This window comes from Channa argus, chromosome 17 (assembly GCF_033026475.1).
Source record: "Channa argus isolate prfri chromosome 17, Channa argus male v1.0, whole genome shotgun sequence".
Lineage (NCBI taxonomy): Eukaryota > Metazoa > Chordata > Actinopteri > Anabantiformes > Channidae > Channa > Channa argus.
In genome coordinates, this window is record NC_090213.1 from 773965 (window position 1) to 843828 (window position 69864).

A 69864-nucleotide genomic window follows, 5' to 3' on the forward strand; every position below is an offset into this window, starting at 1 on the left:
GTCGAACTTCACTAAGGCGTGAGTCACGCTGGAATCTAAAAAGTCTCTGTAACATAGATAAAAACTATCAATGAAATCGATATTTTACAGCTGTGTCTACTGCACGAGTTAAACAATTAACCCAAGTTGTAGCGGATCAAAGTGAAGCATGTCTGTCGTCCATCTTATGTAAGAGAATAACAGACATCTGCCAGCTCTATTTTTAACATCTGATCTCATCTAAATCCGCTTTTACAACCTGATAAAAACACACAGCGGAAAACATATAAACACTAAAAGAGTCAGACTATACGGGAAACTGTAAATGTGCAGGAAGTTAGAGAAATCCCTTCTTTATTACACACCTTAAACACGCATAGGTTCAAACTGTCTATTAAATAAAAACTTTAAGGAGATATTAACTTATTAAAAGGAATACTAGCAATACTATAACGTAAACGTTTTTTTTTAACTTTACCAAATTAGATTTTCTTATTTATATTTTTATACAATCAGGAAATAAATCATGGACCAAAGACAAACATTGTCCTTTAACACACCAATTATTTTATAATGCAATATTCAACATTTATATAATGTCTTTACTAATAACTACAACTACTAACACGATGACAATGACCAAAGCAAATTTCATACATTTATAGAATTTTGTGTTTTTTGACCAATCAAACCACCTTCAGGAGTCGCCACAGCGGAACCTGTTCCGCACGTTGATTTGGCATAATTTTTTATGCCGGATGTCCTTCCTGCCGCAACGGGCTCGGATGGGCGGGGCCACACCTGGTGTGGTGGGATTCGAATCCACGGCCTTCTGCAACCCAATCCAATGTTTTACCACTGACTCATCTACAGATCTCAGAGAAAAACATTTTCAGTAGAACAAAAAAAAAACTAAATGAACCAAACAAAAAAAGCGACAAAGCCTTTGTTTTACATGTATTTAAGATTTTAAATGCAATAAACGGCCATTATCAAATGAATTAACGACGTTTATGCACCTAATTCACGTTTATATTACTTGCAATTTTTGCAACGTATTTTGTCTATAGGAGACACGTTTTGCGTGTTATTAATTTTGCCTGCAGTGGAACGAGTTGTAGTTCATGTTTCTGACTGGTAGCGGCAGCAGAGGGCGTTCACACCACACCGGGAAGCACAGAAGAAGAAAAATACCAAACAAACCATCCGCGTGTGGAGCTGAGGATGAGTTAGTCCTAAAATCCAGTTCCTGCATCAGACGGTTATTTTTACGGTAACATGGACGACGAGCACACTGTAAGAAGTGATTCATATTTCCCGTATTTTAATAAAAGTGGTATTTTGCCGTAGCAGCATGCAGCTAACACGACTCAGAGATTTTATGCCAATTTGGAATAAAAATGCTACAGCTCTGTGTCAACTCCAAACCTCATTAAATGTCTATTTAATAGCGCATATTTCTGTTTGTTTATTCAATTTCTATATATTTAAATTTGTGTCAACAATGGCAACAAATCCACAGGAGGCAGTAAATCAATCGACATTAGATAATTTACTGTTATTAACTATGTTACGTCAGTTGACTGCAAATAAACGTTTGAATTAAGTCTAAACTGGAGGTGTTTAATACCGAATTCAGCAGAATCTCTCACCAAAGCCTAACAAATGCTTTTAATCATGTGAATAATAATTTACAAATGACATTAAGCTGGGAAAGCGTTAAACTCTAATTTTCCTAATGGAGGGAATATTCCTACACTCTTACAATGAGCTACTTGCTTTCTGTGCTCTATTCAGTTTTTATTAAGTTGACATTGTAAACTAATACTTCAGCATGCAGTTATACAATCTCATATAAATTAATTACTCTATATACAACTGTAGTTTTAGTGATATAATATTTCACCTAAGCGCTTAAATTTAAAAAAACTAGTTTTAACTGTGATCAAACGTTGGTTCTACTGTACACTTAAATTTAGGCTTTCTCATTCTGTGTGTGTGTGTGTGTGTGTGTGTGTGTGTGTGTGTGTTCAGGCATGGTACAAGGAGCCCTGCGCTCAGTGTTCAGCTGTGGACTGGGGGGTTTCAGATGAGGGTCGTTTCTACTGCAGATCCTGCCACAATGTCATCGAGGTAAACTTCACCTGAGAGCTGGGCCTTTAGTTATCAAGTTTGTCAGAGCAGGAAATTCTGGTCCTGCTTTTAAAACTAGAAGCAATTCATCAACATTTGTAACTTTAGAAAGCTCTCGTGTCCCAGCAAAAAAGTGCTTAGGAGCTCTGAGGAGTCAACCAATGACACCAAGCTCAATAAAAAGATTCAGTTTTTTGACAGATCTTGCACAGGATGCAGTTGGTTTCTCTAGGAATAAAAAACATGCTATGTAATTTTTTTATTGACAGATAATATGTGGCTGATTTGCTTCTGTCACAGTCACATAAATCTGTCAGGAAACTGTATATTTGCAATGAGAAGCAAAACCTTCAAGTAGAAAATTGACTTGTTTTTACATGAATTCCAGTTCCTTCTATCTGTAAGCTGTGATTATAAACAAGTTGACATCTTTTTTGAGGTTTCATCTGTGTGGAGTTGAACTAGTTTTAACAAGATAATGTGTCTAAATGTCCTCAGAGAACCAAAGAGGTGGTGGAGACGACGTACACCCCCGGATCCACTAGGGTCTCCACTATCGGCAGAGGAGCAAGAACCAAGAGGCCTGGTCAGTGTTTCTTTAAATAACTAATACCTAAAACAAATACGTAAGTCTTTAAATTAAGATGTCAGGATTTCAACAACAGTCTCAGTTTTGTACAACAATAAAGAACATCGGCTGGTTCCCTGGTCCATGTTTTTCAGAGAGAGGTCATCTGTGGATGGTTTGTGAAGCTTTTCAGTTCATCCTGAGAAATCAGGCCAATGCTCTTCTCAGACTGGGAGTCAGTCCACACTTTAAGGTCAGTATTAAACCTGGAGGGACACTTAGCCAGGTGAGCAGCTGTGCTGATGGACGTGTTGTTTCAGGACGACGTGTTGTGTCAGCTGTGGAGACTTTACGTGCAGAAGAGTCGACAGGCCTACACCAACAACCCAGTGAGGATCTCCAAGTTTAAACTGGTCAGTTCACAAACCCTTAAACTCTTCACTTGTTAGCTGGTTCTTTTTTTTTTTTTTTTTTTTTTAATTCTGCAGCTGTTGCTTGTTTTTTTCTTGTTCTTTTTTTGCAGTTGCATAAATACTAACAATATGGCTGCTGATCCAAACTGAGCTCCATCTTCTTAAAAACGTGATCAAATTAATTGGACAAACACTTGAAAGCTTAAGTTTGGTAGAGAAAGTCATGAATTAATGTGCTCACAGTGAGAGGTTCTGAACCTGCTCTAGAAACTACATGTTGGTTTTTGTGTCTCACTACTGAAGAACATTCATGTATGACCAATTTTCACGACAGAGACGAGGAGAGAAAATTCCATCGTCGTTTCATCACTTTGTCCGTTGCCCCTGATTCCCTTCCATGTTCTTTCTCCTCAGCGAAATCTAGACTCGGACTCGGACAGTGCAGCAAGGTCCCCAGCCATATCCGCCAGCGACACCGATGGAGAGACGAACCTGTCGAGCAGTGTTGGATCTCATGCAGGTAGATTCAGGCTGGAAAACACTTTTGCTGTTTGATAGGGCCAGAGGATGGTGGTGGTATCATTAAAAGCCTGTTAAAGCACAGATAATGCTGTTCAGGCAACATATTTCTCAGCGCACACGTTCAACTGGATAAAGGTGTTGTGTTTTTTTTTTTTTTGTAAACCGTATGTAACATATGTGTCATATGTTGGTACAGAAGTTTCTTAATTTCAAACAGTGTTTCCCCTAAAAACCCTTCAGGCAGCACCTTTGCTTGGTAAATTCCATCTAAGGGTCAAATAAAACAAAGTGAATATTAATAAGATGTATTTATTGCAACCAAATAATTTCTCCTGTTAGTCCCGCTCGGGGCCTCAATTTAAGCCATCTTGGGGTTCCTCTTCTGACAGGCTCTTTATGCTGATGGCATATATAACAGAATATTCCAGTTATGAAAGACAATGTTTAAATGGGCTATTAAATAAGTTTAACACTTTTCTAATTAAAACGTTTTAAATGTATGAGGCCAACAAACTGGAACTTACCACGCGTACTCTGATATATCAGATTCAACATTAAACATCCCATCTGTATAATTTATTTTCGCTTAGGAGTGGACTTGGTTTAACAGCACAACATCATATTGTCTGACCTAATGTCTACACTCTACATTGGAAACATTAGGTTTTAGGTTGTGTGTGCGCACACACCTGCAGAGCAAAGAGGCCACGTAGGAGCAGAAAAGAGAAAAGTCCTGCCTGCAGGGTTTTGTGGAGGTGTGAACGTGCTTGGTTGTGTTTTCCAACGTAACCGCAGTGTAACAATCAGAAAAGACCATCTGATTTTCGTATTTATTCTCGCTAACGCTGCTCCCTCTCTTCACTCACTCACTATGTCCTTCTATCGCTGCTCTCGCTCTCACCGAGCTGGGGAGGGGACAATGAATTGGTGCATTTAATGACTGTAACGGACAAATCATACAGCCTTTAGTTGGTCCGAATTGTCTGTCTCTTTACAACGCTGGTTCTCATTCTTCAAGTAAAAAAGGGAGTGGATGGGGGGCAGGCAGTCCTACACGTTGGCCACGTTAACAAGCTCTCGGATCCTGTTGTTACCTACCCGCGAGATGTTAAAAAGAAGCGGATTGGTCATGAACGTAACGTTTCCCATCGTGTAGGCAGCGGAGGGTCTCGTTGGCATGGAAGGCCGCCATGTTCATACCAGTGTAAGGGAAACACTGTAAAACAGTTTAGGGTTACAGAGCAGAGATGTGACCAGTTTTCATAGCCTTAGTTTCACGAATATCATCCTCTCTGTGAGCTGTGATCATTTTCTTAGTTAGATTAAATGCTCCTTTATTTCCTCAGAGAGCTCCAGTGATTGGTCGCAGGGTTCGGGCTCGGTTGACATCGTCAGCTACCTGACAACTCGGCTGAAGCGTGGATCTGTACTGATGAGCATGAAAAAGACTCTGGCTCTGATCCACCTGGCTTTGGTCTGGAGCCACGAGCCGCTGACACTCAGTGACCTGCTCAGGTAAGAGCTGGTCACTCCTGGGTGGTTCACATGGAGCACAGGCCGAGGTGGAGGAGTAGCAGCAATCTTCCATTGTAGCTTATCAATAATTCCTAGACCTAAACACAGTTATAACTCATTTGAGAGCCTTACTCAAAACTCAAAAACCGCTATTATTTGTTATCGTGTACCGTCCTCCAGTCCCTTATTCAGAGTTTTTGATTGAGTTTTCTGATTTTCTAGCTGATTTAGTGCTTACTACAGATAAAGTCATTATAGTGGGTGACTTTAACATTCATGTAGATGCTGACAGTAACTGCCTGAGCACTGCGTTTAATTCATTATTAATTTAATTCAATTCAACTTTATTTATATAGCGCCAATTTACAACAAAGTCATCTCAAGGCACTTTACAGAATAAAGTCCAGACTACACAAGTATGTAGAAGCAACCCAACAAATCCCCCTTGAGCAAGCCCTAGGCAACAGTGGAGAGGAAAAACTCCCTTTAATGGGAGAAACCTCCAGCAGAACCAGGCTCAGGGTGGGCGGCCATCTGCCTTGACCGGTTGGGGTGAGTGGAAAGTGGAGAAAGAAAAGAAAAGAGCAACGAAAAGCAACAACGAAAAGCAACAACAAAACAACAAAAAAGCAACAACAAAACAACAAAAAGCAACAAAAAAAAGCAACAACAAAACAACAAGAAAAGCAACAACAAAACAACAAAAAAGCAACAACAAAGCATCGTACAGGTTGTAGGATATAGAATTAATGGTATACAGTGGTGACAAGTAAATGTATAGAGAAAAGCTAGTTCAGGTTGAGTGAGCAGTTTAACTATAAGCTTTATCAAAAAGGAAGGTTTTAAGCCTAGTCTTAAAAGTAGAGAGGGTGTCTGCTCCCCGAATTTGGATTGGAAGCTGGTTCCACAGGAGAGGAGCTTGATAGCTAAAGGCTCTGCCTCCCATTCTACTTTTGCAAACTCTGGGAACCACAAGTAGGCCTGTATTTTGGGATCGAAGTGGTCTAATCGGGCGATACAGAACTATGAGATCTTTTAAATATGATGGAGCTTGACCATTAAGAGATTTGTATGTAAGGAGGAGGGTTTTGAACTCTATTCTAGATTTTATGGGAAGCCAATGAAGAGAAGCTAGTGAAGGTGAAATATGATCTCTCTTTCCTAATCCAGTCAGCACTCTTGCTGCAGCATTTTGGATTAATTGAAGGCTTTTTAGGGAGTTATTAGGACACCCCAGAAGTAGGGAATTACAGTAGTCCAACCTAGAAGTAACAAATGCATGGACCAGTTTTTCGGCATCACTTTGAGACAGGATGCTTCTAATTTTAGCAATGTTCCGTAGGTGGAAGAAGGCTGTTCTAGAGATTTGTCTTATATGTGACGTAAATGCCAAATCCTGGTCAAAAATAACTCCAAGGTTCCTCACCGCAGTACTGGAGGCCAAAGTTATGTCATCTAAAGTAACTATATTGTTAGACAGCATATTTCTCATGTTTTTAGGCCCAAAGAGGATGATTTCAGTTTTGTCTGAATTTAGAAGTAGGAAGTTGTAGGACATCCAGGTCTTTATGTCTTTTAGACATGCTTCAAGTTTGACTAGATTAGATTCAATTGTTTTTTCCCAAAATGTAAATAAACCCACTCACTGTTTTAGTCACACGTCCTTACGTATGGAATTGAAGCGGATAATTTAACCATATTTCCTCACGACTCTCTTCTGTCTGACCATTTTTTAATAACATTTGAATTTACAAAAACAGACTATATAGCAGTTAGGGAAAAATTCCACTATAGCAGATGCTTAAGTGAAAAAGCTGTCAACAAATTTAAAGAAATTATTTCTTCATCATTTGCTTCACCATATGTTAATACAATGGAAAGTAGTCTCCTTAATATTACTCCTGCACAAGTAGATTATCTTGTTGACAATTCTGCAGCCTCACTACGTACAATACTCGATAGTGTTGCCCCTCTAAAAAAGAAGGCAGTAAATCAGCAGAGGCGATCTCCATGGTATAGTTCACAAACACGCAACTTAAAACAGGAAACACGAAAGTTAGAAAGGAAGTGGCGTTCCAGAAAGTTTGAAGAATCTCATTTAGCCTGGAAAAATAGTTTAAAAACGTACAAAAAAGCTCTCAGTGATGCCAGAACAGCATATTATTCATCATTAATAGAAGAAAACAAGAACAACCCCCGGTTTCTGTTCAGCACTGTAGCCAGGCTGACTAAGAGCCATAGTTCTGTTGAGCCTAGTTTTCCCTTAACTTTGAGCAGCAATGACTTCATGAGCTTCTTTATGAATAAAATTGTAGCTATTAGAGAACGAATTCACCAGATCCTCCCCCCAAAAATTACAGATAGATCTTCATGTACAGCAGTGCTAGAATCATCAATAAGGCCCCACTCCCTGTTAGACTGCTTTTTACCCATAGATCTCTCTGAGTTAACTTCAATTGTTACCTCATCTAAACCAACAACCTGTCTGTAGACCCTATTCCAACTAAGCTGCTCAAGGAAGCTTTACCCTAAATGCATACGTTCATATTAGATATCATCAATCTATCTTTAGAAACAGGCTATGTACCACAGGCCTATAAGGTAGCTGTAATTAAACCATTACTTAAAAAACCCTGTCTTGACCCAGGTGTTTTAGCCAATTACAGACCAATATCTAATCTCCCCTTTATTTCTAAAATCCTTAAAAAAGGATCCTTGAAAAAGGTGGTCACATAAAACAATTATGTGACCACCTTTACAGGAATACTTTGTATGAAGACTTTCAGTCAGGATTTAGAGTTCATCATAGTACAGAAACAGCACTGGTAAAAGTCACCAACGATCTTCTCTTGGACTCAGATAATGGACTCATCTCTATACTTGTTCTGTTAGATCATAGTGCTGCATTTAAAACCATTGATACATTTTATTACAGAGACTAGAACATGAAATTGGAATTACAGTAACTGCACTAGGTTGGTTTAAATCTTATCTATCTGATAGATTTTAATTTGTTCATGTTCATGATGAATCCTCCATGCACACAAAGGTTAGCTATGGAGTTCCACAAGGCTCTGTGTTAGGACCAATACTTTTTACTTTATATATGTCTCCTTTAGGCAACATTATTAGAAAACACTCCATACATTTCCACTGCTATGCTGATGATACGCAGCTATATTTATCTATGGAACCAGATAAAATTAATCAGTTCATCAAGCTTCAAGCCTACAAGACATAAATAAAAATAAGTAAAGTTGAATTGAATTGAAAAAATTTTGACTGAAAATCTGAAATTGCTCCTTTACGTGTTCAGGCTGTTTCGTGTGACTCCAAACTGTGGTCGGGAGCATCCTGTTTTGTTAATGTGTGTAGAACTTGGCTGGAGTTCACTTACAGTTGTACAGCAGTGTTACCGAGTGGATGGTCCACTAACACAAAAATACAGCCTCACATGTCATCAAAGGTCTCCCTAGAAAGTCCTGGAACTGTTGTTTGGTTTCAGGTTGGTGAAGGAAGGCCATGTCCCATATGTGAATGCTTACGAGGAGCTTCCAGAAGAGATGAAACTTGATGGCAGAGACGGGCTCGTCTTCAAAGTTGAGGTCAGAAATAAAGAATAGTTTCTTATTTAGAGAGTCTAGAAAGCTGAGTGGTTTGTTTACCTCTTAACCAAAGTGTTGATGTGGGTGTGTTTGTCCCCGTAGAGTGTCCCGTCCCACCAGGTGGTGCATAAGGAGGCCCAGAGTTTGCTTTTGTTCCTGCAGCTTCCTGCGTTTCCTCCAATCAACCAACAGAGTCTGCTGCACCCAGCACTACTCAGCCTTCGCTACCTGACGGACGCTAATCTGCCTGGTAACTGTACTAGTGATTCTGCTACTCAGCTGTACCATTACTGATTACTAATAGTAACTACTAACATTACAAACTGTACACCACCACAGTACTAACAGCACCACTGGTAACTCCTGTCCCTCCCAGACGAGCTCCACCCATGGGTCTGCAAGCTGATGGAGTGCGCTGGTATGGCAGATCAAAAGCTCCACACTATTGACCCTGTGTCCTGTCCCTCCCTGCCGCTGTATGATGTCCAGACCGTCGCTCTCATCATCATCACCATGAAGGTCCTCTTCGGCCTGGACGACCTCACCGAATGGTAACACCCACACGCACACGCACACAGGATGTGGTTAACGTTAGTTCCTGCTACATGGTAAGTGTCTATTTGGTTTGTGTGTTTCAGGGATTTATCCAACAAAGTCGCAGACCTGGATGATTCAGGTTGGTTCTTCACCTCAGTGCTGATTTGTTACATGTTCAACCTCCTGTTTTTATTTCAAATCACCAACTGACTCAGCTGCACAGATATTCACCTTTTGTTGATCAACTCCATCACAAAACAGATTTTCCAGAATGATTTGTCAGCAGCTCCTGTTTGCAGAGAAACCATTAATGTACAGGCAACTGTCACTGTTTACTGTAATATTCAAGAAAACTTGAATAACTTGAAAACTTCCTAAATGATCTACCGCTGATATCACATTTGATGATAATCTCAGGAGCTGTAAGATGCACTAAATGTATTAATGTCAAATCTCCCCCCAGACCTGTTTGTCATAAGTTGTGTTTCCCCTTCACCTGTTATGTCCATAAAGAACCTTAATCAGAACAAAGAAAATTCAAAAACCAAATCACGAGTGACTCCGGTCATCTTGTAAATTAAAACGTTACTTCCAGTAAGGAAGGGAAATGATCAGATGTGTGTGGAGCGATGAGGAGGCTGTGACCTTCCTCACATGCATAAAAGGAATGTCGTCCATTGTGTTTTTTCCAGTGCCAAACTTAATGGCAGCTCTGTTCTTTTCTGTTGGGTGTGACAGGAAACATGTTTAACCTGCGGAGGTGGTACAGACTGATGCAGGCCGCTCTGATCAGAGCTCAGCAGAGGAGGGACCAGGACGTTGCCAGGTAAGATACCCCCTGCTGTCACACTGTAGAGCTCAACATCACTTGGTTTCCCCTGCAGTAAAAAGTTAAAAGGTAAAATTTAAGTTTGTGCAGATTTCTGTTTTTTTATGTTTAATATTATTACTTATTGTGAAATTGTTCAGAGGAGCTGGAAAACTTCTAATGTCATAGATTCAACAAACCTTCAGTCTTTAAAATGAAATCTTGAGTGTAATATTGTGGGATGATTTGATTAAAGCAAAGTTTTAATGCATGTTTTTTTTAGGGGGGTTATTGATTCAGTTTTTTCAGTGTTTCACATCATAAGGTTTTTTCATGACAAATACATTAATCATTTCCTCCACTCCCATCCACAGGAAACAGTGGAAGCCGAAGAAACCTCTTTACCCAAGCAGGAAGGAGAAATATGTCATAATGAAAAAGAAAAGTAAGAATCTGAGTTTGTGTTCACTGTACCCCACCCCAACATCCGAGTTTAAGCCGCTCTGCTGTGTTTGGTCACGTCGTCGCTTTTTTCTTCTTTGCTGATGTATGATAACTATTAGGTGACTCACAGATGTGCTTTTCTCTGCAGGAACAGCAGAGCAGGTTCAGGCCTGTTTCGAGAAGCTGTCTTCTTGTCCGGTTGCGGTCCAGCCCCCCGATCCATCCAGCTTCCGGTTCTGCTGGGGAGACGAGGAAGGAGCTGACGGTCCCAGTCTGCACCACAAGAGGCTGGACGGAGTCTTGACCCGAAAACAAAACATCAGCACTGCGTCAAACTCTACGTACTGGCACCCAGCGCTCAGACCCTGTGATCCCCGGTACGTCTGTTGGAAAGGTTTTTCATTTTACAACTAGGTTCAGAGAGTTCAGACTCTTTCATGTGGCTCTAATTTGTGTAATCAGGTGTATACACAAAACATTCTGTACATGAGTAATAAATTATAAAATAGTTGACAGATGACACAATGGAAAATGTTTCCATATTTACTCAGACATACATGATATGTTCATATGCTGTTTGTTTGGCCTTTGCCACCTCTACCTTCACCTTACGCTGTATCTCCCTGTGCTCCTGTCTACTCTCTTCAGTCCTCTCAGTGTCCCACTTCTTCTTAGCTAACCTCTTTCTCTGTATACACTCCTGAACTTCCTCGTTCCACCACCCAAACGTATAGAAGTCAGATTCGGTGTGGAGGTCATGATTCGCATCTTTATTTTGGCATGTGTCAGGATCCTAACTCTGCATTCATCCAGACTTGAGACTGGCACAGGAAGACACTGGTTTGTGGCCCCTTGTGGATGTTGGCATTAAAACAAAAATGACAAATTTCATCACTGTTAAAAAGTCTTTATGTAAAAAAATTAAAAAGCAACATTAGTTTAAAAAATTGCAGAATTAAAACCACAAAACACTATAAAACAAAAAGCTGCTTGGACTTAAAAACTATAAACAGACAAATCTCTAAATCAAAAAACAAAATTTTGCATTTTTCACGTTTCAACACTACAATTTTGCCAGTGAACTGACAGTGAAGGAAAATCACACAATTTTTAATTCTTTCCTTTTTACACAAACTACACCAACTGATGAGTTCAGCTGTTTCTTAATGTGACACACAAATCAGAACAACTTAATTTCCCTCAGTATGAAAATATACGTCCACTGCATGTGGATTGAATTGTTTGATGTCTTGTCCTGATGCGTCCTTCTTTATTTTGCACAGGAAGTGTAAAAGTCATTACTCAGAGATGGAGGCAACGCTGCCGCGCTCCTTTGTCTGGCTGCTCCAGCTCTTCTCCTTCCTGTTGGATGTGAAGCCGGCGTATCTGTACGAGGAGGTGCTGAGGATGGAAAGACGGGTCCTTGGTAGCAAGACGCCCAGAGACGGGCAAGTGAGGAGGGGGAAGAGGAGTCGGTCATCCAGGAGCAGGAGCAGGAGAGAGACCAGGATGCCACAGAGAGGAGGAAAGATTAAAACAAGATGAAACAGACCTGCAGATGCTGCCAAAGTCGCGCAAAAGCAGATTTTTATGTAAAGTAGAAAAGCGTCAGGTGCAGGTTACTGTTATAAACAGCTTTGATGTTACAGATACCAAAACTCTTTGTGTCTTTTCTGAGGAAAATCACGACGGTGAATTTATTAATCTCGAGAATATTGAATGAATGAAACGTGTTAATTGTGTTTGGATTTTCAACGTTTGAAGTCATCACCTCAAGCTGTGTGAAACTATGCTGGATATTTTTAAGCCTAAGCTTTTATTTACAGTGCAGTACAATGTTAAAGTGTGAGCCTGAACGTGGACGTTTCCTTTCCCAGATGAGACCTGCAGGTAACATGATTTACCTCAACATTCTTGTTTTTTTTTTTTTTTTTTTTTTTTTACAGCTGACACTGTGACCTGAAATGGTCAGAGTCACACTGTTGTTTATTTCCTGATAGTACAGTTGTACTTTTTTATTGCTGCATGTGTTGAGACACATATGATACGTAAACATGTCTTTCTCAAGGTAAGAAGATAAAAAGGTGTTATTTTGATGTCTGTGGCTTACTGGGTGTGAGCTTCTATGGGTAATAACTAAGAACAGGAAATATTACAATGGAATAATTCTGGTTCATAAATGTATCCTGGAAGTGTGTAAAAATAAATGTTTTCATCTGTAGTTTGGATTAACTACATTTTTGATTCAGTCCATTTTCTTTTTTTTTTTTTGTCTTACAGGTTCAATCACAACTGATGACGATGATTATCTGTTTCTGATAATTGATAAATTGCTTCAGTCTTTCTCTGCTGCAGCTTCTCCAATGTGAGAGCGGCATTTCAGTGGCAAGTTAGAACAATAACATTCTGAGAATAAAATGAAAATATTTCCAATAAAGTCATAATATTTATAGTGGAATATTCTTTTCTAAATCTATTATAATGTGTCATTTATACTCCCTGCTGTTTACAGATGGTGACAGATTTCAAGAATCATTTAACTAAGAAATTAACTTGCCGCTGACCTGAAGTCTGTCCTGTTAATGTGATCAAATCATTGTGAAGGGAGAACAGATGTTTTCATGCATGTTCTGTTGCTCGTGCTTTGTCTTTGTCTGCAGACAAAGAGAGATGCAGGGACAGAAACCAAGCAGCAGGAGGCGACACTGCAGCAGTTATCAGAAAACTCATGGAGCTTGTTTGAGTCTAATAACAGGAAATAAATCTCAAAGATACTGAGTTGGGAAACATTTAACCAAAGTATCTCCTGTGTCCATCTCCAAAGAAAATCAAATGTCACTTCAAATATTTGCCTGAACAGGTACTTTTACTTTTGTTTTGTTTTTTACTCTGAGAGTAATGAAACATGCTTCAAATGTACATAAAATGCACAAGTGTTAGTAGTTTGTTTTTATCAGGAAGAAAAAAAAAAGTACTAAACACTTTAGAACTTGTACAAGTCTGGTCCATATTTGTTCCACATGTGCCTCATTAACAAAGTTTCAGCAGAAATCCAAAATGTTCAGGTCTTAAATGTAATTCATGTACAGATTTTTCTGTTCATTAATTGGATTTTTTTAGGTCAAAGAAAGATGAGAGAAATGAGACCAGAGAAATTAATCATTTTAAATAATTAATTTCACATTTGGGCTGTAAACTGCTAACAGACTTTTAAATAAACATTTGTAGCAATGAATAAATCCTGAGAAGAAACATCAGTGTAACCAGAGACACTGTGTGGAAAAACCCAGCAGCAGGTGGAGGTGGAGATGGTTTAATCAAAAATTAAATTAACAGAAAAGAGACAAAATTAGAAAAATCTGTCATCTGAGCCACAGGTGATGGATGTGACATTAGAAACAGCTGCATCTTTTACCTTAAGCTGCAAATTAGACCGTGGACGGATGTCATTTTGTCACTTTGTGGTGGTTTTATACATTTTAGTGTTTATTTGTGACATTTGTGCCTCTTGTTATGATGTGTGTCATAGTTTTTCTCTCTTTATGTTGTGAGCTTTGACTTTCAAACATGAAGTATAAACTGCCACAGTGTTTACACTTGTTACATGTGCACACAACTTTATTTAACACCCACATCGTTTTGGTTTCCATGATGCACAATATTTCCATTCTAACAGTTAAAACACTAATAAACTGCTCGATCATGAGTGTGAGTGTTAATATTTTTAACCGACCGTTTCTTCTGGTGTGACATGAGGTGACAGGAGTCATCTGAGGATACGGACGCTGGAACTAACCAGCAACGTGTGAATGCAGCACGATGCATCCCCCTCCTCTACTGAAGTGACCGTGGCAACGCTGCTCTCTGTAGTATTGCCATGGCAACATGCCCAACGCCGTGAAGTTACCTAGCAACAGCCATGAACATGGCAACCGTCAAAATAAAACCTCACAACTGTCGTCTGTAGGACGCTGCTTTCCCGGTCATCTCGTTCTGTTTTATATCGGTGTTACATTCACTGACCTAAGAGGTAAAATCCGGTCAGTGTCTGAAAACCAAACAAAACATTTAACTTTTCCTTACATTATATTTCTATAAGTCACATTACAGTGGTTTTGCATGCATATAAATTTTAGATTCAAATATCAGTGCCAATGAAAATATGTGGAAGTATTCAGTTGCTTTAAGTAAAACTACTAATACCACATTGAAAATAGTAAATTCTAAGTGCAACTGATACTGTAAAAGTATAATAAGGAAATATTCATACTGGAGGTAAAAAAATATGCTCACCAGTCCCAATTCCATTATTTAAAAAGCTCTTACACAACTTTGTACTGAAAAACATCTGAAATGTTTTTGTCCTGGCTTAGACTTTTACTTGCTTCGTACCTCTCTCGTAGGTCCATTTGGATAAAAGTGTCTCCACTGTCCTAACATGGAAACCCTACATCAACCATTAACATGTCTTCACTCTGTGGACAGCTGGGGCAGGGACACCAGGTCTGCAGTGCCAGTGTGTGATGGTGGTGTCATAGACCACGTGAACAGGTGATTTTACTAAAGTGGAGGAGAAGCATTAGAAACGTCGAGATTCCTAAGGAGGTAAAGTTGATATTTTGCTTAAATGGTGAGATGCTCATCTGAGACAACACAGACTATTTGTTTTCCACCAAAACATCTAGTTTATGTGACCACAGCAGCCAAGTTTTGACTAGTAGTTTAAAGAAAGATTGTGGTCTGGTTTCATAGAGAAATCTCAACATTTGTGAGTTTATGGATTTTTAAACAAACCCACCATGAGGCTCTGGAGTTGATGCCAATGGACTGCTGAGTGTTGTCCTGAGGAGCTGGCCCCTGTGTGCTGCTGCGTGAGTTTGTTAAGTGGATAAACCATCAGGTTTTCTTGAGGCTGAGTCATGGAAACTGCACTTCTTTCTGTCTTGTTAGTTTAAAATGTGTCACACTTGTTTTGTGCAGTTTTCTCCTCGGGCCGAATGACCTTCTGCTTCTGTGCAGAGAGGGACCTACACTTCATCCGATACTCCAGCACCGACTGGAATCGAAGGTTTGTCCCGCTTGTTCTCTTGTGGAATCGTCTCACAGGCCTTTTGACATAGGCCCAGTTTTTTCATCTTCATCCTTGCTCAGATGTCCTGCATCTCGCCACCATCAGTCAATACTAAGAGACGTCTTTCTGAAGAGAAAGTGCTTCATGCAGCACTTCTGCATGAAAACACTTGTGATTTGTGACGTGGTCGAACAGCACATCTTACAAACTTGCTCTGAGAGACAACAAAGCCGCCCTCAGAATCAGTGTTCAGCATCTTGGGACCACTGAATGGATCATTGTTGAACCAAGTCCTGCTTCTAAACTGTTACAGCTTCAAGTCCTCTTTGCTGAATCTCTACAAACTTCTCACTCCTGAATTTGGGCATTTTAGTAAAGGTCTGGTCTCTGTCTTCTTCAGAACCATCAGGATAGTGTTTGCTCAGGGCTGGAGGGGGGTTATTTTTACATAAACATTCCCCCCATGAATCCATCCCCACTTGTTTTACACTTCATGAAATACCTGACAGATATATAGTGAAAACCAGTCCGGTTTCTTCGTGTCATTATGTATTTTGAGTAATTTCAGCACATTTGGCTCAACACTAAAAAATATTCACTCACCACTTTTTGCTTAAAGAGCCGTTGCAATGATTCATTCTGCACAGTGAACACTTTTGCTACTTAAAGTTTGTTTTGATGGTAATATTTTTGTACCTTATGAAGAGTTTGGATTCTTGGGTTTACTTCAGTGCAGAATTTGAATCTTTTAAAACAAAAGCTTCTTTACAACTATTTCCCAGGTCAGTTTTTACACCTAAAGCTGTTTCACCTTTACAGGCTCTGATATACATCACAAACAAAAGCGTGAAGAAAGGCCTCACCTCAAAAACAGCTACAAAATACAGAGTCAACGTTGTAAAGCTGTTGTTTAAGTTGAGTCTTAAGTTAAAACTGGACAATGTGTAAACAATATACATCTGAATTCTGCAGAGCAGCACTTCTCCATGTAAAAGAAAATGTGAACAAAAACATTCATTCTGGGACTGCAGATGTTGTTGGCAAATGACTGTCAAGACAGTTCATGAATGATATCTAACTTAAAAAGATTATTTTTGCATTAAACAAGAGTTTGTTAGCATTTTTTTGTGAAATTAGAAATGAGTTTATCTGCAGGTTTCAGGCACATGTCAACGTCTTCCTCCACAGACTTTTGTCGTTTACACTTCCACAAGATTTGCAGGATTAAAATATCATGCAAATATTTTATTTCAGGCTAAGTATCAATAAAAACAAATATTTATACATATTCACAAGAATAAGTAATGTTTTAACAGGAAGAGAGGGAGAAAAAATTAAAGTAGATAATATTTATTCCACAAATTGAAATAACACATTTTCTGATTTGACTTTCTACTCCTTTGGTTTCTCAGATGTTCAAACATATTCTCACCATCAGCAGTTTGGGTTAATTTTCCTGCAAAGATCCCAGATCTTTGCTTTTCAGGACCTCCTGGTGTTTAATCTGGGCGTTTGCCACTGGTTTATTAGCAGCCTGACACTCACAGAATCTGTTTCGAAATGATGAAACCACTCGCTCATGTTTTCTTTTCAATCCTGGAAAAAGAGCCGACCTCTTTTGTGTTATTTTGACTGACCAAAGACAGTTTTCAGCTCTTTTCCATTGGACCACTGAGTCTTTGTATCATCATCTGCAGCTTCTTTCTGTCCTGAAATAAATCAGACACAAAGCTGTGAAACCTCTTTAACACTTTGTGAATGCACAGTCAACTTTTATACATTTAAATAATAGACACCAAAATAAACTTATACATGTTTAGTTGTTTAGCTCATTATATTTCAGACAGAAGCTTTTTTACATCCTGTTTCTTGCCTGTAAGTTTACGGAGCTCATTTAAATTAAACCGAACAAAGTCAGTAGTGTTGTTTTTTACACAGCCGCTGACGTGTGATGTGTAACAAACACATCAGAAATAAAATTATTGTTACTTTAAAAACAGTAAGAGTGGATAAACAATATTTAACAAATACAGATGCAGAACAACTGAATAGAGCTTCAAAATCACTATCAACTCACAGTTTGTCTTCAAACCTGTGGAAAACGACCAAATACAGAAACAAAATGACCGAAAATAAACGATCACAACCAAAACAGAGTCCAAACACCTAAATAGTGATGAAAAATGACATGTGTCAACACATAAATGCAAAACCACAACTGGGTCACATGTCAAAGTGAAACTGAACCCCAACTTAGTTGCTCCTGGTGAGTGTTGGCCAGCTGTATAGTGTGTGTGTGTGTGTGTGTGTGTGTGTGTGTGTGAGGGTGTGTGAGAGGGTGAGTGCAAATGGGTGAATAAGAAGCAGTGTAACTGCTAGTAATAGATTTAATTTTTTATTAAAGATACATTTTCTATTTTGTTTCAGACTTTTTTCATTGATTGTAAAAAATAAATAAATAAAAATCTAAATATTTATTTGTCCAACGATCAACATCTTTAAACATTAAATTATTCAGAGGGAAAAAATGAAAACGTTGAAAGGAAACAGTAAATCCTCACATCTGAGAATGTGTTGGTAGTTTTCCATGAAGAAATATATAATTTAAAAAATCATTGGCAGTAAAAAAAATGTATAGTTTAATTTACTGATCATTTCTGGTTAACATGTATTTACTGTAATTAATCTCTAATAATGTTTAATACAGTACATTTGATCTTCGCTGCTCATAATTTATATTCAAAAAGCTTCATTTGTAGTAAGTAATTAAAGGTCTCAGATAAATGTAGTGGAGTAAAAAAGCGCACTATAAGGGGGCCTGGTGTTTCAGTGGTAGGGATGCAGAAGGCCAAGGGTTCGAATCCCACCCCATTAGGTGTGGCCTCGGCCAGCCACCAAGGGCCACTGTGGTGCCAGTCCCAAGCCCTGACAAAAATGGGAGGCTTGCGGCAGGAAGGGCATCCGGCGTAAAAACACGTGCTAAGTCAACATGCGGAAGGCTGTGGCGTCCCCTGAAGGTACAAGCCCAAAGCCGCTGATCCAGGAAAAAAAGGACAGTATTTTCCCCTCCATTGTAATGAAGTAAGTATAAGTTGGCATGATAAGAAAATATTAAAAGTACTTTAAACTTGCACTTAAGTGCACTGGTCACATTTCTACCTGCAGTGATGTGAGCTACAATATTTCCCTGGGAGATGTAGAGAAGAAAAGGAGAAAAAAACAAAGCAGAACTTCTAAACTGAAGTACAGAACTAAAGGAAGTGGCAGTAATGGTCCTTTTACACACTGATTACACACATACAGTGAGTTTTCAGAGCCCTTCACACTTTGTTGTGTTGTAGATTTAGGTTTTTGGATAAATTTGCCTTTTTGTTTTTATCTCTGCTCTAGAAAGAAAAGAAGAAAAAGACTTGTTCTTATAGCAGTGGTGAACTCGCTGCACCACTGGTCTCATCCTGGTCTGACCTACATTCTAGTGACCCCACCCACCCTAGACACCCCCCCCCTTCACATACATACATACTCGGGGTGGGTGTGTCCCTGGTTTGTGAGGTCGTTGCTGTTTGCTTTGGAGCGAAGTCACTTCTGTTGCTGCGATCAGACTGTGAGGGTTTTTTTTAGACCAAACAGTTTCAGAAACTGAACTCAGAAGCAAAATGGTTAGTTAAAAATGTAGAAGTTCAGCTCAGAACTAAACGTAGGAACTCAAAAACAAAACCGAGGAACTACATTTGGAGATAACAAAGATTTAAGACCATGAACTAAACTTGGGAAATAAAAAAACAAAGACCCTTGTTAGACTTGGTTTTAAAATGCAATCAGATCACTAGTAGACAGCTAAGACACATCGATGTTTCCACCAGTCCATATACGTGCACCTCCAAGGTGTCCAGCAGACCACCAGTGTCCAGATGGCCATGACTATCTGGCTGCATGTAGGTGACGGACTGTGGTGGGGTGGGAGGGGAATTCACGGGCCATTGGACCAGTACAGGAGTCGCATAGTCTGGATGCCGTCACCAAAACAACTATTATATGTGCACCATGGATCCATGTGATCTAGATCTTAGACTCCACTGTTAGAATTATCTGTACTCAGCATCGATCCGAGAGAAACACAATTTCAGTTCCCTGTATGTACTGTACATGTGGAAGAACTGACAATAAAGCTTGACTTGACTTGACTATATCTTAACCGGATGGCAGATTTTCCTGCACCCCCGGAAACAAACTTCAGACTAAAGTATGGGCATAAACCCAGGGTTTCAATTTGAAGACCACAAAAAATAAATTTAGACTAAATTTGGAAGATAAATTCACAAACTTCACTCCAAGACAAAACCAAGAAAAAACTAAACTGGCTACACCCAGGGAATAAACGCATACGTTGCGAACTAAAGAAAAGACGTAACTTGGGAACTAATAACTCTGAGGCAAAATGTGGCTTAAAGCTTAAGGAGTAAACTAAAGAGACTGTACTTATAGAAAATGATGTGGTTAAATGCAACAGATTAAACACTGAAGCTAAATTAAACTAACTATTAAAATAACTAAACTCAAGTATTTGGAGCCAAACTAATACTAAACTTGAAAACTAAACCTAAGTTATTCAATTCTTGGCCAATAAATATTGGGGCAAAATATGTGCGTTAAACTCTGGGACATGAAAGTTTAATTTGAGGACTAATATAAATAAACTAAACTCCTGGTTTATTCTAACAGATATGATGCCAGCTGCTTTTGACTTTTTCATCATGTGTATTTACCTACATGTAACCACAACACCAGCGATGGTGCTTCAGGCTCAGTTAGCAGTTCACTGATGTGTGACACTGATCTAACCATGTGTTAAACTCACTACACTGGTTAAACAGCTGTATGATGCTTTTAGGGATCATTGAAAAACTTGTAACAGTAAGTGTGATAAATGTGCATGTGTGTTCACGGTTGCAGTTCCTAGAAGGATGATTCTTGGAAGTCTTGAAGGAAAGACGACCTTTGACCCTGCAGAAATCTACAGCGTTGCTGCCATAAATCCCACAACCAGAAACACACCAGAGCAGGATTTATTTCTGCCGTCCACACATATTTACATTGTGCAGTGGTTTAACTGAAGCTCTTAAACACACAGACAGGTGACGAGCAGCTGAACAAACTTTCACACACACCTTAACCTAAATGAAGGACAGCTCAGAATGTCTTAACTGTCCTTTCTCATCGTGTCCTCACTAGTCTGTATGCCGACATTTCAAAACACAGTAGGCTCAGATGTAGTGTGTCCACGTTTCCAAATTGTCCTACTGCTTTTGCTTTCATAAAACATCTCCAGCGCTAAGTCAGTCACCAAATTTGAAGAGTCCTCGGTATCAAATGGTTTTACTTTGCAAAAATACATCCTTTTACAAATTGCTACATCTATTAAAAACTTTCAAAAATGACCCTCAAATCAAATCAAATTTTATTTAAATTCTCCCAAATGGCAAAATTGCTCCAAGGGGCTTTAGAATCTGTGCAGCAGCAACACTCTCTGTAGTTAGACCTTCAACTCACATAAGGAAAACTCCCCCAGAAACCTTTAATTGGAAAACAATGGAAGAGCAACAGAGTGGGATTCCTCTTCCAGGATGGACAGACGTTCAATAGGTGTCCTCCCTTTCCAAAAATCACCCCACTGTTTGGAAATAGCATTATTTCCCTGAATGTGTCCACTTTCCAAAACATCCCCACCAAAAGCCACCAGAACACAAAACTAACATAACAAATAAAGGAACATCACCAATTATGAAGGCTCCTGACCACCATAGACATGTAAAACCATCCTGAAGAGAAACAGCATAACTCAAAAAGACACAAAGTGACTGCACAGGACACGACAGCCTCTATTCTAGTGATTTCTGTGCATTTTCAGTCCTTTTCCTGTCACTAGCTCTCTGACTCATAATCTGTGCATGACTGAAACTTGTTTAAAGAAACACAAACAAGTTCCATTATCAAGTTCAGTTCAGTAGGCGACCTGTTACCTGCATATACTGAATCTCAACACATTACCATAAGGTTAGTTAAAGCTGCAGTGTGCAACTCTGAATCAATCTTCTCTGCTCGGTCCAGGGGTTCGGTGAGTCTGTGTCACTGGAGGCATTTTAAAAGGTGTTGCAAACTGTAACTTTAAAGAGATATAGTCCCTGACTTTACAACGTATCCAGGTTGTAGGTTATTTATAAGCAGCACTCTGGCAAAGATGACTAATTTTGTACAATCATCTATCGGCAATCAGCTGCGTTTTCCGATATGGAACGAAAATTAGACGCAATAACATTGCACTACTTAAAAAATGGTTGTCTGACCTTTGTCACCTTTGTGTCACCTGCATAAACTCAATGTTTACATGATCCCTGTATCTGCGATCTAATTTAAATACAGATTTTACCCGTCACACATGTTTTGTGGGTCACTTGCTACAAATGCACATTTCACTCCGCACTCGGACTTAACAACAGCAACAGGAAGTGGGGAAAGAATAACCAAAGGTGAGGTGAGCATGTGTAACTTTACAGAAAGGAGATATCCACACGAATTCCACGTATCAGGGAGATTTTACACACAATACAGTGCACTCTCCTCCTTCACAGGTTAGTGCAGAGTTTGCTGCAGGTTCTTCTCTCTGACTTCATCCTGCAAACAGCTGGCTGAGCTCCATGGTCCCTGCCTGCATGTGGTTTCCTCCTGCACAAGTCAGCGAGTGTTTTCTGCCTGGAAACCCTTTTTTATGGAAGGACCGCCTGCCAGTGTGTTTTTCTTTTTCCTTTTTTTCACTTCACAACCTCGCTGAACTTGAAAATGAAAATGAACTCACGTCACCCTGCCTGCTGCCAGATCTTGCTTTTGTCCCAGTTTTTCCCTCTTTCTGAGTCCATGTCTGTGCTGACTTTACAGTTCTGATCTCACTTCTCTTTGCAGCAGCATGAGCCAATTCCCTTTGAATCATGGACCCGATAATATGGTTTTGTGTAGGAGCTGCCACCACTGCCAAAAGGTGCTTTCAGGCGAGCAGGTGATGTGAGGAGGGCTCTGCTGTCGCTCAACCGCTGACAGAGGAAGCATCAGCATGATAATGAAATGAACTCTTTGTCTGTTTCTATCTCAGACAAGATGACGTATAGCCACAGCCAACCATCACCTCCACCTTCCCCTTCTCTTCCCCAGTGTTTGGTCATGTCATGATGATGGTGATGGTGGCAGCACAGCTCCACCTCCAGCTTCCTGCAGCAGCTTAAAGGGTTAATGTGCAGCCACAACAAAGGAGCCGGTGCTGGGCCGGCATGCACACGAATCAAGTGTTGGAGGGGGGAGGAAGAGGAGTTTGGGTGCTCTGGCTGCCTTCTAGCCCCTCCCTGGGATTCTTTATTGAGAGGCTGTTTACAACCTCATCGCATAGGAGTCCCCGGGTTCATTGGCCCTGTGAGGAGGGGGTGAGGAGGGAGCTGGATTTGCAAGAGAGCAGAGAGGAAAATGTTACAGGAAGAAAACAATAAGAAAATATGTTAAGGCCTCCAGAGCTGCAGAACCTGAGCTTTGGTTTTTCCTCTTTGTTGAGTCTGTCTCTATTTGCATCTTTGCCTCCTTTCTTTACCAGTGTTTAACGTGCACATGTCTGAGGTGATGCATGCACGTGAAGGGAGAAAATTCCCAGGACTGCAGTCCAGGAAATAAAATCAAAGCCTGTGAACGTTCCCCATTTGCTGTACTGCTACTAGTTTCCACTTGCAGCAGCCGGATGATTCATTTAGTTTCTTTTTTGTGTTTTCTTCTTATCAGTGTTTTTCCCAACAGAGTTGCACCTTTGTTTCTTATTGTTCCTGCAGGAAATTGTTGCCAGATGAACGAAAATGCCAAGTTTGCTTTAAAGCAAACCAGCAGACAGGAATCATTTCCAGTTTTCATACATGTTGTCACATTCTTGGATTGTAGTCGAGCTGCAGTGTGGGACATGCATGTTGTTTACAATCTGCAGTAAGTGTAACACCCCCCCCCCCCCCCCCCCCCAATCTCCTCCCCCACACACTTGTGTTTACATCGACATTTTACATGAGTCTCATATGGCCTCTGCAGACTGTGACAGTAGAAATATATATAGAGATATTCAAATTGACCATATTCACTGTCAATCTACAGATTCTCAAAATAATAACTGATAAATCACTAACTTAAATAACTGGCTAATAGTCATCTTTCTTAAGAGCTAATTCAATTAAAATTACATCAATGTGTTAATTCATGGATAAAATGTTGTGATGTTCACTTAAATTGGTCATTACAACCATGTCACATGTTGTTGTTAGAGATGAAAAAAAAATTACTCTTGCACAACTACACAATGGGACATTTGGGACAATGGGAAAAAACGTGATAAAAACATGTTGATAACATGAACACATTGTTTCCTTAACAGCGTATATTTTGTATTTTTTTCGATTTTACAAGGTTTTTGAAAAAAAAAACAATTTAAGCTGATGAAAAGTGCAAATGTGTTACAATCATTACATAAACAGTATACGTTAAAAAATAAGACGTTTTTATTTGCCCATTATATTTAAGTTGTCGTTCAAGTTCAGCCATAAACACACAATTTAAATTTATTCAATCTATTTTTAATCTTTTTTTAAATAATGTTTATTTCTGCACATTGAATCTGCAGCAGTTGCTCAGTATGTCCCTCCCGCGCGCGTCCTCGCGGGTATCGCGGTCCCGCCTCGCGCCTGTCTCTTTCCCAACCTTTCCCCCAGTTTGAGCGCACTGCCGGGTTCACCGGGTTTACTCTGACACCGCTGACTCCCCGGACACGCCCCCCGACAGCCACGCACCCCGCCTATAACCAATCGCGTCACAGTCACGTATTGATCACGCACCACCTCGCTTCGGATTGGCCAGAGGCCGCTACACCTTTGCCCGTGATTGGCTGCGTGTTACCACCCGCCAGTCTGCTCTGTATTTTGTTTCTGTTTTTTTATTTCCTCCTTTTTTTTTTTTTTTTTTTTTTTTTTTTTTTTTGGCTCCACTCAGCTGAAGCCAGTCTGCTGGCAGAGGCTCAGCGCTTATTATTGACTGCTCGCACTCCTGCTACTGTCTCTGCCTTTATTTTGAATTATTGGCCGCACGTCTCCCAACTCTTCCTCATGCTCAGCTTCGCGGCCGAGCACTGCCGTCAGGTGAGTCCGCTTCCCGTCCTGTAAAACCGGCTGGTTAACAGCTGTTCGTCAGATAAACCTTAAAACTTATTAGAAGTGCGCTGATACTTCCATAGTCATAACAACACTTGCTGGTCAGAACCTGGAGCTCGGGACCGAGCTGTATCTTCGCTTTGCGGCGCTGCCGCTCTCAGTTTTCGCCTTGTTTTGGCGCTGCCGGCTGGTTTATTTGAGGTCAGAGTGAACCCGATGGCTCCAGTGTGTGGACGCTTCCTGCCGTCCTAACTGTTACTGTGGCTTCACTGCAGAGCATCGCTCCACCATAAAGTTTAATCACTACCGGAGATAGTTTGGACCCAGCGGGGGCGATCGCTCAGTTTGCTGCTGGTTGGACTGGGTTGATTTATTGTTTGTGACTAGAATCAGATTGTGGTTGATGGGCTTTGTTGTTGCTGTGAGGAGGCTGCGAGGTGTGTGAGCTTTTTATTTACGAGTATCACACTGCAGCTAATCAGCAGCAATTAGCGATTATCTTATTATTTATTAATCTCACCACTGTTCTCATGATTAATCGCTGGGTTCATAAAACGTCATAATGAGTGGAAAGTGCTGTCACATATCAGCATACGGTCATAAAATAATAGCTTTGCTATGATGAACAGAGAAAAGTGGCAAAATATCACATTTGGAATCTTGGAACATTTAAATTTTTGAAATCCTCACAAACTGTTATTAAACCGTCAAACTAGTTGTTAGGAATTTTATGTCATTTGACTCAGTGATTATCAGGCTTATTGTTGCAGCTCTACTGCAGCACTTCACTAATGTATTATGATCAAACGTCACAAAGATGTAAAAACCTAAAGTTATGAATCATATTATAGTGTAGCATTTAATTTAATGAGAACTTGTATTTATAGTCATATGAAAATCAAGTTCATGATGATTTGTATTAAGATGTATATGATCTGCCTCCTTTGTTATTAATGGGCAGACTATCATGGTTTTCATTTATAGAATAATAATAAAAGCTGATGCAGTCATATTAAATGTTGTGTTAAGTCCTATACTACATGTAGATAACCATAGTAAAACAGCACATCTGAGCAGCAATAAACAGTGATTTTCAGGCATTTTACTTTGAAAAGGATATCTTACATTACCAAACAGCTCTTAAGGTACTAGCTCAGTAAATGTCAGTTGGTCAGAATTCAAATGATATTATAAAAAATGACAAAATGTTTATCGACTGCTCGATTAATCAGATTTAGGTTCAGTTTGTCCAGGGAGCTGCGGCTGAAAACTGCAGCTGAGCACAACAAAGAGAGAGCACAGGAAACAACAGGACAAGACCACACCAAACCTTCAGCAGCCAGTTCAAATATCACAGAGATAGAAAAACAGAAACCACCAACCAGAGGCCAAAAGAGAAGTTAACAAATCATTTCTGGTGATGATTCGTGTGTTTGTTTGGCTGTTCAGTAATCAGGTGCTATGTGACAGTTCTGCAACAACAATTAGAATCACACAACTGCATTAGTTCTGGCTGGTACAGAGTGCGAATAGATGTGTTTCTGCATCGTTTGTTGTTGCTGTAATCTCATTATGTGTTGCTGTGTGATGAGTTTGTGTGATACTGGGTGTGGGAATTTGCAGCACCGGAGCGATATGCTGTGCATGTTTCTGCAACAGATCGACTTTGTTTGCTTCAACTACACTTCCTGTTGGGAGCTCCCCCCCCCCCCCCCCTCTCCCTCCCTCTCTCTCTCTCTCTCTTTCTCTCTCTCGGGGTGACGGGGTGCATGTTAATGTGGGAGGAGAAGGAGGCGGGGCTTGTTTAATTTTTTTTTTGTAAGGGGGTGTGTAACATCTGGCATGCCACCTCCCGTCATCTATTCTGGGTACAGGGGAGGTTCCCTCAGCCTGAGCGAGAAGATGGGTGTACCCGCTGCAGTGGGGCCCATCTCTCTCTCTCTTTCTTTGTATATCTATGTCTCTTGCCCTCGCTCGCTCTGTCCCTCCACCCTTCCTGTACGTGCTGCTCAGCATTCATCAGATGCCAGACAACTTAGCCAAGCACTCAGATCCCTTTGTCCCCTGTCATTTTTTTCATGTAATTTTAACCACCAGCCACACTTTTTTTGTGTCAGTAAAATTTAATATAATTTTCGTATGTTTTGCGGCTCGGGAGTTGGGAGGAAGTGAGAAAAATGAATGACGTCATTGGTAATTACACGGGTGGTGTGCACCTTTTGCTCCCAAAGGAAGATGAAGAACATAGGTTGTGTCTGAAATCACTCATTCACAACTCACTCCGAGAGGTGGTTGGTCATTTGGGGCAAGTGTGCTACTGCTCCACCTGCTGGCAGCAGGTAAAAGTGTGCTTTTAGTGGTACACAGTCAATAAAGTTTATTTTGCAATAGCATATGACTTGAAACATTGGCAACAACATTAAGATATGTGACTGATATGCAAGTGTATGGAAACCAACTTGCAGACTCCATTCTGGATCTTTTTAATATTCAAATAAAATGGCAGGCAGATGTCACCAGCAGTTTTATTTAAAGAACCGTTTATTCTCATTGACCACATATACATATTACACAGACATGTTATAATGAAATCCGTCGTCTGCTGCTAACCCTTCCCACTGGGGGGAGCAGTGGGGTACCATGGGGCGTTGCCCAGGGAGACTAGTGCTGAGTGTTTCGCTCAGGGACACACCTGGTGGGTAGGCTGGGATTCAACTTCTGCATCCCATTCTGCTGCTCTACTTATTGAGCTACCAGGTTGCCATTTGCAGTGAATCAAACTTTGCTGGGGGAGGGGGACACACCAAAGAATTTAAAGTATGTTGTAAAGCAGACATTATTATTATAACCTGGGAGCCCATCGGAATTGTTTGCAAAAAAACATATGGGATCCCAACTCGTATTTGAAGTTGCACAGTGAAGAAGATACCTGTATCTGTGAAATGTTGTGGGCACAAAAGAACAATCTTGGTTCAAATCATGGAAAAACTCAGCAAATCCATTTGGATTTCCACCTTCTTTACATTATTATTCAGATATTTTAAACACAAAAGAACTAATTATTTGAACATTGTTCTAACCTGGTAGATGGAAAATCATTTTAAAATAATTTAAATAGCAAAGTTCGGGTGTGTAGAGTAATAAGCAGAAAAATGTAGAATTGTTATTTTTTCATTGTAACTGTTGTCCCTGGTCTGTAGAGCCACGCTAACTCCAGCAATTATCCACTCCAGAGATCATTGTACGATAAAACACTGAACATTTATTCCACGTCCCACAATTGAGCTGATAACAAAGCAATTCCACAAAAAACGTTGAGACGATAACCAAAACATTCCACAGAACACGTTTCACAAATTAATTCCATAGAACACGGTGACAAACCATGAAACTCCACAGCTACACACTCAACCACTAGTACGTCGTTGTTCTCCCCTCCGTTCAGTCAAAAACTGCCAAACCAAACATTGTTTCCTTGACAACAGGTTAGGAAAACTTCAAAGGCAAACACTTGAAAGGCAGTAATGTGATGTAATTGATGATGTCATTAATACGCTTATGCTTACACTTAATTTGACTAACCTTTGAAGACAGTGACATTAGAAGGAAAAAAAGTATCACAAACACTGAGAAAACTCAAGTTGGCTCATACATACCTGGGTCCTAATTGTTCTCCAATATTAGTAACGATTACAAACTTAATATTGGAGAACAACACTAACAACAAAAAACGATGCTGTATCATTTTTATTTTTAACAGTATGACCAGTCTCTTTCTGGTCTTCCTTCTTCTGGGAGTTAGAGGTCACCAGCACTTGACACACCGTAGGACTACAGTCTTGGCTACTGTCTCATTCTGATTCTTGGAGAAGATAGACCTTGGTTATGGGTCTATCAAGCTCGTTAGTCTTCGTCTTGATAAGAACCTGGCAGACTAGACTATGTTTATTCTTTATTGTGTGGATGATTTTGCCTATCACCCATGAGCCTCAAGGTGCTGACTCATCAACAATCAACACAATGTCCCCAGGAATTGTGGTTTGCACGTGTCCATTTTTGCCGCCTTTATAGCTCAGGCAGATATTTCTTAGTCCAACTTTTCGGCAGGCATAGAGATCACCTACCTGGAAAATTCCTGAAGGCATAGATGGTTGGTTTTTCAAAAGAAGAAGCTGATTTTGCGTCAATGCCTCCAAGTCATTTGGATCATTGGAAGGTGTAGTTATAATGGCTTTCACCTCCCAGAGTAATGTCTGCAGGACTTCTTCATCCAAACATTGATCTTTCAGTGTAGCACTGAGAAAAAATTAAATGCTCTCATACCCCTCCATGGTGAGAGCCAGACTGAGGAATAAACACCCATTTGATGCCACGCTGGATCAGCTTCATTTCTATTTTGGACATGTTCCATTCTTCTAGAGCAGCGAGTCAGTCCATCAACAGGAAATCCCACCCCACCAGATTTGGCCCCACCCAGCCACCAAGGGCCATCTTGCTGCCGGTCCCAAGCCCAGATAAAATGGGAAGGTTGTGGCAGGAAGGGCATCTGGTGGAAAAACTCATGCCAAATCAAATGTGCGGAACACATTCCGCTGTGGCGACCCCTAAAAGGGACAAGCTATAAGCCGTGGATCTTGTTGATGCATTTTTCTACAGGCTCTTTGAGCTCGCTCAGCCCCAACAAAGTTTGTTCCATTGTCTGAACGTATTTTCAAAACCTGACCTTTTCTTGCAATGACGCGTCGAAGAGCATTAAGAAACGAGTCCTTGTTAAATGTGGCTACAACCTCTATCTGGACAGCTTCGGTAGCCAGACATGTAAATATGACACCACATCTTTTTGCAGTTGTTCTTCCTTGTTTAAACTAAAAGGACCAAAGCGATCAACACTTGTTCTGTTCATCAGGTAAGACTCTGTTATGTGGGAGATCTGCCATTTGTTGCCACCCAGTTGCTCCATCTATTCCACGACAGATTTTCACTTAGAATCTTTCTGATTGTTGAGTTCGCGTTTACAATCCAGTACCTTTCAATTAAAGGAGAAAAAACATTGTCGCAACCACCATGACCTACTTTTTCGTGGATTTTCTGCAGTATGAGCTGTGATACTTGATGTTCCTTAGCTAGAATGGCAGGGCTTCTGGACTCCTCAGGCATGGCAGCCCGGCTGAGCCCACCACCCACATGGATAACCCCATCCCAAAGCAGTGGAACAAGTCTATGGATGTGGCTGCTCCATTTCACTGGTTCTTCCTTTAGCAGAGCAGAGATTTCCTGAAATTCTTCAGCTGGCAGTAAGGAATTATTACCGCCTCTGCTTCCTTGATTTCCACAGTTTTTCTTAATGAGTTGTTTTGTAGTTTAGCATTCTTTTTTGAAGCTAAACACATTGTTTATATTTGTCCTTTTTGAGAAATACTTTCCAGTAGCTCTTTTTGAACAAAGTTAGAAGTGTATCCTTCAATCTTAAGGCATGTCCATGATGTGTCCGGGCTTTCTTATGCTGCAAGAACATTTACTGTGACATTTCTTTTCACCTCAGGATCAGCTGTTTCAAGCTCTTGCAGGTGGCATTTCCCGACTGGCTTTGAGGAAGTCAGGTCCAAAATTCCACATTTTGTTTTGCCGAACATTGTTCATATTTACACCCCTTGATGCACAGTCTGCAGGATTAAGTTGAGAATTTACGTAGTGCCACTGTGGGACTGTTGAGGTCTGCTGAATCACTGAAACCCTATTAGCTACAAATGTGTGAAATAATGGGTTATTGCCAATGTAATTTAATACTGCTGTACTATCAGTCCAATACACAGAGTCCTCCATTGGTGGCTGCAACTATTTTGGCAGTCAGTGTGGACAGAATGCTAAGTTTGCTGCAGTGAAATTCAAGTGAGGGATGGTCATGGGCTTTAGGGGGGGAAGCTCCTGCCTGTCCCAACACAAGAGCACTTTGAACTTGATTACTGCTGTTTTACTGGACTAAGTATGTTACTGTCCCATAGCCCTGCTTGCTAGCTTCTACAAAATAAAAATATGTGTCAATTAAAAAGTCACTTAACTGCTCTAGACTTTGTACCCAGTGAAAACCCCTTTGGGCAAGATGGTCAGGCACAGTCTCATCCGATCCCAATCTCATCCTGCAAAGCTCCTTCATAATTTGCAGGTGAAAGTATCCCCAATGGATCATACACCGAGCTCAGCATGGATAGGATCCCTCATCTGGTGGGGGGCTTGTTTAAGATAACAACTCTGAACTTGAATTGATCTGACTGAATGCACCATTGCACACCCAATACCCTTTTATTTGGAGGTGCATTTTGATCCAAATATTTCTATTTCTATCGCCTTCTCCTCCTCTGGAAAGCTGCTAACACCATTTCATTGTTACAGATCCATTTATTTAACCTGAAGCCACCCATCTGACACACAGCCTTTAAACTGTGGTAAAGAGACTCTGCCTTTCCAACAGACTCAACGGATTTTAGGCGTCTGCTAAATGACCAAATGTAAATGCAAACACATTGTGACCTCGCAAGAAGTGCACTAAAATCAAACATATTTTCTGGAGACAAAATAACCAACAATCATAGAGCAGCGCATTTTTATGTCAGGACAGGCTTACAAGGCATCTTTGTAGAACACATTTATGAAACATCACATTGGAACATTTAATGCAGCTTTCGGCTTGTACCTTCAGGGGTCGCAACACAGAATGTGTGAATTGGCATGTGCTTCCAGCCGCAACCCTTCCATCCCACCCCACCAGGTGAGGCCCCGCAACTGGTGGGGTGGGATCGACCTGCGGCCTTCTGTATCCCAACCCAATGCTCCACCACTGAGCCACCAGGCCCAGAACAATTAATGCAGAGGAAAGGTCTAAAATTCAGGTAGCAAGTTAATTTTCTGTCTCTTAGTGACTAAGAGATTGTTTTTTTCTAATAATTTTCTTAAATCAAAAGATATACAATTTACTGCCACATTATAGAGAGTAGCAGAAAATTCATTTAAATCCTGGTAATAAATCCTGGTAATATGGCTGACACAGTATTTACTTTGCCTAAAAGATGCAGCTCTTGACTAAAAGATTTTCTTCTTTTACTGTTTTAGACTCATGCTGACCTTTTGACCTTTTGATCTGCCTCAGGTCGGACGTATGGACGGCCAAGAGGTAGCGACCATGGAGTTGAAGCCTTGCATCGAGTATCACGACCTGGAGGCTGCAGAGGCACTTGTCAGCATGAGCTTCTGGGGTCAAAGTTTGCACAAACCCCGCCCACTGACCCCCACCTCGGATTCCTGTGACTCCATCCAACTCCATGCCGAGGGAGGGGACACTCCCAAGGACCTGATTGCTCTGTCTTCACTGGTACAAAGATGTTAAAACATTCATTTGCTCTAAGATGGCTCGTTTTCTATCTTAGCTATTTTAGATTTTTTCCTGATGTATTTATTTTAGGATAAAGATTCTGATAAACAAATGCTAAGAAATCAAAAGCTAAGAATATCAGCAATTTGCATATACATTTTAAAAACTTATAGTGTTTTAAAATTTTAATACAATAAATGTGTTTTAATGTTGTAGTGTAACAAAATATTATTACTAATACATAAACTATATCAGCTAAATCCTTGATAGTAAAATAAAAACATCTAATTCTAATAGTCTTCTCTGTTTTTAAGTGTATGACTCCACCTCACAGTCCGAGCTTTGCCGAAGCCTCCACCACAACTGTCCTCACCACCACCTCTACTCTGAGTCCCCCATCCAGACCAGTCTTACCCCGTTGTCCAGGGATTACACTGACCACCACCCTTGTCAGTGACTCCCACACTGGTGTCCCCCATCCTTCGCCATCCTCCCCCCTCGCCTCAGAGACTTCAGCACTTCCACCTCAGACTGAGTCACCCTGTGTGGCAGTAGTGGGCAGAGCCATGGTCACCAGCGTCATCCGTCACACCGCTGACAGACTCAGCCTCCCACCACCTCCTCCTTCCACATCCCAGCTGACAGAAACCTCCATTCCTCCTACAGAAACACTTCCAGAGGAGAAGGACGGACCTCCTCCATCTCTAGAAAGCCCGCCCTCTCCTCCCTTCTCGGCATCTCTTCCTCACTCCTCCCCACAGTCTTCCTCGCCTTGCACTACCTCTCCAGTTTCCTCCTCTCCAGTGCTCTGCCAGGTGTTTCCAGTGAGTGGTCGGACAGGCATGATCTCCGCCTTCGTCCAGGCTCCGGTTCAAGTGCAGACTCAGGGTGGACAGAAGCCCATCCTGCCCCAGTCTCCTTCCAGCTTTGCCCAGCCTCTTCTGGTGGGCTCCACCGTGACACAGGGGGCAGTGATGTTTGTGGTCCCCCAGCCACCTGTTTCCCAGCCCCCACAGGGCCCGCAGACTGTCATGACCCTGGGCAACACCAAGCTCCTGCCCCTGGCCCCAGCCCCTGTTTACATGCCATCAGGAGCAGCCAGTGGCTCCTCGCAGGCGGATTTCTCCCGTAGACGAAATTATGTCTGCAACTTCCCTGGCTGCAAGAAGACATATTTTAAGAGTTCACACCTGAAAGCTCACCTGCGCACTCACACAGGTAAGAGGCAGAAGAAATAACCCCTCCAGAGTCCTTTTTTTCTTTTTTCATCTCTCTGCCATCCAAGATCACTGTTGATTCGAAATAATCTGGGTCATTTAGCTCTGCTGCACAATCATCCAGTTTTCCTATAACTCGTTTTGACTAGAGGTTTATGACTGTGATCATGAACAATCATCTGGTGTGTTAATAATCCATTTTTTCTTCATCTGCAGGTGAAAAACCGTTCAGCTGTCACTGGGAAGGCTGCGACAAAAAGTTTGCCCGCTCTGATGAACTTTCCCGCCACCGCCGAACACACACTGGTGAAAAGAAGTTTGTGTGCAGTGTGTGCGACCGGCGCTTTATGCGCAGTGACCACTTGACCAAACATGCCCGGAGGCACATGACCACCAAGAGGGCATCCTCGTGGACCGCAGAAACCCCGGACCTCAACAAAGTTGCCCTGTCCAAGGGCCAAAACAGAAGCCCCACACTTCCTGTTGGCGTACTGGTCCCCACCGCTAACTAACAGGCTCATCAGGAGCCAACGGGGCCCACTCAGGACCCCAGGGGGGGCAACCAGACAACCACCCATCTAAATATTAAACCGGGACTGGTTGTTTTAATCAGCTCCACCAGCCACACCAGGATGATCTTTTCTACTCTACCAGTCACATTCACACGCTACTAGACACAGCAAAGACAGTTACTGGGCCCGGCTACATTTATATGACAGTGTGTTCACCAGCGTCTTTACAAAGAAATCTGATTTCTCACACCTGCATTTAACCAGTAAAATGCTGTGGCAAAGTTTGATGAGCTTTGATCCACATATTTGCACCTTTCAGATCTCTGCCAGAGAATAAAGCTGACAAGCATGCTAACTGTTAAAGAGCCCAGTACAGAGGAAACTGCACAAAACTCAGCTTAACCAAAATCATTTGAAAGACAGACAGAAAATTAACAAGATTATCAGGGTTTACAGTTATTACTAGCACAAAAATAGCCTTTACAGCTATCATATCTTGGGACAGATTTGAATCTTTATGAAACTTGTTGGTGAAATTAAAAAGGGAAAAGAAATTAATGTCAAATGTTTCTTACCATATTTGATTAAGAAAACATCACTAGTAAGGCTTTTCTCTTTTTACATATTGTAAAATTTGTGAAGAATATTAGGAACAGCTGCGTAACAAAAAAGAAAGGCCCGCCTATAGTAATTGCATAATCCACAAAAGCTTCCAGAACACCTGAATGTTCCTGAATGCAACAGCACGACAGCACACCATGGTTAACGGCTGAGTGATGCTAAAGTTTCTGTGGAGACACAGCATTTTATTTATTTGTTTTAATATGAAGACTGTGCACAAAGGCAAGTGAAAAATTAAGATGTCTGACATCATGAGGATTTTTTTTTGATGTCTTCACCTACTGCTGCCACTGTTACTCCAGCTTGTTGATAAGGTGTCTCCAAGGAAATGGTGACATCTGACAGAGAACTGTTGGTGCTTTTGTTTAAGTGACAGCAAAGGACGTCATAATATCAGCTTTTCCGTTTAAAAAAACAAAACATTTTTTATAATACATATAATTGGATATATCAACCAGGCCTACTTTCAGGTGTGACCAGGCCTTAAAGTGTAATCATGCCATTTACCATTAACATATTTGTATAAGAGCTGAACTTCAATAAAAATCAAGTTATTTTTCAGGAAAATTCATATAAATGTAGCCGGAACAGCAGCAGTAGACAGAGCGAGTTTCCCGCCCTGCTCAGGACATTTTATTTCCACAAACTCACCGAAAGAGGAGGACACGAAGGCGACAGGCTGCTACTCATTCACGGACAGAAACCAACAAAAACCTGACATTGCACTGGATTTTTTAAAATCTTGCTTGTTTTTGTACTCTCCGTGTATAATCATGTTTACTTTATGTGTCATGTTTAGCAAAATGTATGCACTCTTTATTTTTTTGCCAAAGCCTCTGTATTGTGCTTCTATTATTAGCCTTCTTCTGTTTGTCTGGCTGTACATATTGTAAATATATTGATATCTATATGAATGTTACGTGTATTCCAGTCTGCATTTATTGACAGTACGAGTTATTGATATTTGAAAAATGTCAGTGGACAGTATTCCTCACTGTGATACTACCTACTATCTTTGCTTTACACATTATTATTATTATTTAATGAACATTTGTTGAGGAAAACAGTGCTGTTTTTGATAGCTTGATTTGGCCCATAGTGTAGCCAGTAAGAAAATACCTCATGTTATTAAATGTTATTCTTAATAACGGCTTATATCGGAATAATCCTATTTCTGAACATTTGCCTGTAAGCGATGGTGAAGAATATGTCTTATAAAATATGTCTTATAAAAATTTACCATGAAAACAGTATTGGTTTGCTTAAATTGTTGCATTTGAAATGTTTATTATAACATGAAAATTGGCATCTTTACAGCTAAAATATAGAGTAATAGTGTTATATATATTTGATTTGTTGACACTATAACTATAACTATTTAATTTATCTGATTTGATTTTAAGGCCTCTGTGAGGCTGGAATCAAATGATCTCCACTTCATATAAGATTTGGTTTTATACATTTTAATAAATCCCCTGCCTAGAAGACATTTTTGGATTGTCAGGTCTAAATGTTGGTAAACGATTCATTCAGGTTTCTAGATTTCTAATAACCCTTAGTAAATCATTTCCGTAACATTACATCACAAAAGATTTACAGTTCAGAGTTCCAGAAGAGTTAGATCATTCAAAAATGTATCTTCTACATGTTTTGCAATCAAATGTTTACTTAAGTCAAGTTACCATAACGTAATAAAACTAACAAGACGTGACTAAAGACAGCCTCAAATATGTCAACATGATACAAAACATTTACAGAAGGCCACATATCATTGTAGCTTATTTCCTTCTGACGGTCTTGTAGTGATAGTACCTCAAAGTACAACTACTGTATTACAAGTCTTTACTATTGAGTCTTTGTTTCAATCTTGAATTGCAAAGGATAATTATTTACATTAATAAATACAATTACAGTTTAAAGCCAAGGAAATCTTTATCAAACTACATATATAGACGGAACAGGTACTCTATAGGTGGAAGGCAAACTTCTTATGTCTACCCTGTTATTTTCATGTGCTTAATTACATTTTGCTGAAGAGTTGTAAAAACAATAAAAATCTACACATTAAAATTAAGATATAAGTAAATAATTGGTCCATATACTAGTACGTTCCTTGAGAAAATACCATGTATGTTACCTTTAAATAAACATATCAAGAAGCAGCTGTCTCTTATTTTACAGTTCTGTAACCCTTTTGAGAGGCCCCACTGTACTGTACCGTCCAGTACTTTAAAAGCAATATTCTTTGAAAAAAAAATAGAAAATGTGTAATCACATTTTCCTTATACTTTATAATTAATAGAGCTAAGTTTTGAACTAAATAGATACAATTTACATTTGTTTTATAAGTATAATGCCATATCTCTACACATTTATCAGTTACCAGGGACCTATACAACATGTGTTGTGATTTAGTTTTGCTTTCTAAATGTTAAGTACAGCTACACATTTTTTTATTTTTTAAAATTAAATTTTACTTCGGATTATGATTTGTATTACATAACCTCCCAAAATCCGTAAAAAAAAAACATTATCTTTCGCGTTTAGCAGCTGTTAGTTAGGTTTCCCTGTGAATTTCATAAAGATAGAAACACGGATGTCTCTGCTGTGCTTAAAAGAAATTAGGTTAATTCCATTCGGCTCAATAGAAACACAATGAATTGTCCGGTAAACCAAAGTTCTGCTTGACGACAGCGGCTCCGCTACGTGTCTTGTTATACAACTGTAGCTCCGTCCGCTCTCTCTCTCCCCATAACACCCGGTAACAACAATCACCCAATCACTAGCCAGCGCTGGGGGGGCGTGACCAATGGGAGAGGGCGTCGTTGTGCCGGAACGTGTCACGTGATTAGATCTGGAGGCAACCGCCCACTTGCCTTACTGACCGACATTCAGCTGAAGCCAAATCATTGAAAAAAACAGTGGAGTCTGGTGGAGCTCAGTCACCGGGCGAGCAGAGACATCGTGTGGTGAAGGGTGGTACTGAGACCCCATTCAAGCTTACGCTGGTAAAATGACATATTGTTATATGGTTTATCACGGTAAATGGTAAAAGCTACTCAAGTACAAACTTTGAAAATAATTTATTTTACTACAGTTTATACTTTCACTCCCCTACATCATGAATGGAAATATTAGTTTTCAGTCACAACATCGGACAGCCTGTGTTTTCACAGGGCACCAATCTGACAACAAAGTATTTTAAGTGTGGAACTTGATGCTGTTGATAACTTGAATGTACACGTCCGGTCTAGATTTCTTCCACATGTGTCTCAGAAATTAGATTTCTGCAAAAATCTGAAATGTTGTCTCGGTTTAATTCATGAACAGATTCAAAGACAGAGCCGCTTTACAAACCTGATTTCTGACTAATTACTGTGAAAAATCATCAACTTCTATTTCATGTCTTCTTAAACACAGTATTTATACTACTGTCATTACTCGCCACTACTGACTACAACTCCTTTAAACCTTTGTGTCCACTTTGTTTGAGTCAAACCTCCCACGTTCATCCCTGTCACTAGATGGCGGCACTCACCTGTAAAGGTGGTTCAAAAGCAGCCAATCCGCGCACTCCATTCCGGCAACTGCTAACAAGTCAACTCCGCCTTACTAAAGGCAACATTTTTCTTCACTACCTGAAACATAACCAAGTAAAAATATACACCACATAAAGCTGATCAGTGTCAGAACAACACGAGTCTTTAAATCGGTGTTTTGTCAGAGAAACATCAAATGACCGGGATGGGTGCTTTTGTTGTTCCACAGTGTGTGACGTGTTTAATGCTAAACTCGTTGAGGTTCAGTATTTATTCCCGACAGTATATACCCTATGATATATAGTCTATGACTATGACTAATAATGTGTGCAAGATGATTCATGGCGCAAAGTGATTACTTTGTCAACGCTGCCAGCTGCCAACAGTAAAGAAAAAGCGCGGCAGCGGGAATTGAACAGATCAACAATGTAAACGCGTGGCAAGTGAGGGAATATCAACCGGTGTAAAAACATATTGTTGCAGTTGTTTACATTCAGACCAATTTGTGTTTATTGCTAATTTAGAGCGAGAGAAATATAGTTAAAATGTATTTGCATTTATTTATCTGTATTTCGGGATTCAGATTTGCTTTTAGCAAACTCTAATCTTCTCTGTATTATCTTTAAAATCATATTTAAATGCATTTAAGTGATAAATGTATATTTTACAAAAGTTTGAATAATACATTTATATTCGTCACAAATCTACGTTTCGTAAACCAGTTTTGTAACAAAACAGCCGCTTGATTTTCCCGCAACACTTTCAAGTGTCACGTGAACGCACCTAGCAGCCTGATTGGCCACGTCATTGCGTCAGTTTAAAGAGCCAGCACGAACAGCGATTCCATTGGTCAGTTCGGTTGAAGCGCCAAATTTTCAATAAAAAGGCGAGCGGACAATAGCAGCCGCTTCAGTCTGTGCTCTTCGTCTGTCAGCTGCTTGTAGTTTAGAGTTTCTCGTGCTTTTGGTTTTTAGCTTCTTTAGTTAATTTATATTTTATTTGCTCGTCCGTCTGACCGTTGAAGAAATCAAAATGATTTCAGCTCGCTCTCCCCTGTCCGTGAAGAAAGAAACCACACTGAGCAGCCGGATCAGCAACATGTCGCTGGACAAAGAAAACACGGTAAGAACGAAAATACTGACGCTTCTTTTGTCTTTCAGTGTTTGTAGAAAACCATCACTGTGGTGATGAAAGGGAAACATGGCGGGCATTTCCTGACCAGTTCTACCGGATATACGCGGCTTTAATCCATGTTCCAGCTTCTTAACATAAGACTTAAATGTATAAAGTCAGTTTGAACTACTTCATTTTTGACTTATGTTTGGTATTTGTCGATTTTTCAGCCTCCGAGTTTGAACAACACCCGCATTTTGGCGTCTAAAACCGCGCGGAAAATCTTCGATGCTTCGGTAAGTGACTGGAAATCTGCTGAATGTTGAAAGAAAATGAAGCTAAATTAACAGATGGATAATCTGCATCAATACTCTGTTAAATAATCGAGACTTTGGGCTTTATTGTGGTCACGTGGCGCCAAAAATACCGGTTCTGGCGCCAACGTGGACAATCAGCTGTTACTGTAAATAACCTAATGCATCACCAAGTTATGTTTGTTTTCAAAGTATTAATGTCAAGGAATTTTGGGACGATGATTATTTTTCCAGGTGTCACTAAAATGAATAAATCTGTTGATTCTTGCAGTTAAGTTTAGGGACTTGGACAACAGTCTTCACATTAATGACATTGTTTTGTTCTGGTTTTGCCCATTAGACAAAATCTAATCATAGCATTGTGCACATTTATTTCTTTTTGGTTCCTACTCAAATTTAACTGCACATACATGCAAATGTTAAAGTCAAACACTTTTTCCTCATCAAATTAGAGATGATACATTAGCTGCACCTCTGTGCTGCCAGTACAGACACGAGTTATGGGTGTTAATGAGGGTTTGTTTTGTTCTTCAGGTTCTGGGATGGTTATTTGTTGATGCTTCTTTGTGTTTTTTCAGCCCATAGTGGTGGAGAAGAGAAGCAACACTGAGGAACAAGAACCGCTGCTGAAGGAAAACCCTCATCGCTTTGTCATCTTCCCCATCAAGTACCACGACATTTGGCAGATGTACAAGAAGGCTGAGGCCTCTTTCTGGACAGCAGAGGAGGTAAACATGACGTCTGCTACTCGCAGACACGAGGTGTTAGTTCGGTGTAGTGTGACTGTAGCTTGATGATGGCTGATGTTTGTTCAGGTGGATCTGTCTAAGGACCTGCAGAACTGGGAGTCTCTGAAGGACGAGGAGAGGTACTTCATCTCTCACGTGTTGGCGTTCTTCGCAGCCAGTGACGGAATCGTCAACGAGAACCTGGTGAGGACGGAACATGGAATTTGTTTTGGTTTTTTCCAAAGCTTTGAATTTTTGCTTAACTGAATATTTTTGGGGTTTGACAAAAATGGCTGTGGTTTCTGTGTGTGACCACCAGGTGGAACGCTTCACACAGGAAGTGCAGGTGACAGAGGCCAGGTGTTTCTATGGTTTCCAGATCGCCATGGAGAACATCCACTCAGAGATGTACAGCCTGCTCATCGACACCTACATCAGAGATCCCAAAGAGAGGTGACACCGCTTATACTGTTTACACTGGTTATACTGGGCTGTTAGTGACTTATACTGGTGTGTACTGACGGTGCGTTTACTGACCCTCAGAGAATACCTGTTCAACGCCATCGAAACTCTGCCCTGTGTGAAGAAGAAGGCCGACTGGGCGCTGAACTGGATCGGCAACAAGAGCGCCACCTATGGTAAACCCTTCTCCCTGTGATGGCACACGTTGCTTTGATTGATTTAGGTTCAGTATTAATCATCTGTATCTGCTGTTGATCGTCCAGGGGAGAGAGTGGTGGCGTTTGCGGCTGTGGAGGGAATCTTCTTCTCTGGTTCCTTTGCGTCCATTTTCTGGCTGAAGAAGAGGGGCCTGATGCCCGGCCTGACCTTCTCCAATGAGCTGATCAGCAGAGACGAGGTGAATATCAGTTCACTGCAGCAGTGATTCAGTCCGTTAACAGGAAATTCATCTGCAGCTGTTTTTAAAAATGTAATGATTTTGAACAGAGATTAAATGTCTTGTTGTGACAGATGCTTCGTAATGAAAGCTGCGATAATTAAAAAGCTTTTACTTGATCTCTCCCCCTTTTTAATTTTGGGCTGTGACAGAACAGACCAAACCAGAGATCTTGCGATTTCATTTTAGTGTGTTTCGTTCTTTTGACTAGTTTAGCGTTTTAACCGGAGTAAATTCGAAATTAATATCACTTTGTATGGAGCTAAAACATTTTTAAATATGGATTTTAATTGAGTGAACCTGCAGAAACCTGTGCCAGGTGGTCTAACTGGGTTTACTGGTTTCAGGGTCTGCACTGTGACTTTGCCTGTCTGATGTTCAAACATCTGGTGAACAAGCCGTCATCAGAGACCGTCACCGCCATCATCAAGAAAGCCGTGGAAATCGAACAGGTGGGTCCGAGCAGGTTCCTGGTCTCAGTCCCTCCAGTGTCTGATCAGCTCCTGAATGTCTCCTCTGTTACTAAGCTTGACTCTTTGTTGTTCAGGAGTTTCTGACTGATGCTCTGCCTGTGAAGCTGATCGGGATGAACTGTGAGCTGATGAAGCAGTACATTGAGTTCGTAGCTGACAGACTGATGCTGGAGCTCGGCTTCACAAAGGTAACGAAACTGCAACAGGACCACAGCTCTCGGCTCTGCACAGACCAACAAACCAAATCTGCGTTCACATTAAAGCGCTTCATTCAGCTTCATCTGTTACTGTAAAATAACCTGCTTTTAATATGTCGATTTCCACATCACGCAGCCTCCTTTTGGAGACCAGCAGTGACTGGATCAAATCTTTCTCATTATACTATGACTACTACGAATTGTTTTATTTGGAAATCAATTTGAAATTCAGCCGTAGGAATTAGACAAAGTTTGAGGTTTGTGTGCTGTATATGTACTAAACCAGGATCCTGTCTGTGATGATGAGAGGCGCAGGGGTACGGACCTCAGCCGATGATGGGGGCTGAGTGCTACTGCAGACTCTGATCAGAGGACGAGTGGTTCACTGACAGACCACAGCAGCACGAGACAGACGCCTGTCTGAACAGACTGTACCTCATGTACTCTAATTACTGTAGTACTTATGTGCTCTAAAGATGTCCTCTGAGCTGGGAGCCAGCGATGCTCTCTGCAGTCTTGATAATTTGTTGGAAAGACTTCCTGTTTTCTGTGGTACAGCCAGAGGACCATACTGGCCATAAAACACTACGTATAGGATAGGATCTGCACAAATGTGTCAGACCAGTGATGCCTCATCCTCTGTTGAGCAGTTTTTGCCAGGATATATCATTCAAAACACTTTATTATCCCAGATGTCAGAGCCACTGGCGGGTAGTCATTCACTGTCTGATTTTTTTTGTTGTTGGAAAAATCGTGGCTGGCTTGACGCACACTGGTATGATGGCCTGCTCCAGCACGGTGTTGTACACGTCAGTGACTACTGATGTCAGCTTCCATGCGCAGTGTTTCAGGGCCCATCCTGGCACTCGATCTGCTCTAGTGGCCTTGTGTGGGTTGGATGTTGGGTTCTGCACCAGTGCTTCTCCTGAATGTCCCTGTCACTGCCACATGTAGTTCTGCGTGGCTCTGGTCAAACCTGCCAAAGAAGTGGTTCTACTCCTCACGGAGGGATGAGCTTGCAGTGTGTGTTGGGATGGTGTTTCCTGCAGAGTCTGTAATGGTTCTCATGCCCTGCCACATGCATCAGTCTGAGTTGTTGACATTCTCCTTGATGTGCTTCCTGTGGCAGTGCTTCACTTCCTTGATGCTTTTCTGAAGTTTGGCTATTGCTATTTAAGTAGGCCTCTTGGTCCCCTGACTGGAAAGCTGCATCACAGACCCTCAGCAGCATTCATCCATGGTTTTTGGTTGGACTGTTTCAGTCATTCATTTTTAGTTTTTTCATTTTCAATTAAAAGTAGTTGATTAGTTAATGATACAGTATTATAGCAATCTCTTAAATTTTAGTTGCAGCTCTTTAAGTTACGACTTAAAAATTCCTAGGACCTAAATAAACTGAAATCTGATTTTAATAAATTCGGCTTTATCCAAGGTCTGCAGAGCTCATTGAGAAGTCTGGGTTGAAAGTCACTTTGTTGTTCCATATTTTTATTGCCCCGAACAAACTGACCCCTACGGGCTCCTGTCTCTGCAGATTTACGGGGCTGAGAACCCCTTTGACTTCATGGAGAACATCTCTCTGGAGGGAAAGACCAACTTCTTCGAGAAGCGAGTGGGTGAGTACCAGAGGATGGGCGTCATGTCGGGCCCCACGAACAACACCTTCAGGCTGGATGCAGACTTCTGAGGACCCTCAACTAAGCTCAGTCCATGAGGACATGGATTGTTTGAGTGCAGCTTATAATTGGGCTCCATGTGCAGACTTTCACTCTCGCAAGGGACTGAACTGTACCGGACCTAGTTTGAATCAGGCTCTGAATGATGACTGCTTCAGCTGGTGGAATAATGCATGGGAATGTCAGACAGTAAGCATTATGTATTGTAAATGTAGCTTTTTTTTTTTTAAATTTAACGTGTTATTCTTTTATTTTATTTGTACAGATTTTAGGTTTTCTAATAAAGTCAAATGTACTTTAAAGTAAATGCCTCCAATATTTTTACATGTCCCCTGTGATGCAGCTTGGATTTAAACATAGCTGAGAAATGAAATTTAAAGGTTCACTCTAATTTACAATGTATCTATATTTTAGGGAATTTAGGATTTGTTCTTTCTGAGTCTAGAGAGATTCTGTGTTTTAGGAATTTTGTTACCATTCATTAAAAATAAGATGTGGATAATACATAAATGACCTGTAAATGTAAACAGCACCGACTAACCGACCAGAGCTTATTTGAGTTTCTTGGCTCCGTATTCCTGTCAAATCCAATAATTAACAGAAAAGAAGGGATGAAGCAGATACATCATAGGACATTTTTATAATTGTGGTTCTATGAGTCTTCAGAAGTGACAGTGCATAAATGTTTGCGTTTGGCAACTAATAAATAATTTACTTTGGAATTAAATGAAATGTTCATATGAGAAAATGAAGAGTTGATATTGCCCAGTTGTGATGGCACTATTGGCATCATGTCAGAGTTTTGATTTCTGATAGACTGGATGGAGGTTAATCAATTATTGATCAAAGAACTGGAAACTCATGGGATCACTATCGTTTTTGACAATCTGAAAGAGAAACTCCATCTATGACTCATTCATTGGAAGGGAGCAACTCTGGGTTTACGTTTACAATCTAAACTGGATTAACTTGATCTTAAAAAAAACAACAAAAAAAAAGCAAGGTGTGTATAGAAGATCGAGGGCAAAGGAGAACAGAACTCCCCTTATTTTAACAGATTAGAAAGTAGAAGACAAAACAACAATGCTACAATGTCACTACATGGGATCTAAACAGTTCAGTCTCTCTCCCTTTTGGCACCTGTAGCAGAGGTTGATCTCAGAGTCCAAGTTGAATTTCTCTCTCTATACTTAAAAAAATAATAAATTAGACATTCTTCATTTAAATTTCAAGGGTTCCTTAATACTCATAAGCCAGTTGACAGATGATACTAGTTTATTCTTAATAAATGCTGATCAGATTCAGAAATCCATAGACAGTATGTATCACCTATGTTCAATATTCCTGTAAAAAAAAAAAGTTATATATTTGGGTTTTATTACAAAAGATCCACAGCTTAGGCAGGAAGCTAACTTTAAAAATGTTATAAAGAAAAACCACTATATTGAATAATCTACAAAGAGATATTTAAATATTTGGCAGAATATTGCTGTTTAGCAATATTTCATATAGCAGTATTTCCAGACTAGTTGACTCATCCTGTAGCCTGGCAACCTGAACGTTTTATCAAAACCATCAGTCAATCTTATCACAATTTTATCCGGAAAGATAAGCACCACTACAATAGGAAAATTGACATAGTAAAACCTTTGTGATTGACTTTAATGTTGTGAAGAAAATAAATTATATCAAAATAAAATGTGTAAAATCCTTAATTATGAATACTGAAAGCATTTGGTTCAAGTGGCCCTGTGGAGTATTTGGTGGTATTAAGTTCCTATTACACTGTGACTTGGAGGTTGATAAATCTTTACCTGTAAAACTTTCCCAATTCCACAAACGTCTCTTACTATATTGGAAATATAGTTACAAGAACAACTTAAGTCACATCATCAGCCTATTTGGAACAACAGCATAAAAAGAGCATAAATCCTTCTTTTATGAATCTTGGATGTCGAATGGCAACTGGTCTATCGTTCATTTAGTAAATACAAAGAAATACTTTAGCATTTAAAGATTTTGTGCAAAAATATGATCCCATTTCTGACAGAATAATAATGGTGCACTTAAAACTAACCTGTCTGCTTTATATTTAACTTTTTCCAATCCCCCAAAAGCTAAAGAACATTAACAATATATCAATGTAATTCATTTCTCCATCGTATCTAAACCATGTCAACAATAATAACGCACAGAAACTTAAATCGTATTATTAATAACGCCCGTTACAACGTTGTTTATTTATTTAATTAGATATTTAATTTGTTATTCAAATTTAATTTCCTTTTTTTTATAGTTATTACTGTTATAAAAATAAAAATGTATACATACTAATGAAGCAGTCATGTTATTAGTAGTGTTATGGAATAATATTTGTTGTTAAAATGTCTGTTTGTACTACTGATATTTTCAATGAAGAAGAAAAAACTAAATAAAAAAAACATCTTTTGAGGAGCCGACGGCTGCGTCATCAAACCGCGCAGAAGTGTTTAAACGGTACAAAATATAAATAAACTAACGCTAATGTTTGTAACCGGCAGTGTTTTTGTTTAATAAAAGCGTTAGTCAATATGTTGCACTGGTGCAGAGAAAACTCTTGTCTCGGTTGGAAACTGGTTCGTCTGCTCCTTTAAACGTCAGCTGAGCCGACGTTCAACGACGCAGTAAACAACCGAATTAGCTCACAGTGGTCCCGTTTCTTCTGGACCAGAATGTCGGTTTCAAGCCCGAGACTGACGTTTTTAAATCCAGTAAGCGTTTCATGGCTTTTAGCTTGACAATTATTTTCTAGGAGTTATTTTAATAGTCGGTATTAATGCACAATTTAGCACTTTTTAAAGGGTTTGTTTGGGGTAAGACGAGTTAGCATGTTAGCGTTGGTTCACATTCCCAGTATCGGATGTGTAAAATCTAAATATTGAATCTGAAATTGTGCTGTATAACATTGCTGAAGTTCTGTACTAATATTGTTGAATTCGGATTACAGCTCATTCACCAAATCATTTTAGTTGAACAGCATTTGTGACTGAAGGCGTAGTTTCGACGGAGCCTCAGTGACGTGTGTTCGTATGAGAGTGAGAGCTGCTAGTGTTTTAAGAGCAGTGTGTCCCAACAGTATTTAGCGTTTTTAAAAGAATTCACATTCAAAATAAATGTTGTATGATGCACTGCGTTAACATTAAATTGCCCAGTAATTTATTAAATTACAAATGGCGACTCATTTACAGTTACAATATCTCGCATAGGTGTGTGTGTGTGTGTGTGTGTGTGTGTGTGATTAAATGTCTTAAACTGTTTATGTAATTAACTATTATCAGTAGCCCTCGGATATTGATGTGGAGTAAAAAGACCACAGATTTCCTAGTAGCCACTTTTTCTTTCTTTTTACCCACAAACTTAATTTACCCAAAAATATTAAATTTAGTATCCCACATGATGATGGTGATAAATAGAAAGAAATATTCACATTTGAGAAGCTAAAAACCAAAAGAAACTATGTCTCAACTTCTCTGTCACCATGTTCCCATTTGTCTTTCATGCTTGTAACATACTATGAGATGTTTATTTTGTCCCACTTACCTGACAGTCTCCAGAATATCACCGTTTTTTCTCCTCAGGTGATTCCATTCGCTGGGACAATCCTGGGTGGTTTGCTGCCAGGGGAAATGGTTCTTATTCAGGGCTCAGTGCCATTTAATGCTGACAGGTGAGCAGTCTTTGTGGTTGATTTGTATCGGTAAGGATCTTCTTTGTTTCACTGGGGTTTTGTAAGCTTCTGTGTTCATTTTTGTTTTTGTTGTTTTCAATCGATTGTTGTTTATTAGCCAGCTGTTGAGCTGGAGCTGGTGTGGGAGGTTAAGCAATGATAACTAGATAAAGTCGGACTTACCTCCACACTATGCACAAAAACGTCCTTTCTGCTCTTTGTTATACTTGCATCTCGTGAACTGTGAACACTTTTCTGATAGGACTTTGCTTTGATGTTTTCTCCTCGACTTAGATTTTTGCTGCCTTGTATCTCACTTGTAAGTCGCTTTGGATAAAAGCGTCTGCTAAATGACTAAATGTAAATGTAGCACTGGCTCCTAGAGAGTGGTTTGACTCTTTTTTTGGGTTTTGTTTTTCTGGAGTTGCCTAGAGTGAGAAGCTTCATGCTGGTGTGGGGATACTCACAAGTTCCTGGCCGAGTGCTGCTGTGTTGGACTTCTGTCACGGAATAAGAGGGTTGTTTCTGTGAGACTGAAAGTTTCGGAGGGGAAGGCTCCAGCTGTTGCTTGTGCTTACGCACAAATAGCATTGTATCTGGTCTCTTTGGAGACCTTGGGTGGAGTCCCTGAGTATGTGCTGCCTGGGGACTCGGAGGGGCGTGATTAGAAGAAATGACCTGCAAGATCTGAATCTGACAGGTGCCTTATTGGACTTCTGTGCTCGTCATTGGTTGGCAATAACAAACCCCATGTTGGAGCAAAACACACGTGTGTACCTGTAACCAGAACACATCCGGCACAGGTGTTAGTGAGTTTGTGGTCTTAACATCAGATTTGACGCCGTTTGTCTTGGACAATCAGATGAAGACAGTGTTAGAGACATACGTCTGTCTGGAATGATGCCAATGTTTCTCTACTTCTGACAATCATGTGTGAACCCAGTCTCCCCCTGTTCTGTCTCGCAGGTTTCAGGTAGACCTCACACGTGGCAGCAGCGTGAAGCCACGAGCCGATGTGGCGTTGCACTTCAACCCAAGGTTTAGCAGGTCCCCATGTATCGTGTGCAACACATTGAAGGAGGAGCGCTGGGGTCGAGAGGAGATCCTGTATCAGATGCCCTTCAGCGTGGGGGCGGCATTTGAACTTATCCTCCTCGTGCAGAAGGACAAGTTCAAGGTGAGAGACAAACTGTTGCAGGACTGATGTTTGTATCCCAATAACATAACTGACATTACTTTACTGCACTTTGCAGTTTCTTAAATGTCTTGCAGTTTTACAGTGTAGATATAAGTTTAAACTAAAACATTTATATTTGTGAAAATGTTGCTTGTGAAAAAATAAGATGTCATGTTTTTGCTGTAGCTGAACCATGAACACAGTGTTAGAGGATTCAGACACTGGCTCAGACATTACAGTAAACCTCGTTGTTTATGTCTTTATTGACATCCAGGTTGCAGTAAATGGAGCTCATGTGTTGGAGTACAAACACAGAATTGAGCTGGAGCTCATTGACACACTCAACATATCTGGAAAGGTCAAAGTTGAAGCTATTGGCATCTTACCCCCGAACTCCGTGAGCTTTTTTTTTTTCTTCAGTTTTTCTTCATGTGATGCAACTTGTGATGAAGTTTGATGATTATTTGTTGTTTTAAGATCTCAGTTTCTCCAGCAGCAAGTCTGAGCAGCTCTCACTCCGAGACCAAAGTAAGAACATTTAAAAACAGCTTCATTTGCACTAGAAAACATGCTAACTGGTTTTTAATTCAATTCAATTCAATTCAACTTTATTTATATAGCGCCAATTCACAACAAAGTCATCTCAGGGCACTTTACAGAATAAAGTCAAGATTATAAATATATATAAAGAGAACCCAACAATTCCCCCTGGAGCAAGCCATAGGCAACAGTGGAGAGGAAAAACTCCCTTTAACGGAAGAAACCTCCAGCAGAACCAGGCTCAGGGTGGACGGCCATCTGCCTCGACCGGTTGGGGTGAGTGGAAAGGGGAGAGAGAAAAGAACAGAGCAACAAAAAGCAATAACAAAACATCGGGCAGATTGGTAGGACCAGTAGCTGCACGCTGGAAGACACACAGCTTCAAAGCCGGGGGACACCTGCAGAAAGTGACAGAGAGAGGGGGACAGAGGAGGACAAAGACAACTACGGGAGAGAACACACAGAGTTAATGACATACAGTGGTGAGAATTGCGGGGTGAGAGGAGAGGAGAGATGGTCAAGAGGAGGAAAGGAGCTCAGTGCATTGGGGGGTGGGTCCCCCAGCAGTCTAAGCCTATGGCAGCATAACTATAACTAACTATATGCTTTATTAAAGAGGAAGGTTTTAAGCTTAGACTTAAAAGTAGAGAGGGTGTCTGCTTCCCGAATCTGAACTGGGAGCTGGTTCCACAAGAGAGGAGCTTGATAGCTAAAGGCTCTACCTCCCATTCTACTTTTGGAAATTCTGGGAACCACAAGTAGGCCTGCATTCTGAGAGCGAAGTGGTCTACTGGGATGATATGGTGCTATGAGGTCTTCTATATATGATGGAGCCTGACCATTCAGAGCTTTATATGTAAGAAGCAGGGTTTTAAATTCTATTCTAAATTTAATGGGAAGCCAATGGAGAGAAGCTAGTGAAGGTGAAATATGATCTCTCTTGCTAGTTCCAGTCAGCACTCTTGCTGCAGCATTTTGGATTAATTGCAGGCTCTTTAGGGAGTTACTGGGGCATCCTGAAAGTAGGGAATTACAGTAGTCCAACCTAGAAGTAACAAATGCATGGACCAGTTTTTCGGCATCACTTTGAGACAGTATGCTCCTAATTTTGGCAATGTTCCGTAGGTGGAAGAAGGCTGTTCTAGAGATTTGTTTTATATGTGACTTAAAGGACAGATCCTGATCAAAAATAACTCCAAGGTTCCTTGCAGTAGTACTGGAGGCCAGACTTATGCCATCTAGGGTAACAATATGGTTGGACATCATATCTCTGATATTTTTGGGCCCAAATACTATGACTTCAGTTTTGTCTGAGTTTAAAAGTAAAAAATTGTGGGACATCCAGGCCTTTATGTCTTGTAGGCTTGAAGCTTTATTAACTGATTATTTTCATCTGGTTCCATAGATAAATATAGCTGGGTATCATCAGCATTCATACTTTCTCTAATAGCTACAATTTTATTCATAAAGAAGGTCATGAAGTCATTGCTGCTCAAAGTTAAGGGAAAACTAGGCTCAACAGAACTATGGCTCTTAGTCAGCCTGGCTACAGTGCTGAACAGAAACCGGGGGTTGTTCTTGTTTTCTTCTATTAATGATGAATAATATGCTGTTCTGGCATCACTGAGAGCTTTTTTGTACGTTTTTAAACTATTTTTCCAGGCTAAATGAGATTCTTCTAACTTTCTGGAACGCCACTTCCTTTCTAACTTTCGTGTTTCCTGTTTTAAGTTGCGTGTTTGTGAACTATACCATGGAGATCGCCTCTGCTGATTTACTGCCTTCTTTTTTAGAGGGGCAACACTATCGAGTATTGTACGTAGTGAGGCTGCAGAATTGTCAACAAGATAATCTACTTGTGCAGGAGTAACATTAAGGAGACTACTTTCCATTGTATTAACATATGGTGAAGCAAATGATGAAAGAATAATTTCTTTAAATTTGTTGACAGCTTTTTCACCTAAGCATCTGCTATAGTGGAATTTTTCCCTAACTGCTATATAGTCCGTTATTGTAAATTCAAATGTTATTAAAAAATGGTCAGACAGAAGAGAGTCGTGAGGAAATATGGTTAAATTATCCGCTTCAATTCCATACGTAAGGACAAGGTCTAACGTGTGACTAAAACAGTGAGTGGGTTTATTTACATTTTGGGAAAAACCAATTGAATCTAATAATGAATTAAACGCAGTGCTCAGGCAGTTACTGTCAGCATCTACATGAATGTTAAAGTCACCAACTATAATGACTTTATCTGTACTAAGCACTAAATCAGCTAGAAAATCAGAAAATTCAATCAAAAACTCTGAATAAGGGACTGGAGGACGGTACACGATAACAAATAATAGCGGTTTTTGAGTTTTCCAGTTTGGGTGTGAAAGGCTAAGAGTAAGGCTCTCAAATGAGTTATAACTATGTTTAGGTCTAGGGTTTATTGATAAGCTACAATGGAAGATTGCTGCAACTCCTCCACCTCGGCCTGTGCTTCTAGGAACATGATAATTAATATGACTTGGGGGGGTTGACTCATTTAGACTGACATATTCTTCCTGCTGCAACCAAGTTTCAGTGAGACAAAATAAATCGAATTGATGATCGCTTATTAAGTCATTTACTAACAGAGATTTAGAAGAGAGAGATCTGACATTTAATAATCCACATTTAATAGTTTTGGGGTTTTGTTCTGTAAGAGGAGTAGTCTTAACTTTTATTAGGTTATTATGATTAACTCCTCTTGTTGTCATATTTACTTTATGTAATTTAGGTCGGGGAACAGACACAGTCTCTATAGGTATGTGGGAGTTGTGGGGGGGTGACGGTTGTAAGGACACTGCAGAGAGGCGTGTAGGACTGGATCTCTGCATCCTAGGCTCAACTCTGGATTGTCATACTTTTGGTTGTTTAATAAAACCAGCAATATTTCTGGATAAGAAAGCTGCACCATCTAAAGTAGGATGGATGCCATCTCTCCTAATCAGCCTAGGTTTTCCCCAAAAACGTTTCCAATTGTCTATGTAGCCCACATCGTTTGCTGGACACCACCTAGACAGCCAGCGGTTGAATGACGACATGCGGGTGTACATGTCGTCACTGGTCAGATTTGGCAGGGGGCCAGAGAAAATTACGGAGTCCTACATTGTTTTTGCAAAGTTACACACCGATTCAACATTCATTTTAGTGACCTCCGATTTACGTAATCGGGCGTCATTAACTCCCACGTGAATAATAATATTACTGTATTTACGTTTATCCTTAGCCAGGAGTTTCAAATATGATTCAACGTCGCCCGCTCTGGCCCCAGGAAGACATTTGACTACGGCCGCTGGAGTCTCTAACTTCACGTTTCTGACTATGGAGCTGCCAATTACCAGAGTTGGTTTCTCAGCGGGTGTGTCGCTGAGTGGGGAAAATCGGTTAGAAACGTGAACCGACTGGTGGTGAACCTCGGGCGTCTGTTTAGCATTAGATCTCTTACGAACCGTCACCCAGCCGGACTGGCTTCCCGGCTGCTCGGGAACTGCCGGGGGACAGCTAGCAGGGGCTACGCTAGGTCGGCCCGCACCAGCTACCGGGGCCTGACTAGCTGAGTTGTTTTCCATGGTGCGGAGCCGTGCTTCCAATTCCGTGAGCCTCGCCTCCAAAGCTGCAAAAACCTTACACTTATTACATAAACCATTATCACTAAAGGAGGCAGAGGAAAAACTGAACATGAGTCACACCGAGCAAGTGAGAGAAGGAGAGACAGAGGGAGACAGAGAAGCCATTGCTAATGTTTAACTGCTAAGCTAGCGAAGCTAATATAAGTGAAATGTGGAATTTGTAAACTTTAGCTGGTTATGTTTTGCAAAAGCAGGTGCTTTTGCAATACAAGCGTATGTTACGACTAAGTATTAATTCTTGTGTGAAGAAATCACTTATTTAAGTAAAAATAACAGCTACAATTAATCAGTAAACAGTCTTTCGGTAGAAACCCAAGAGTGTGCAGAAACAGGAAGTGACGCAATACGCTTACCGCAAATCTGGATGGTCAACAAGCGTTCCAAACCCTGCCCTGCTTGTTTTCCAACTATCCCTGCTTTTTAGCAAGTATAATGAAGTTCACATCACATCACAAGTATATATTAATATACAAGTGTAGGCTGCTGTACAAACGTCCTTGTAACTGCTTTATAAATGTTTGAATTCTCATCTTTGTACTTCTTGAGTGTTGTAATACGTCCATATAAACTGAATTTGTTAATTCATCTTCCAGCCAATAGTCTCCTTGTCTGGAAACTTGGTGAGTTTTATTATCAATCAATAAATAAATTAATTGTTTAAAAAATGTTAAAATTTGTAATAAACTAAAATAACTTTTTTTTTTTTACCCTTAAACTAATGTTTACAGTGATATAAAACATAAGCATCACATGTTGTTCGGTGTTGAGTCAACTTCTTGTTTTAACAGTGCATTCCTTTCACCGGTGAGCTAGTTAAAGGACTGAACGCTGGACGAAGCATCACCATCAAAGGAGAAATCTCTCCAAACGCACAAAAGTAAACCACATGTGAATAACACCAAGTGTCATGAAACATGTTTTTGGACAAAACCTGTTGCTGTTATAGGTTGTGAAAACAACATTAGGTTTTCACTTGTTATAAAGTATATATGACTTAAACTAGGTTTCTTTTAAAATACTAATTTCACAGAATTTATTTGGTAAAGAATTGCTGGAAGATTATGAACTTAGTATATTTAAGTTCCAATCCAATGTAATACAAATTTGAGATACTTGTACTTTGTACTATACATGAATAATTTAATTGTATAGTAAAGATTTAGCATGAACGTAAAATCTGTATTTTTTTTTCTCTCTAAAAAACACATGCATATTTATGTTGTTTTAGTTTCTGCGTGAACCTGCGTATGTCAGGTAGCAATGATATTGCTCTTCATCTAAACCCTCGACTGAAGAAACAGGTCTTCATCAGAAACTCCTTCCTGTCTGACTGTTGGGGCCCAGAGGAGACGAAGCTCGACTCATTCCCCTTTAGTGCAGGACAATACTTTGAGGTACTACACTAGCTCCACATAATCGTGCAGAGGTTTTGTTTCCTCCTGAACTAAAAATGTTGTTTTCTTTGCAGATGATTATCTACTGTGAATCTCAGCACTTTAAAATTGCTCTTAATGGGGTCCACCAGCTGGTCTACAAACACAGAGTCCAGGACCTAAGTCGGATCAACCAGGTGGAAGTGAAAGGAGATGTCACACTGTTGGATATCAAAATTATCTGAATGCTCTATTGAAAGTGCCTGCTGCAGCAATAATAACCTCCCCTAATAATAATAATAACGCTCTCATGTAAACCTGTTTGTCAGATAATATGAATCAATAAGGAGTCTAATAAGTTTAAACTGCAAGTTATTGTTCCTCGATTGCACTTTTTGAACTCACATTTTATCCATTAAGTGAAATAAAATGATTATGCAATATCATGGATGTTAATTTTCAGTAGTTCTAATAAACTAAGCACATTAACACTGAATCTGTTTTAAGTATTAGTACGTTCTGCTCCCCCACAAATAACTCACATACACATGCATACTTATTTAGAGGTTTGAATAAAGGTATTATAACCATCATACATGAATGCATACACGCATACACTGATCAGTTAGAACACTAGAACAGCTAATGTTCACATACTCACTACTCATGTATGTTTTATGTGCACTTCATGTATGTATGTTCCGTGCGCACCTGTATGTAAGTATGTACGTTTTATGTGCACCTTGGGTGGGTATGTATGTATCTATGTAAGTGCACATACATATGTGCACCTCATGTATGTATGTATGTATGTAGGTATGTTCATGGAACATTACTTGCGTACTTGCTTACATACGTATGTACTTACATACGTACTTACATACATACATACATACCCAAGGTGCACTCGCACTTGCATCTGTGAACACTTTTCTAATAGGACTTTGCTTTGATGTTTTCTCCTTGACTTAGATTTTTGCTGCCTTGTACCTCACTTGTAAGTCACTTTGGATAAAAGCGTCTGCTAAATGACTAAATGTAAATCTAAATATAAACATACCCAAAGTGCACGTGGAGCGTACTTGTGTACTTGTTTTCTTGCGTACTTGTTTTCTTGCGTACTTGCTTTCTTGCGTACTTGCTTACTTGCATACTTGCTTACTTGTGTACTTGCTTACTTGCGTACTTGCTTTCTTGCGTACTTGCTTTCTTGCGTACTTGCTTACTTGCATACTTGCTTTCTTGCGTACTTGCTTACTTGCATACTTGTGTACTTGCTTACTTGCATACTTGCTTACTTGCGTACTTGATTACGTGCGTACGTACTTACATAAATACCCAAGGTGCACTCGCACTTGCATCTGTGAACACTTTTCTAATAGGACTTTGCTTTGATGTTTTCTCCTTGACTTAGATTTTTGCTGCCTTGTACCTCACTTGTAAGTCACTTTGGATAAAAGCGTCTGCTAAATGACTAAATGTAAATCTAAATATAAACATACCCAAAGTGCACGTGGAGCGTACTTGTGTACTTGTTTTCTTGCGTACTTGTTTTCTTGCGTACTTGCTTTCTTGCGTACTTGCTTACTTGCATACTTGCTTACTTGTGTACTTGCTTACTTGCGTACTTGCTTTCTTGCGTACTTGCTTTCTTGCGTACTTGCTTTCTTGCGTACTTGCTTACTTGCATACTTGCTTTCTTGCGTACTTGCTTACTTGCATACTTGTGTACTTGCTTACTTGCATACTTGCTTACTTGCGTACTTGATTACGTGCGTACGTACTTACATAAATACCCAAGGTGCACTCGCACTTGCATCTGTGAACACTTTTCTAATAGGACTTTGCTTTGATGTTTTCTCCTTGACTTAGATTTTTGCTGCCTTGTACCTCACTTGTAAGTCACTTTGGATAAAAGCGTCTGCTAAATGACTAAATGTAAATCTAAATATAAACATACCCAAAGTGCACGTGGAGCGTACTTGTGTACTTGTTTTCTTGCGTACTTGTTTTCTTGCGTACTTGCTTTCTTGCGTACTTGCTTACTTGCATACTTGCTTACTTGTGTACTTGCTTACTTGCGTACTTGCTTTCTTGCGTACTTGCTTTCTTGCGTACTTGCTTTCTTGCGTACTTGCTTACTTGCATACTTGCTTTCTTGCGTACTTGCTTACTTGCATACTTGTGTACTTGCTTACTTGCATACTTGCTTACTTGCGTACTTGATTACGTGCGTACGTACTTACATAAATACCCAAGGTGCACTCGCACTTGCATCTGTGAACACTTTTCTGATAGGACTTTGCTTTGATGTTTTCTCCTTGACTTAGGTTTTTGCTGCCTTGTACCTCACTTGTAAGTCGCTTTGGATAAAAGCGTCTGATAAATGACTAAATGTAAATGTAAATATAAACATACCCAAAGTGCACGTGGAGCGTACTTGCGTACTTGCTTACTTGCGTACTTGCTTACTTGCGTACTTGCTTACTTGCTTACTTGCTTTCTTGCGTACTTGCTTTCTTGCGTACTTGCTTTCTTGCGTACTTGCTTACTTGCTTTCTTGCGTACTTGCTTTCTTGCGTACTTGCTTACTTGCTTTCTTGCGTACTTGCTTACTTGCGTACTTGATTACATACGTACTTACATACATACATACATCGTGGAACATTCATATATATATACATACATACATACATACATGTAGAATAGCAAGGAAACGTAAATAAAAACAATGCAATGATTTGCATATCTCATCAACCCATATGTTATTTAAAATATAAGATAAAGAACATATGGGATGTTGAAACTGAAGTTTTACAATTTTATGGAAAATTAGTTCATTTTGAATTTGATGGCAGCAACACATCTTGTTGTTGGTAGAGAGAAAGCAAAAGGTTGGAAAAGTAATTGCTGCAAAATACATATAGAGGAGCATGGGACAATTAATTAGGTTAATTGGCAAAGGGTCAGTAAGACGACTGGGTACAAAAGGAGCATTTCCTTTCATTTCATTTCACCAAAAACTGTGCAAAAGATTTCTATAAAATGTTCAACATAAAATTGCGATAACTAAAATCCCACCATCTACGTTACACAATATCATCAAAACGTTCAAAGAATCAGAAGGAATCTGGGTCAAGGTGGAAGGTCAAAATTTGAAGTGAGTGATCTTTGGGCCCTCAGGCAGCACAGGGTCAATTCTCCACTCGACATCACTGTATGGGCTCAGGAACACTTCCAGAAATCACTGTCTATGAACACAGTTTACTCTGCAATCCACAAATGTAAGTTAAAGCTGTATCCTGCAAAGAAGAAGCCATATAATGCCTTGAAAATGTCCACACTTTATCACAATATAACCACAAATGTAAATGTATTTTATTGTATTTAATGTATTTACTCACACCAATAATTAAAATCCAGTGGAACCAGTTGCCTTCAGAAGTCACCTATTTAGAGTCCATCTGTGTGCCCTTGGAGTTTTGTTAGAACATTAGTGATCAAACAGCATCATGAAGTCGAAGGAACTCACCATACAGGTCAGGATTATCCCTGACCTGTATGGTGAGTTGTGGAGAAGTGTAATGCAGAGTTAGGTTTTCTGAAAATTGAGAGAGATTGTTACAACTGCAAACCTACCAAGATATGGCAGCTCATCTAAACTGACAGGCCCGACAAGGTGAGCAATCATCAGAGAAGCAGCCAAGAGGCCCATGGTAACTGTAGAGGAGCTGCAGAGATCCACAGCTCAGGTGGGAGAAACTATTAGCCGTGGACTCCACAAATCTGGTCTTTATGGAAGAGTGACAGGAAGAAAGCTATTGTGGAGATAAAGACATAAGAGGTCCAAGTGGAAGAAGATGCTCTGGTCAGATGAGACCAAACTGAAACCTAACACTGCACATCACCCTGAACTCACCATCCTCACCGTGAAACTTGGTGGTGGCAGCATCATGTTGTGAGGATGCTTTTCTTCAGCAGGGACAGGGAAGCTGCTCAGAGTTGATGGGAAGATGGATGGAGCCAAATACAAGACAATCTTAGAAGAAAAGCTGTTAGTCTGCAAAAGACTGGGGAGGAGGTTCAGCTTCCAGCAGGTGTTAACCAGTCAACGTCCAAACCTGAATCCAATTGAGAATCTGTGGCAAGACTTGCTGACAATTGCTGTTCACAGATGCTCTTCATCCAGTCTGACTGAAGTTGAGCTACTGTATGAACACTGGAAATAGTCAATACAACTGCGAATGTTCTGAAGAAAAAACATTGATGTATTGAGCAACATTCACAGAACAAATCAGCAAAAGCAAAACATCAGCTGGTGACAATTGTTGAGAGCTGTGACGTGACATCAGCAACAACCTCAACAGAGCAGATGAAGGCTTCACAAACCATGACCCGAAGAAAAGTTCATGAGGAGAAATACAGAGGTTGTACCACCAGATGGAAATCCCTCATCAGCAGAAGGAATCAGTAAACATTCTGAATATGATGAGGTCAAGACGAACCAAAGTGGAGGAAGAAAGATTCTGCTCATTCATCCAAAAGCGTCAAAGCTCATCTCTCAAGCACAGTGAAGTCAACAGAAACGTGTGTAAATGTACAGAGAAACGCATCACAACTAATGTGGAGAAGCTTTATTATGCAGCAAGAAAATCACAATAAACTGTCAACTCCACAAAAGGACTGGCCACCGCCATCAGTGTGTGAGAGAATGGGAAGCAACATAATGTAAAGCGCTTTGGATAAAAGCGCTATATAAGCGACCATTTACCATTTTATTTAAAAATAAAACGCAAAAAGGCTGTAAATCCAGCCAAAGTTGGACATTAAACTAAACACTGGATTTTACCAAGTCAGTGGCTAAGGAATGTTTATTCTGTGGGTCAAAAGGATTCTCATTTAAGGACATTCATGATCCCTAAAAAAAAAAAAAAAATTCAAAACGTCTTACTAAAGTTTTCTAAATTCAAATTAATTTTGAAAGTTTTGATTTATCAGCTGCTCCTGCAAATGAAAAATAAATTCCCAGAACACAAGCACCAGGTTTGTGTTTACACCAACTTTAATTACAAATCCATAGAATAATCAACTGTACATATTTAACAAAGTCACCTAATAGACGACACTGATCTAAAAAGTACCGATATAAAAATCTGGAGTTTACATTTTATTACAAAATGCAGATAAAAGCAAAGTATTTACAAAAACAGGCCCATATCGTCTGTACCATTGCATTTATAGTTGTGCTCTGATGCAGATTTAAATGTTCTGTGCACAAGTGAAACTGTTGGTTTATGTACCGTCTGCACAGTTTGTTGACGGGTGCATCTGATTCGAGCAGGCACTGGGTGAAAGATAGTAGCTAGTGTTTGCCCACTGTACTCCTGCTGTGTGAAGAACCAACTTGAGTTGGATTCTCATCCCTCCTCAGAAGTCTGCATCCAGCCTGAAGGCGTTGTCCGTGGAGCCCGACATGACGCCCATCCTCTGGTACTCACCCACTCGCTTCTCGAAGAAGTTGGTCTTTCCCTCCAGAGAGATGTTCTCCATGAAGTCAAAGGGGTTCTCAGCCCGGTAAATCTGCAGAGACAGGAGACAGAGCATGGGTCAGTTTGGACAAGAAACAACATCTGACTTCAGAGTTACTGTTTGATCCAATTGTCCCTTTGTCAGAAAACAACAAAAATTGGTTAATTCCAACACAAAATTATATTCCCACATTGAGACAAATCACATGTCCATTTCCTGCTTATTAACTTTCCAATTAGATTTATTTCAATTTAACTAATTATTTTGGATTCACTTGAATCAGGTGGAGGAGTAAAATAAATCTTGTAGTTGTAACAGTTTACTGAGACTATGGCTTGTTTGATGTTAACATTTCTGAACGTTTGTCCCAAATAAAAATATATTTAAATCTTAGAACTTTGGAACTAAAACATTAACCCAATATAATACTATGTAAGTCAATTATCTCAAGGAAATTGTTTTCGTCTGTGGCTCTGATTTATGTTGGAAGTGTGACTTACACACCATTTATTTGTTTCTAATTGTTGTGTTGCACGAATTTAATAATGATTCTTTGTTTGCACTTTGTTTTAGGTTTGATTCTGAAGAAAATTCTAATCTGTCAATCACAAACTCTAAGCTGTTTCCACTTTAGAAATGTATTGTAATTCTGATTAAACATTAGTACTACTATTAGACTACTACAGTAATTAGAGTACATGAGGTACAGTCTGTTCAGACAGGCGTCTGTCTCGTGCTGCTGTGGTCTGTCAGTGAACCACTCGTCCTCTGATCAGAGTCTGCAGTAGCACTCAGCCCCCATCATCGGCTGAGGTCCGTACCCCTGCGCCTCTCATCATCACAGACAGGATCCTGGTTTAGTACATATACAGCACACAAACCTCAAACTTTGTCTAATTCCTACGGCTGAATTTCAAATTGATTTCCAAATAAAACAATTCGTAGTAGTCATAGTATAATGAGAAAGATTTGATCCAGTCACTGCTGGTCTCCAAAAGGAGGCTGCGTGATGTGGAAATCGACATATTAAAAGCAGGTTATTTTACAGTAACAGATGAAGCTGAATGAAGCGCTTTAATGTGAACGCAGATTTGGTTTGTTGGTCTGTGCAGAGCCGAGAGCTGTGGTCCTGTTGCAGTTTCGTTACCTTTGTGAAGCCGAGCTCCAGCATCAGTCTGTCAGCTACGAACTCAATGTACTGCTTCATCAGCTCACAGTTCATCCCGATCAGCTTCACAGGCAGAGCATCAGTCAGAAACTCCTGAACAACAAAGAGTCAAGCTTAGTAACAGAGGAGACATTCAGGAGCTGATCAGACACTGGAGGGACTGAGACCAGGAACCTGCTCGGACCCACCTGTTCGATTTCCACGGCTTTCTTGATGATGGCGGTGACGGTCTCTGATGACGGCTTGTTCACCAGATGTTTGAACATCAGACAGGCAAAGTCACAGTGCAGACCCTGAAGCCAGTAAACCCAGTTAGACCACCTGGCACAGGTTTCTGCAGGTTCACTCAATTAAAATCCATATTTAAAAATGTTTTAGCTCCATACAAAGTAATATTAATTTCGAATTTACTCCGGTTAAAACGCTAAACTAGTCAAAAGAACGAAACACACTAAAATGAAATCGCAAGATCTCTGGTTTGGTCTGTTCTGTCACAGCCCAAAATTAAAAAGGGGGAGAGATCAAGTAAAAGCTTTTTAATTATCGCAGCTTTCATTACGAAGCATCTGTCACAACAAGACATTTAATCTCTGTTCAAAATCATTACATTTTTAAAAACAGCTGCAGATGAATTTCCTGTTAACGGACTGAATCACTGCTGCAGTGAACTGATATTCACCTCGTCTCTGCTGATCAGCTCATTGGAGAAGGTCAGGCCGGGCATCAGGCCCCTCTTCTTCAGCCAGAAAATGGACGCAAAGGAACCAGAGAAGAAGATTCCCTCCACAGCCGCAAACGCCACCACTCTCTCCCCTGGACGATCAACAGCAGATACAGATGATTAATACTGAACCTAAATCAATCAAAGCAACGTGTGCCATCACAGGGAGAAGGGTTTACCATAGGTGGCGCTCTTGTTGCCGATCCAGTTCAGCGCCCAGTCGGCCTTCTTCTTCACACAGGGCAGAGTTTCGATGGCGTTGAACAGGTATTCTCTGAGGGTCAGTAAACGCACCGTCAGTACACACCAGTATAAGTCACTAACAGCCCAGTATAACCAGTGTAAACAGTATAAGCGGTGTCACCTCTCTTTGGGATCTCTGATGTAGGTGTCGATGAGCAGGCTGTACATCTCTGAGTGGATGTTCTCCATGGCGATCTGGAAACCATAGAAACACCTGGCCTCTGTCACCTGCACTTCCTGTGTGAAGCGTTCCACCTGGTGGTCACACACAGAAACCACAGCCATTTTTGTCAAACCCCAAAAATATTCAGTTAAGCAAAAATTCAAAGCTTTGGAAAAAACCAAAACAAATTCCATGTTCCGTCCTCACCAGGTTCTCGTTGACGATTCCGTCACTGGCTGCGAAGAACGCCAACACGTGAGAGATGAAGTACCTCTCCTCGTCCTTCAGAGACTCCCAGTGCTTCATGTCCTTAGACAGATCCACCTGAACAAACATCAGCCATCATCAAGCTACAGTCACACTACACCGAACTAACGTCTCGTGTCTGCGAGTAGCAGACGTCATGTTTACCTCCTCTGCTGTCCAGAAAGAGGCCTCAGCCTTCTTGTACATCTGCCAAATGTCGTGGTACTTGATGGGGAAGATGACAAAGCGATGAGGGTTTTCCTTCAGCAGCGGTTCTTGTTCCTCAGTGTTGCTTCTCTTCTCCACCACTTTGGGCTGAAAAAACACAAAGAAGCATCAACAAATAACCATCCCAGAACCTGAAGAACAAAACAAACCCTCATTAACACCCATAACTCGTGTCTGTACTGGCAGCACAGAGGTGCAGCTAATGTATCATCTCTAATTTGATGAGGAAAAAGTGTTTGACTTTAACATTTGCATGTATGTGCAGTTAAATTTGAGTAGGAACCAAAAAGAAATAAATGTGCACAATGCTATGATTAGATTTTGTCTAATGGGCAAAACCAGAACAAAACAATGTCATTAATGTGAAGACTGTTGTCCAGGTCCCTAAACTTAACTGCAAGAATCAACAGATTTATTCATTTTAGTGACACCTGGAAAAATAATCATCGTCCCAAAATTCCTTGACATTAATACTTTGAAAACAAACATAACTTGGTGATGCATTAGGTTATTTACAGTAACAGCTGATTGTCCACGTTGGCGCCAGAACCGGTATTTTTGGCGCCACGTGACCACAATAAAGCCCAAAGTCTCGATTATTTAACAGAGTATTGATGCAGATTATCCATCTGTTAATTTAGCTTCATTTTCTTTCAACATTCAGCAGATTTCCAGTCACTTACCGAAGCATCGAAGATTTTCCGCGCGGTTTTAGACGCCAAAATGCGGGTGTTGTTCAAACTCGGAGGCTGAAAAATCGACAAATACCAAACATAAGTCAAAAATGAAATAGTTTAAACTGACTTTATACATTTAAGTCTTATGTTAAGAAGCTGGAACAGGGATTTTAATCCGTGTTCCAGCTTCTTAACAGAAGATATATACTTCTAGATATACAGTTCTAGCGGGTATATCCGGTAGAACTGATATCACCACAACGATGGTTTTCTACAAACACTGAAAGACAAAAGAAGCGTCAGTATTTTCGTTCTTACCGTGTTTTCTTTGTCCAGCGACATGTTGCTGATCCGGCTGCTCAGTGTGGTTTCTTCCTTCACGGACAGGGGAGAGCGAGCTGAAATCATTTTGATTTCTTCAACGGTCAGACGGACGAGCAAATAAAATATAAATTAACTAAAGAAGCTAAAAACCAAAAGCACGAGAAACTCTAAACTACAAGCAGCTGACAGACGAAGAGCACAGACTGAAGCGGCTGCTATTGTCCGCTCGCCTTTTTATTGAAAATTTGGCGCTTCAACCGAACTGACCAATGGAATCGCTGTTCGTGCTGGCTCTTTAAACTGACGCAATGACGTGGCCAATCAGGCTGCTAGGTGCGTTCACGTGACACTTAAAGTGTTGCGGGAAATTCAAGAAGAGAGTTTACGAAACGTAGATTTCTGACGAATATGTATGTAAATATAGTATAAATCTATCTAGTTAACTCAAATAAAGACATTAATAAAAAAAAAAGACAATTCGCTTCAAAGAAGTAGAAAATATTGTAGCGACCCACGGCTAGTGGGAGCTAACTGTGGGAGGGACAGAGCCAATGCTAACACTAACTCCCTTAGCCAAGCTAACCGACTAGCTCGGAAGCTAGCAGCATGCAGGGGAGCGAACTGTCTGAAACGACAGGCCGGAGAGAGAACACTTGTGTCCCATACACCGCACGACTCCAAGTGTCTCGAACTGACAAACAGTAAACAACGAACTTCAGTTCTTGCCTTAATACAGCTGTCACCGTCACCAGATCACTTGTGTCCCGTACACCGCACGACCCCAAGTCTCTCGAGCCGGATAACAGTTAACAACGAACAGCAGTTCTCGCATAACACAGCAGTCACCGTCACCAGAGAAAGCTGAGGTTTGTTTTGCACAATCCAGTTTTAGGGCTGGACACCGTGATAGTTACTCCTATACACAGCACCTTCCGTCACGGTGGCGGCCAAGACATACACCACGTATGACGGACAAACGCAAAACGTCCGAACACACACAAGAACACGGATCCTACACGAATCATACACATTAAACACTGCACACGCACAGAACTAGTCATATGGATTTTACCCATAGTTCCCCGCGGCTCACTGTGCAGCCTCCACACTAACCCAGCAGCTGTTACAATATGTCAGCGTTTTAATTCAAAGTAAATGTGATTTCTATGAAGAAATGATAACCTGGAAAAGCAGACATAACATGTTCTATTGGAATCTGACGTCACGCATTCGTGTAAATACAAATGCGATGAATGTACATCTATATTACATCCATGCGGACACGGTAGTTATACACTTACGTATCTGTTCTTTTGCTCTCATCAGATTTATGGCATGATTCTGATTTTTTATGAGATTTTCCTAAAGCGCCACAATTTGTGTAACGATGCTTGTGTCGTTGATTTCTCTTTTTTTCCGCTTTTCATTGTTTACTGTCATCTGAAGCCAAAACTCATTATAATCTCCCCACACCGTCATAATCATATATTTAAAACGGTCACGCATGTTTTCAGGTATAAGAACCTGAAGTGACATCGACGGCTTTAAAAAAAAGGTGCTGAAAACGTCAAACAACAAAAGAACGCACATCCTCGGCTGCTCATCAGCCACTTAAACAGACTGAGTGTGATGTACCTTTCATTTGCTCAGGCCTAAGACTCTCAAGGAAAGTTTTTAGCTTTACTTTCCCTCTGAAATCAAACCTAAACTAAAGGCCAATTCTTTTCTTTTATTCCTGCACACAGAAGTGGAAACGACTGTTTCCGGTCCCCGCTGAGCGTTCTGATTGGTCCATCTAGCGACCGAGATTATGGAAGAATTTCTTTCTTTCTGTAAGCATTTCTTTCTTTATTGTGTTTAAAATGCTATTTTCTGTTGTAGCCAAAGCCTGGGCTGGTTTCAGAAAGACATTTTAAACTGGTCCACAGTGTTGGTAATTTTGCTCTGTTGTTTGTATGTCTAAAACACTATAGTAGTACTATAGTACTACGGTTTTGTTTTTGTTTATTTTACCGGTGGGTTATGCTGAGTAATAAAATAAAATAGGGGCTAAAGAAAAAAAGTCTAAATATTCTAATTACATGTTACAATCCAGCCATGAGAAAGGATCCAAGAACCCTCAGGTTTTCTACATTTGATCTGCGTCTTTATTGTTTGATTAGTCACAAAAAAATTCAAATTCATATTGACACATTTTCATTGCATCTCAGAAAGTGTTTCTTAATAATTGTTAGGTTTATAAAATGTAGTAAGTTAATCTTTTGTCTGATTAACAAACACCGAAAATGCAATGTTTACTGAGGCAAGAAACATTCTTTACTACATTAGTTACTCAATGCTCATTTACACACAATTAGCAAATTGTTGCCTTTTGATCAATTAATAATTTTGTGCTGCGTGTCTGTGCATCAGACAACAGAGACACTGTGGCAAACGAATAAAAGAAAAATAAAGTCGTACGTGAGCTATAGCAAAAATATATCCAAACGTAAATAATACACATTTTCTGAGTTGCTGAAAATTCTTTTAGATTTTGAAATTGTTATTTGTTAAGCATGATGAAAATACAAATAAATACAAATCAAGACACTTATTTTCACAAAAGTGTGTTTTATTGAAATGCACAGTTGTTTAAAAACCAGCTGGATGTGAAAAATCTTGGCACAAAACCACAATCTTTTTTCTTAATCATGATGTAACAGACTCCAAAATGGCTCAGAATCATCACATTCACGTCTCCAGAGCTTGAAAATGCTGTTTTTACTAAGATAAATCATCACCGGAGTGAAGATGACTTAATGAATGATTCATTCTCATCCACATGCTTTGATTAACTAAAGTTAATCTCTTCTTCTTTAAGTTGCACTTTAGCTTTTGACTACAATTTACCAGCAGGCAGTGCTCAGGTGAGTGTTTATCACCTGTCCAGAAAAGAATCTCGTATATTGTGACTATTTATCTCCAGTTAATCACAGATTTTTAGTTTGCAGGACGTCTATTAAAATAACAAATAATTTACTGTTGCGTTGCTAACAGCTGTCATAGGGTTTCACCAGATACAAGTAGACATTTTAAAGTTTTTACTACATAGAATAAAATGTAATACCTGGAAAAGTACATTTACTAAGTACATGAATTTAGGGATAATTTACTTCACATTGTGTCCCAGCTGCATAAAACAACAATTCCCAGTTACAAAATGTGTCAATTCATGTGACCTGGATGTAGACACACTACATCTAAACTGATTGAACTCATTTAAGTTTCAAATCTACACTGGAGTTTTTGAGCTTTGTAGCTAATGAAAGTTGAATTTTGATGGAGCCACATTATGATGATGAACCTGCTGCTCGCGGTCATCAGAGATGCAATGGGTCACACATTCAGTGATGAACTGTGTTAAAATCAGGCGTTAATGTCTAACAGGCAGAGCTTTAGAGGCTGCAGCTTTGTCGGACAAATGGAAAGAAATCCAACATTCCACTTTACACAATGATGTTGAGAACTTGTATGAAGCTCCTGAAACTCATGGAACAATGTCAAGGTGTCATGACTCAGCCTCTGTTGATTGTCTCCGATTTCTCTCCACTGTCCTTTCCTTATACATTTTGTTCACAAGTTCAATAACAAGTTATCACATAAAGAAAATCCAAATGTCCAGGCTGAGGAGCTGGCAAACAGTCACTGAGTTAACTTCTGTCAGTTCTCACAGTTCACATTTGGACCACTGACTCCTGTCCCCATCAGTTATAGAAGGTGTTAAATAAATTCTGGACGGTGAAGTAAGTAGGAGAACTTCCTCCATTATGGACCTTCCAAAAACTGTATTTAAGAAATATAGAATTATAATTATATAAGATGTGAACTGCTGCTGAACTTGTGGCAAAGTTGGAGCTTTACTCATAAACTTGGACGTGCAGAAGTTTTGTGTATTCGTGCACAAAAACCTGAAGATTCGTGTGCATTAGCTGTTCGGACAAGATCAGTTGATCCTCATAAAAAGTCGTCTCTTTGGTCCCGGCCTGCTTTAATGTTTTTAGCAGGAAACAGAACTTCAAGGACCGAAACATAGTGATGTGGAGATGTTATAAAAACAGAACATTAAGATGAACTTTGGTCATTTCAGATTTAAAAAAAAACAAAAAACTACATTTTCATATTACAGCCTAAAAGCAAAACTGTAATCAACAATCACCAGCTTAGTAGCCCCCCCCCCCCCCCCCCATAACTCTCCTTTTAGTTTTTTATTTGTCTGGCTTACAGTCATGCCTTCTCATTCCTCTTCATGCAAACCTGAACGGTGACGTCTCTGCGTTATATTTGTCTTTAAAACCCTCTGGAGTCCATCAGCACATTTACAGTGTCATACCGTAAGTGAGCAGCTGAAAAAAACTGTTTAATGTGCTGAAGTGGAGCTTTCACAGTCTTCACTGAGCTCTGTGAACCAATAATTTGCTTTAAAAGACATTTTTAAATGTGTGACTATTTTCAGCTTTTTACAGTCAGACTTTGAATAGAAAAGGCACTGAATCGAGAGATAAACACTTTACTTATAAAGACTTTTTTGTGCATATTGAGAGTGAAATAAATTTTCCTATTTCATCTATAATAACTGACAAAATGTATCTGACTTAGTAAAAACTCCAGAGGGTTTGAAAAACTTTGTGTCAAATGTTATTTTGATTTAAAGGGTTTGGGTTTGTAATTGACCAATTCTATTTTTAAGACATTTTACTTTTTCTTGTCTATATTTCAAATAAAAATTTAATAATTTAGTACTTTTTATTCCAGTTTTTTTTTTGCCCTATGTGACTGGTACAAAAACAGATACAAGATATTAATTGTCAAATTCTAATAAAATTTTGCGCACATTTTTAAAAGTCAGTCAAAGCTTAGGTGATGTTTAAGTCTTTGCTTCATGGACGTGATCATTTATTCAACAGATTTTAGCATTTTGTTTTTACACACAGCTACTTTCACCACTAAATTAACAAAATAATTTATTTGTGGTTTAAAAAAAAGCCATAAATTTGAGTAATTATAAGATTGAATTCTTACATTTTGAATTAAAATTAGATCATTTTGTAATAAATATTTTTTTCTAGTATTGGCAGAAATGAGCTTTAACACCTCAAACGAGATTAACATTTTTTGCAAGATTTGAACCATTTGTGTTTCTGTGGTCGTTGTTTCTTGTGCACAAAGGGACAATGTGCATCAACTCTGAAACTCTGGGTCAAACCGCAGTTAAATGTTAAACAGAGCTGAGTTTAACTAGCCCCCTGACCGAGTCCTCGTGCAGAGCATCCTGACAGGTGGGATCGTACAAGACGGCAGGGGAGGGCACAGGTGGGTGTGGTGGAGGGTGGAGGTGCAGGTGAGCGGGGCAGGGCAGGGCAGCCTGCGGCGTGGTGCAGGGCGTCTCCTCCGGGCTGACAAAGTGATGGTGGTGGTGATGGTGGAGGTGGAGGTGGTGGTGGCAGTGGGTGTCTGCAGCAGTGTCCCTAAGCGCCAGAACGTCTCCACCACAGGACGGCAGGGATGGCTGGGTGGGGGCCAGGTAGGCGCAGGGACCGCCCAGGGTGGTGGTCTTCCCCGGCAGAGGGGCCAGAACCACGGGGTCGCTGTGTAGCAGAGGGGTGGCTGCTGCCTGAAGGACGAACTTGGTACTCTGGAGACACTGATCCTGATCACACTGGGAGGGAAAGACGAGGATTCAGGTTTACGTTTACTTTGGAGAAACACAGAACATGGAGGTTGTACAAACACTGGTTCGTGTTCTTAACAACAGCAGCTGGACTGTTCTGATGATTCACACATTCTTGAACCACCTCCACCCACCATGTGACTGCGGAGCTGCGTGGAGGCGTAGCTGCTGGGACTGGTCCCGTTGGACTGGGAGATGGTTTGCGGCGTGTCGCTGTGGATCAGCCCTCTCCTGTCAATCAAACTGGGAAACACAGAGAAACACAGATGAGTCAGTTTACAGCAACTCAAGGATTTAATAACATGACGTTCTGATTAAAAGAACGTGTTTGCACTTCCGGTTAGTTCCTTCCAAACCTTACTGCTCAAAACAACAAGAGATCAATGGAACCGAAACCCACAAAACAGGCACAAAAACTGGCGAAACAACAGATGGATCCCAGATGTGTCAGGCAGCACATCTTTCCAAAACCACTAGTAATTAAGTGAGCTCACAAAACACCGCAGGCGAAAACACGTTCAGGATTCAGCCTCCAACCCTGTGGTCACCAACTGCGCCACTGCCCTCAATGTCCCTACTACACAAAACAGAAGACAGAAGACTCCCCCAACAGCCCCCTCCCCTCCCCAGCCGTGCGGTGTCGGTCCAAGCCCAGTAGAAATTGGGGAAAGTTGTGTCAGGAAGCGCATCCGGTGTAAAAACTGCCAAACCACCATGATCCGCTGTGGCGAAGTCACGGGATAAACCGAAAGGACAAAAAAAAAAAAAAAAAAAAAGTGTTACATAAGACTGAATATGGACCCAATGATGATAATCCCATTTTTTTCAGACACGTTTTCTAACGCTAGCTGCTGTGGCTGGTTACTTTATTATGGGGGGAGACTTTAACTGTAACCAGTAGTAGAACTTGACCCCTCGCACAGTCGAAAGACTTCA

At 40.2% G+C, this 69864-nt stretch overlaps 6 protein-coding genes and 2 non-coding genes across 12 annotated transcripts in view; 5 read left to right on the forward strand and 3 right to left on the reverse strand.

The window, feature by feature from the left end:
- The first annotated feature begins 1130 nt into the window (after window positions 1-1130).
- On the forward strand, window positions 1131-12745 carry taf1b (TATA box binding protein (Tbp)-associated factor, RNA polymerase I, B). Its single transcript, XM_067482876.1, has 15 exons — window positions 1131-1275; window positions 2014-2112; window positions 2611-2698; window positions 2836-2933; window positions 3001-3093; window positions 3508-3613; window positions 4962-5130; window positions 8636-8735; window positions 8838-8985; window positions 9112-9286; window positions 9374-9411; window positions 10011-10098; window positions 10455-10525; window positions 10673-10901; window positions 11808-12745. Exons 1-15 carry the CDS (start codon window positions 1258-1260, stop codon window positions 12067-12069), a joined length of 1782 nt encoding a protein of 593 aa, XP_067338977.1. The 5' UTR covers window positions 1131-1257; the 3' UTR covers window positions 12070-12745.
- An 11898-nt stretch (window positions 12746-24643) lies between these two features.
- Window positions 24644-35780, forward strand: klf11a (Kruppel like factor 11a). 3 transcript variants are annotated; one of them, XM_067482247.1, is made up of 4 exons: window positions 24644-24801; window positions 31958-32179; window positions 32494-33397; window positions 33613-35780. In XM_067482247.1, exons 1-4 carry the CDS (start codon window positions 24769-24771, stop codon window positions 33906-33908), a joined length of 1455 nt encoding a protein of 484 aa, XP_067338348.1. In that variant the 5' UTR covers window positions 24644-24768; the 3' UTR covers window positions 33909-35780. The 3 variants fall into 3 exon arrangements, with proteins under 3 accessions (XP_067338348.1, XP_067338349.1, XP_067338350.1); XM_067482248.1 differs by having other exon boundaries at window positions 24668-24801; window positions 31921-32179; XM_067482249.1 differs by lacking the exon at window positions 24644-24801 and having other exon boundaries at window positions 32053-32179; window positions 32477-33397.
- A 3052-nt stretch (window positions 35781-38832) lies between these two features.
- Window positions 38833-43692, forward strand: LOC137102830 (ribonucleoside-diphosphate reductase subunit M2-like). Its single transcript, XM_067482728.1, has 10 exons — window positions 38833-39190; window positions 39412-39477; window positions 40074-40223; window positions 40311-40427; window positions 40543-40676; window positions 40767-40861; window positions 40949-41082; window positions 41469-41573; window positions 41669-41782; window positions 43326-43692. Exons 1-10 carry the CDS (start codon window positions 39101-39103, stop codon window positions 43476-43478), a joined length of 1158 nt encoding a protein of 385 aa, XP_067338829.1. The 5' UTR covers window positions 38833-39100; the 3' UTR covers window positions 43479-43692.
- Window positions 42085-42220, forward strand: LOC137103108 (small nucleolar RNA SNORD94). The gene has a single exon (XR_010911368.1). It is a non-coding gene; the product is annotated as a small nucleolar RNA SNORD94 (small nucleolar RNA).
- A 2366-nt stretch (window positions 43693-46058) lies between the features above and the next one.
- Window positions 46059-54418, forward strand: lgals8a (galectin 8a). 2 transcript variants are annotated; one of them, XM_067482883.1, is made up of 9 exons: window positions 46059-46217; window positions 47085-47173; window positions 48140-48350; window positions 48625-48747; window positions 48828-48878; window positions 53143-53169; window positions 53338-53426; window positions 53778-53943; window positions 54018-54418. In XM_067482883.1, exons 1-9 carry the CDS (start codon window positions 46179-46181, stop codon window positions 54165-54167), a joined length of 945 nt encoding a protein of 314 aa, XP_067338984.1. In that variant the 5' UTR covers window positions 46059-46178; the 3' UTR covers window positions 54168-54418. The 2 variants fall into 2 exon arrangements, with proteins under 2 accessions (XP_067338984.1, XP_067338985.1); XM_067482884.1 differs by lacking the exon at window positions 48828-48878.
- Window positions 54419-58966: 4548 nt separating this feature from the next.
- On the reverse strand, window positions 58967-64108 carry LOC137102939 (ribonucleoside-diphosphate reductase subunit M2). Of its 2 annotated transcripts, none has more exons than XM_067482882.1 (11): window positions 63948-64108; window positions 63216-63295; window positions 62904-62969; window positions 62158-62307; window positions 61954-62070; window positions 61705-61838; window positions 61520-61614; window positions 61299-61432; window positions 60808-60912; window positions 60599-60712; window positions 58967-59502 (listed from the first exon to the last, which is right to left on the reverse strand). In XM_067482882.1, the coding sequence occupies exons 2-11, from the start codon at window positions 63237-63239 to the stop codon at window positions 59350-59352; spliced, it is 1092 nt and encodes a 363-aa protein (XP_067338983.1). In that variant the 5' UTR covers window positions 63240-63295; window positions 63948-64108; the 3' UTR covers window positions 58967-59349. The 2 variants fall into 2 exon arrangements, with proteins under 2 accessions (XP_067338983.1, XP_067338982.1); XM_067482881.1 differs by having other exon boundaries at window positions 63216-63313; window positions 63948-64107.
- Window positions 60161-60296, reverse strand: LOC137103109 (small nucleolar RNA SNORD94). Its single transcript, XR_010911369.1, has one exon. It is a non-coding gene; the product is annotated as a small nucleolar RNA SNORD94 (small nucleolar RNA).
- Window positions 64109-65811: 1703 nt separating the features above from the next.
- Window positions 65812-69864, reverse strand: part of LOC137102048 (palmitoyltransferase ZDHHC14-like) — a 12371-nt gene continuing 8318 nt past the window's right edge. The window contains exons 9-10 of the mRNA XM_067481096.1: window positions 69063-69171; window positions 65812-68916 (exon numbers count right to left, since the gene is read on the reverse strand). Of these exons, the coding sequence (XP_067337197.1) occupies window positions 68476-68916; window positions 69063-69171 (550 nt within the window). The 3' untranslated portion in view covers window positions 65812-68475. The remainder of the gene's footprint in view (window positions 68917-69062; window positions 69172-69864) is intronic.

Bases quoted from the DNA above. Each gene is read 5' to 3' on its own strand.
- taf1b (XM_067482876.1), top strand. The intron at 2,934-3,000 runs GTCAGTATTAAA...GTGTTGTTTCAG, and splicing joins GAGTCAGTCCACACTTTAAG to GACGACGTGTTGTGTCAGCT. The intron at 3,614-4,961 runs GTAGATTCAGGC...TTATTTCCTCAG, and splicing joins CAGTGTTGGATCTCATGCAG to AGAGCTCCAGTGATTGGTCG.
- klf11a (XM_067482247.1), top strand. From the start codon at position 24,769: ATGCTCAGCTTCGCGGCCGAGCACTGCCGTCAG. The intron at 24,802-31,957 runs GTGAGTCCGCTT...GATCTGCCTCAG, and splicing joins CGGCCGAGCACTGCCGTCAG to GTCGGACGTATGGACGGCCA. The intron at 32,180-32,493 runs GTACAAAGATGT...TCTGTTTTTAAG, and splicing joins TGATTGCTCTGTCTTCACTG to TGTATGACTCCACCTCACAG.
- LOC137102830 (XM_067482728.1), top strand. From the start codon at position 39,101: ATGATTTCAGCTCGCTCTCCCCTGTCCGTGAAGAAAGAAACCACACTG. The intron at 40,224-40,310 runs GTAAACATGACG...ATGTTTGTTCAG, and splicing joins CTTTCTGGACAGCAGAGGAG to GTGGATCTGTCTAAGGACCT. The intron at 41,783-43,325 runs GTAACGAAACTG...CTGTCTCTGCAG, and splicing joins TGGAGCTCGGCTTCACAAAG to ATTTACGGGGCTGAGAACCC.
- lgals8a (XM_067482883.1), top strand. From the start codon at position 46,179: ATGTCGGTTTCAAGCCCGAGACTGACGTTTTTAAATCCA. The intron at 53,170-53,337 runs GTGAGTTTTATT...TTGTTTTAACAG, and splicing joins TCTCCTTGTCTGGAAACTTG to TGCATTCCTTTCACCGGTGA. The intron at 53,944-54,017 runs GTACTACACTAG...TTTTCTTTGCAG, and splicing joins GTGCAGGACAATACTTTGAG to ATGATTATCTACTGTGAATC.
- LOC137102939 (XM_067482881.1), bottom strand. From the start codon at position 63,305: ATGATTTCAGCTCGCTCTCCCCTGTCCGTGAAGGAAGAAACCACACTG. The intron at 62,308-62,903 runs GTAAGTGACTGG...GTGTTTTTTCAG, and splicing joins GGAAAATCTTCGATGCTTCG to CCCAAAGTGGTGGAGAAGAG. The intron at 61,839-61,953 runs GTGAGGACGGAA...TGTGACCACCAG, and splicing joins GAATCGTCAACGAGAACCTG to GTGGAACGCTTCACACAGGA.